This window comes from Nicotiana tabacum, chromosome 10, assembly GCF_000715075.1.
Source record: "Nicotiana tabacum cultivar K326 chromosome 10, ASM71507v2, whole genome shotgun sequence".
NCBI lineage: Eukaryota > Viridiplantae > Streptophyta > Magnoliopsida > Solanales > Solanaceae > Nicotiana > Nicotiana tabacum.
The window spans coordinates 33281114-33353202 of record NC_134089.1 but is presented as its reverse complement, the minus strand read 5'-3'; the positions used below and the strand labels follow the sequence as shown (position 1 = coordinate 33353202).

General features: G+C 35.7%; 5 protein-coding genes across 6 annotated transcripts; 2 read left to right on the top strand and 3 right to left on the bottom strand.

Annotated features, from left to right (window-relative positions):
- Positions 1-15663: 15663 nt before the first annotated feature.
- On the top strand, positions 15664-22694 carry LOC107793715 (uncharacterized). Its single transcript, XM_075222773.1, has 3 exons — positions 15664-15842; positions 16401-16675; positions 21325-22694. Exons 2-3 carry the CDS (start codon positions 16439-16441, stop codon positions 22474-22476), a joined length of 1389 nt encoding a protein of 462 aa, XP_075078874.1. The 5' UTR covers positions 15664-15842; positions 16401-16438; the 3' UTR covers positions 22477-22694.
- Positions 22695-27179: 4485 nt separating this feature from the next.
- On the bottom strand, positions 27180-27875 carry LOC107801390 (uncharacterized). The gene is made up of 2 exons (XM_016624716.2): positions 27552-27875; positions 27180-27413 (listed from the first exon to the last, which is right to left on the bottom strand). Exons 1-2 carry the CDS (start codon positions 27873-27875, stop codon positions 27180-27182), a joined length of 558 nt encoding a protein of 185 aa, XP_016480202.2.
- A 5456-nt stretch (positions 27876-33331) lies between these two features.
- Positions 33332-36936, bottom strand: LOC107782966 (proteasome subunit alpha type-4). Of its 2 annotated transcripts, none has more exons than XM_016603925.2 (2): positions 36793-36936; positions 33332-34288 (listed from the first exon to the last, which is right to left on the bottom strand). In XM_016603925.2, the coding sequence occupies exon 2, from the start codon at positions 34278-34280 to the stop codon at positions 33534-33536; it is 747 nt and encodes a 248-aa protein (XP_016459411.1). In that variant the 5' UTR covers positions 34281-34288; positions 36793-36936; the 3' UTR covers positions 33332-33533. The 2 variants fall into 2 exon arrangements, with proteins under 2 accessions (XP_016459411.1, XP_075078873.1); XM_075222772.1 differs by lacking the exon at positions 36793-36936 and adding an exon at positions 35884-36035.
- A 3379-nt stretch (positions 36937-40315) lies between these two features.
- LOC107782944 (uncharacterized) lies at positions 40316-41504 on the top strand. The gene is made up of 2 exons (XM_016603908.2): positions 40316-40760; positions 40921-41504. Exons 1-2 carry the CDS (start codon positions 40316-40318, stop codon positions 41502-41504), a joined length of 1029 nt encoding a protein of 342 aa, XP_016459394.2.
- An 8322-nt stretch (positions 41505-49826) lies between these two features.
- Positions 49827-53670, bottom strand: LOC107782953 (protein OCTOPUS-like). The gene is made up of 2 exons (XM_016603916.2): positions 51515-53670; positions 49827-50302 (listed from the first exon to the last, which is right to left on the bottom strand). Exon 1 carries the CDS (start codon positions 53507-53509, stop codon positions 51527-51529), a length of 1983 nt encoding a protein of 660 aa, XP_016459402.2. The 5' UTR covers positions 53510-53670; the 3' UTR covers positions 49827-50302; positions 51515-51526.
- Positions 53671-72089: the final 18419 nt, after the last annotated feature.

The following is a 72089-nucleotide window of genomic DNA, read 5'->3' as shown; positions in this document are numbered from 1 at the left end:
GGTGATAACCTGCGAAGCAATCTACAAAGGATTGGAGTTCATGCTTGGCGCAGTTATCGATCAGGATATGTATATTTGGCAGTGGGAAGTCGTCTTTGGGACTTGCTCTATTTAAATCCCGATAATCAACACATACCCTGACCTTTCTGTCCTTCTTCGGAACTAGCACGATGTTAGCTAACCAGGTTGGGTATTCAACCACCCTAAGAACTTTGGCTTTGATCTGCTTGGTAACTTTCTCCTTGACCTTCAAACTCATGTCTGGTTTGAATTTTCTAAGTTTCTGCTTGACTGGCAGGCACATGGGATTGGTAGGAAACTTGTGAGCTACTATAGATGTGCTCAAACCGGTCATATCGTCATACGACCATGCGAAGATATCCTCATATTCCTTTAGGAAACGGATGTACTCTTCCTTCTCTATTGGTGACAAATAAATGCTGATGCGGGTCTTTTTTACGGTCTCTGTGTCTCCCAAATTTATTGCTTCTGTTTCGTCCAAGTTGGATTTAGGCTTGTTCTCAAAATTCTCAACTTCTCTGACAATTTCCTCGGAGATCTCATCTTCTTCCTCTGAGCCACTATTCTCATGTTGTGTTGCCTCATTACATGTTACAGTCACTAGTTCATCAGGAAAAGTAATAATAATACTGTAGAAGGGAAACGTATAAAAAATAATAATGAATAATGATAAAGGATTAATGCATTTGATTAAAACTGAGAAAATTATTCAAACAAAGCTTGGCTTAATGGATCGAGTATTTATTTTAAAACAAAATTGCTAAAAAATTTAAGTATCTAGAACAGCTATAAATTCTGCCAAGCTACCCAGGGACTCGGCGGGCTCGAGATGGTGTGGCGGTCTAGTTTCTGAGAACAACTCCCTTTGCTACGGTCTGAATGGAGAGGCCTTCTTCCTCCTCCTCCTTCTCCTCAATTATGGCACTGCGGTCCATATCCTCATCTTCTAAGAACAAATCCTTTAGCCCAACTAGTGCTTCTTCTTCTGCAGTTCCCCCTATTGTGTCGGGCTAGTGAAAAGCTTGTTCCAAACGTGATACCGTTTGCTCAAGAGGGTAGTACGGACCGCGCCATGGAGGCAACCAATTATTGTACTCTTGCCATATATACTGGTATCCGAGCCCAAAGGTGGTACCATGATTTTTCAGTCGTATCGGCTTGGTGATACCCTGGAGGTTCTTTCCCAACCTTTTGCCGGGTTCATATCTGGACCATGCTAGTATGCTTTCTATTTTATCACTCCACCATATATCTTTCTCGACGGCATTGACCCGTTCAATATGATGATAGGTTTCCCCTCCAAACCTTCTTCTATGTCCAATAGCCGGGATGGTTTGACTAGTGTAGATGGGGTTACTCACATCTCCATGAATGATTACCTCCTAATGGTTCCATTCGAATTTTACGGCTTGATGTAGTGTGGAGGGCACGACTCCAGCAACATGGATCCATGGGCGACCCAACAAAAGATTATATGAGGCTGGTATGTCAAGCACTTGGAATTCAACGTCGAACCAAGTTGGCCCCATCTACAAGCAAAGATTGATTTCCCCGATCGTGTCCCTCTAGGACCTATCGAAAGCCTTTATATTCATGTTGCCTGTCCGTATTTCATGGAAACCTTTGTCCAACCTTTTTAAGGTGTCCAATGGATAAATATTTAGACTCGAACCTCCATTAACTAGGACCCTGGCAATGAACTTGTCTTCAAATTGTACTGTAATATGCAATGCTCGATTGTGATTCAGACCTTCGGGCGGCAGCTCATCTTCATGGAAGATAATCTTATGGCTCTCCAGCACTTGACCGACCATGTTGGCCATTTTTCCACCAGTGATATTATTGGGTACATAAGCCTCACTCAGTACTTTCATCAAGGCATTCTTGTGTGCCTCTAAATTCTGTAATAGTGACAGGATAGATATCTGAGCAGGGACTTTGTTCAGATGGTCAACAACAGAATACTCTTTTGCCTGTACTTTCCTCCATAGGTCATCTTGCCCGATCTCAATGACAGACTGCCTAGTAGTGGCATCCTTACTTGAACCTCCCAGGTGTTCAGGTGTATAGACTCTTCCAGTTCTAGTCATTCCTTGTGCGGCATTAGATTCCTCTATCTTAGTCTTCCCTTTTCGCTGAGCCTCGGCAATATAATCCCAGGGTATTGCTTTTGAGTTGAATGGGGGTGTGGTTGACACCGTCACAGTAAAAGGTGCAACCACTTCTACTTCAAATGGAGCGGGGGTGGCTGTGGGCAGAGCTACTTCTACCTCGAATGGAGTTGATGTAGTTACCTCAACATTAATAGGTGCATGAATCTGAACCACGATAGGAGTAAGTGTGACGGCAACCTTAAAGTCATCGCCTTCTCGAATGAGCCCGATTGACCCCTCAGGGTCCCATTCTTCACTTGTTTCTATAACATCTACATCATCACCTCTATGATTAGGGAGGGGATTGTTACCGACATTAGGTGCGGCTTCCTTTGCTTGTATGACCTTGTTGTCAATGAGAAATGAACTCGGATTTTGAAATAAAACACATATATGGATTCATGGGGTTATGGGTAGTCAAGACCTACCTTTGGACCCAGGATTTGACCGAACGGGCCCAGGTTGACATCTATAGATTGTATAAAGATCATAGCTTTACTTATTAAAATTTGTTTCTCTTGCATTATTTGATGTTATCAAATTGATTTTGGTTAGATTTGAGCCGAGCAGAGGCGAATTGTAAAGAAAAAGCTATTTTTGAGTGTTGATTTGGCCTAGTTGAGGTAAGTATCTTGCCTAACTTTGTATGGGAAAACTACCCAGTAGGGATTGGTTTGATTCTGTTATTTGTATTTGTGGAAGACGTGTACACGAGGTGATAAGTGTGTACTCGGGCTATATATAGTATTTTAACCGGTGTAGACTTCTATACTTCTTCCATGCATTTAATTGAATTTGTTGTAACATGTTATATCTTTCATTGTTGAATTTACTCTCAAATGCTCTAATTGAAGTTGTTAGTTCATGTTCTATTTTATTGCCATATTTACTCTTATATGCTTTAATTGAAATTGTTGCCTCTTTCATTGTCACGTTATCTCTTCCATAAGTGATTTATTCTTATTCAAAGTCATTGTTACATGTCATCTCTTCCATTGTTGAGCTATTCTTATTTGAAGTCGTTGCTACATGTTATCTATCTCATTATTGAGTTATTCTTATTTGAAGTCATTATTACTTGTTATGTCTTCCATTGTTGAGCTTATTCTCCTATTTTATTGTGTTGTGTAATTCTTGTGTTGATTTACTTATCATACTCTCTCGTTATTGTTATTGTTATTGTACTCAGTATTGTTGAGTTGTCGGCTATGTGTGGTTGCAGTATTTTGATTATTTTTAAAATGTTGTAGCATATGAGTACATGTGTTGTGAGTTGTTATATTGTGTTGTTATATTTTTGGCACATGTAGAATTGTTGAGAGAGTTGTGGGAGTGTTTTCACTTGAGTTGTCTATGCTATTGTTATTATTTATATTTGTACATGCGGCGTGACAAGGCGGACTATATATGTTGAGTTTGAGAACGTGGAGAGACAAGGTGGGATAACTATTGATGTGCGTATGGCAAGACAAGACAGATATTTACTTTACTGTTGCGCACGCGGAGAGACAAGGTCGGCTATGTCGGGGATGATTTGTGATGGCCTGGGGGCATTATCATTGATGATATTTGTGTGGTGGTGTGACTATATTGTGTGAGTCATGCATATTATGGGTTTTGTTGTGTTATTTTCAATGTGTTATTCGGTGTCTTTGATCTTACTTGCTGACTAGAGCTGTGATAGTACATTTGCACAAGCATACACCATAATCTGTCATATATATCAGTTCAGGAGTATAATTCTTGATGTCCATTGATCATGTGCATGTATTCTTGTATATATGCCTTTTGTGTGGGGACTGGTATGTTGGCACCTGAGTTGTCTGTGCGGATAGTAGATATTGTTACTGTTGGCACGTGAGTTGTCTGTGCGGATATGCAATATTGTTATTATTGGCAAGTGAGTTTCTCATACGGGTATGAGGTTACTGATAATAGTATTAGCATGTGAGCTAACCGTGCAGCATGTAGGTTGTCGTACAGTTGTGATTTATAAAGTGGGCACAAGATGTCATGTGATTATTATTCGTGGGTTGGGATTTGTGAAATGATGGTATTTCTGTATGATTCTTGTTGTACATTTTGTGTCGAAAAGCTTGATGAGTTGGACGGTTGTTGTTCTTGTTTTCCTTATTTCCTTCCTTTCGTATTTTAATTATACTTGGTTACATGTTGTCTTTACCACATGTACTCTGTTACTGACATATGTTGTTTTACTACCGTTGTTAGCCTGGTATTGATAAATTGATTGATTGTCCTTTAACTCCCTTTATTTTTTCATTGTTAGATTATATCAATATCCTGTACAAATTTTTATGTCTAGTAGATGTTTTGACCTGACTCTGTCACTACTCTACCGAGGTTAGGCTTATTGTTTACTGGGTACCGTTATGGTGTACTCATGCTACGCTTACTGCATATTTTGTACTGATCCAGGTACTTCGGAGCGCCTTGGTCGCTACTTAGCTGACTATGAGCTGTTGTGGAGACTTAAAGGTATACCTACCAATCCGTTCGCAAGTCTCGGAGTCACCTTCTGTTGTCTTTCTTTATCACTATTTATTTCTATTCAGGAACAATTTGTACATAAAAAATTTTTAGTGAACTCAGTAGAGCTTATGACTTGTACTTCCGATTTTGGGATTTTGTACATCTAATGATGGTTGTTGGCTATGTATAGCAAATACTGGTTCATGCTTAATGGTTGATTTGTTTAAATTTGTTAATAACTCAATATGTGTTAGGCTTACCTAGTCATAGAGACTAAGTGTCATCACGACTCCTAAGGAGGGATTTTGGACCATGATAGACTTGAACCCATAACCTTAAATTGGAGGTGGAAGGTGCTTACTACTTGAACAATTCTCATTCGTCTACTCCATTTGATTTAAAAAGTTATTATGTACACACATGGTCTCAGCCTATTTCACATTTGTAGTTATGTGAATATGTAATGTTTAGATCTATTAATTAACATGTAGAAACAAATAAAATATGCTGATAAATAAAGCAATATATCTTCTTTTAGTATCCAGCTCAGTATTCAAGTTGACGTCCAAACATATCCAAAATGCACACACTAGCAAGCTCCTCAAAAAATACCTCAAAGAAGTAAAATGTAAACTTTTTATATTTATGTTATAATTTAAAATACGTGTATTATATAATTTAGTATGTATTTTTGTACCGCATTAATATTTTGATTTTTATTAATATCGAATAATTTACCAAATATCGATATTTTAAAAACATTAAGCAAATATCATATCTAATATCAAAATTTTCTGTTTCGGTTCGACGTTATACCAAATTATGTACACACATGGTCTCAGCCTATTTCACATTTGTAGTTATGTGAATATGTAATGTTTAGATCTATTAATTAACATGTAGAAACAAATAAAATATGCTGATAAATAAAGCAATATATCTTCTTTTAGTATCCAGCTCAGTATTCAAGTTGACGTCCAAACATATCCAAAATGCACACACTAGCAAGCTCCTCAAAAAATACCTCAAAGAAGTAAAATGTAAACTTTTTATATTTATGTTATAATTTAAAATACGTGTATTATATAATTTAGTATGTATTTTTGTACTGCATTAATATTTTGATTTTTATTAATATCGAATAATTTACCAAATATCGATATTTTAAAAACATTAAGCAAATATCATATCTAATATCAAAATTTTCTGTTTCGGTTCGATGTTATACCAAATTATGTACACGCATGGTCTCAGCCTATTTCACATTTGTAGTTACCATAATTAAAATATGTCTACTTACTGCAACCAAAACTTCGACTAGTTGAGAATCGTTCACATATTGTATGAAACTAACTATTTCGATATGTTCACGTCGAACCTTTGGCTATATGTTTGTACACATGATTGGTACATCTCTGTAATGACCCGATCGGTCATTTTGAGTACTAGCTTTTCTTCGATGTTTCGAGACTTTTCATAGCTCTATTTGATGACTTATGACTTACGTGTGTGATCCGTATCGATTTAAAAAAAATATGTGAACGTGAATTTTTAAAGAAAATGTGAATTTTTAACTTAAAATAAGACTAGAGTTGACCACGGTCAACGTTTTTAGTAAACGGCCTCGGATTGGTATTTTGACGATTCCGGTAGGTTCGTATGATATTTTTGAACTTGTACGCATATTTGATTGGGTCCCGGGGTGATCGAGCACATTTTAGCGCATTATGTGAAAAGTTGGAAAATTAGTTTTAAACTTGAAAATCTTAAGTTTTGATGATTGATTCGTGATTCTTTATGTTATTTTGAGGATTTAAGGTACCGAGTAAATTTGTATGATGTTATTGCACTTGTGTGAATGTTCGGATTAGAGCCCGAGAAGCTTGAGTGAGTTTTGGATGCCTTGCATACTTATTTTTGACTTAACAGGACTATTGTTATTAAAGGTCTGTCGGTCTCGCATTTGCAAGAACATGTTCGTAAATGCGAGGTCAGGCTCGCATTTGCGATGCTGGAGGGGGTTTGTCAGCTTTCCTTTTGCGAAGCTCTGCTCGCAATTGCGATTGTGGAGTTTTTTGCTTTTGCGGGGATCATGTCGCATTTGTGACTGTAAGGAATTAGGGGCAGCCTCGCATTTGTGAATTATTGTTCGCATTTGCGGACTATCTAGCCATTGCAAATTGCGATGCCTTCATCGCTTTTGCGATATTAGTAGGCTCAGATACTTTTCATTTTTGCAAACAGTTGATTGCTTTTGTGATCATCATAATTGCGAACAAGAGTTCGCAATTGCGATATCTGCAGCTGTCTAAATGAAGGAAATTTCGGGACTTAGCTTATTTTACACAATTTTTTAACCCCAAACTCCATAGAGGCAATTTTTGAAGAGGATTTTCTTCCTAAATTCATCGGTAAGCATCTTTAACTTGTTTTTAATCAAATTCAATTACTTTTTCATGAACTTTAACATCAAATGAAATCTATGAATTTCAAAGTAGAAATTGGGGGTTTTGGGTAGAATTTAGGAATTTTATAAAATTGAGATTTAGATCTCAGATTGAGGTAGGATTTCGAAATGAATTATATATTCGGGCCCAGGGGTGAATGGGTAATATGAATTTGGTCCGAATCTCGAATTTCGACCAAGTAGGTCTGGATTGACTTTTTGTTGACTTTTTAAATTATGATCAAAATTGAACTTTTTTCATTCGTGGGTAGTTTCTAAAGCTTGTTTTGAATTGTTTGAATGATATTCGGCTGTATTTGATTGGTTTAGAGGCTTGTTCTAAAGAAAAAGTCGTGATTGATTGTTGATTGTGTTCTGGAATAAGGTAAGTATCTTGCCTAGCTTTGTTGGGGGAATTTTTCCTACTAAATAATATTGTTTGCTACATGCAGGGGTGATGCATACATGAGGTGACGAGAGTATATGCATTTGTCAGAGTTTTCATGCCCGGGAGGGGGAATTACATGTTTTTTTGTGTCTTTGTTGAACTTGGGGATCCCTTTACGTATGCTTAATTTAATTCGAAGACTAATAAACTCAAATAACTGTTAAAAATCATGCTAGGATATATGACATCTTAAAGAAAAGATTTAATGTGTTATTTGGAGATTCTTTGCATACTTAACTTGATCGTAGTATCACGAACCTATATCTATATATGTTATTGCATATGCTTGAGCTTCTTTATCCGTAATAAGAGATGATGATTGGGGCCTTAGGACTACATTTGGCACGATGGTTATTTTCGTGCGGATGATATGATGCTGGAACAATGAGTATTGCCGTACGGTGTGAAATAGGATTGGCCGGTTGGTTGTTACCGTGAGAGAAGAATTGAATTTTCTTGTTATGATTACTCATTCGTTAAACACTTACATGCCCTCTACTTGATTTTATTAATGTTTGTTGTTTTGTATGTTACTTTCATGTTTGTGCTATTTATGTAGTTCTCTTCGTATGTCCTATTTGGCCTGTTACTATGATATCTATGTTCTACTTTGTCTGTTGTGGTCACTCCTATGCTTTAATTGATTTACTTCTGCTTCATGTCCTCTTTGAATTCATGCTTTTACTTGTTGTTAGCCCGTACACATTACATGTCTCTATTTGTTACGTGATGTTTATTAGATGTCTTGACCGGTTACATGCCTTCACTTACTACCTGCCTTCCCTTGCTAAATGACACCACTTGTTACATGATTTTACTACTTGCCTTCCCTTGCTACATATATTATGGTTATTCTTTTCTATTGATTTCTATTATCGTATTGTTTTATGAGACTGAGAAGTGATGATATTCTGGGGCCCTCTATCATTTGTATTCTTGTTTCATTTATTACATGATTATTCGTATCTCTTTCTCGTATTACTCTTTCTACTTATCATTTGTACATGTATAATATTGAGTGAGTATCTTTTAACTTAAAACCCTGTCGCTACTTTACTAAGGCTAATTAAGATATTTACTGAGTATATGGGGTCGGTTGTACTCATGCTACACTGTTGCATCTTGCATGCAGATTTTGGAGATGTGCAGCTGTGGAAGACGATGCCTTGCATTGAAGACGTACTCGCATTCCAGATTCAAGCTACCCTTGTTCATGGTAGTTTCGAATTTAAGTTTTGCTTAAGTAAACTTCAAGCATATATTGTATTTATTCTTCATATCGATTTTATTAATCTTAACCATAGTGGCTCGTGACTTGTACTACCAGTCTTTAGAAAATTGTTTAGAATTTAACTATTTTCATTCTTGTCGTTGTTTATTTTTCATTTGAGTTATATCATTCTATGTTTGATTTACCTAGCACTGACGTTAGGTGCCATCACGACTAGGTAGATTTTGGGTCGTGACAATCTCTGAGATGGATTTATCACTACCCATGGAGGATTTGAGCTCCGAAATGATCTAGTAAAATCTTTGATTGTCAAGTTATGTGTAATGAATCGTAACAATAAGGGTGTATTATTACATTAATATGTAATAAAAAATATAAGTCATTTAAACTAGTAGTATTCTTGACCTAATTACCCATTATGACTTATAAATTAAAAAAGCCAGACTTCAATCTAACTATTTGAGTTTGAAATTAAGGACTATCCGTTCATTATAAATGATCCAATAATCTTAAAAATATTTGATGGTACATTGGTTTTAAGCTTTTTTTTTTAAGCAAATCCACTAGGCAGGTGCCTAGGGCTAGTTTTATTAATAATAAAAAGAACCACATAGGAAGAGTACAAATAAGGGGGACAATAGCACCAGTAGTGTTGCCTCTATGCCTTGGCTATATAATCACTTCTCTGCGCCTCACAATGCCCTTATGGCAGCCTCATGAAGAGGAATCATGGTGTAGCTGCCGGCAAAGTCTCACGAGGGCATATAATCTCATAGCCATTCGGATATCTTTCCAAAGGCATAGGACTACAGCAACACAAACTGGGCTAAACCTTACCTTACTAATCCTAATGAGGCATAACAAGTCTCACCTACTAGCATGCATGTAAAAAGAAAGAACTAGCTAGAACTAAATATTCTATGATCATCAGAGAGTTTATGACATACTCTATGATGATGTTACAGATGATGATACTTTAAAAATAATAAAATAATACAATGTAATAAATTGAGTCTTGCCTCTCTTTCTTTCAACATTGCGCACTCTTCAATTTGTTTCTCCTTTGCTTCTTCTTCAAACCTCTTCAATATGTATGAAAATTGCATCATTTCTTTTTGGAGCGATTGGACCTCGTTGAGGTGGTTGAGGCAGCCACTTTTTGCTTTGCGACTCTCATTGGGAGTCGCCTAATGTTAACTTCCTCATTTATCTTGCCGTCCCAACTTTTCTTTCTCGTATGTGATTTCTTACCTCTACCACTATGCATAGGTGATAAATCACATCTTTTTACCGCCTCTGCCCGATATTGTTGTAGAATTTGATCTTCCTCTCCTTCTTCATAAATATCCTTTCCCACGTTCACTGTATTTGGTAGGCTTTGGACGAGGTTTTGTGTCATTAAAGCATTTTCATTTTGTACCTTTGCCATGACTTCCTTGCCTTGATGTTGAGCTATACGTTGCAGATTGTTCCTGTTCTTAACTCCCTGTCCAGTGCTAAAAGCCTGAGATGGAGTTAACGAATTTAGAGGATTAGAGCTTACCAACGCATCCAGGAGCATTCTGTCCTCCAACGATATAGCTGGAGTTTCTGCACGAAAATGCTGCTGCCCAGAATCTGAAGGTGTTGCTGCATCTTGATCAACAATTTGCTGCTGCCCAGTGTTAGTTGTTACTGCCATTTGCATCTTATTACCATCTAGAGTATTTGTACCAACGTGTTGCTGCCCATCTTTTGGAGGAGTTGTTGCATTTTGATTATCTTCTCTTGTAGAGTTTCTAGGAACAAAAGCTGGAGCCCTCACATTAAGCTTGCTGCTGGAGTTTAAGATCGAGGAACTGCCAATTTTTGGTAGGGCTGGTGATCTAACTGAAGGAACGTCTTCACCTTCGCTCTCTTGATCACCAATGTCAGTCGAAGCCCCAGCAATTTCATCACTCCAGTCCTCCTCTTCATGTTCCTCACATCGGTCACCCCAAAGTTTAGATTTAATAACCATCTCCCTCACATTTGCTTGTATAATTTCGTTGTTATTTCCAGTGGACAGCACTAACTGCCCAGTATCACCTCCATACTCTCCAAATGACTCCAAAGATTGTGATGGTACTTCAAAGACGGATGTGTTCAACGTGACCAATGGTTGTTTAACCATATTAGTATTGAGCATCATTGCATTCTGGGCTTCTTTAATAATTTGTTCCACATGAGGACTTGAAAAATGCAGCGTAGGAGTATTAGAACTGTGTGCCTCGGCCTTTTGCGCATCAACAGGAATAATGTCCTTCGAAACAATTAGTCGACCACCTGTGTTCTTCGAAAGTTGTTGTTGTTTGCTACTGCCTGGAGCTTGTGGTTGCCTATTTTTTGGAGTTGTGTTCATCATCATAGCTGCCTGGGCATCCTTTACCATTTTAGCTAGCTCCGGATTGGAAATATGCAGTGTTGGTGTTGGTGTAGCTGCAGCAGGTATTTGACTTGCCTCACCAGTGTGATTATCAACAGTTGCGATCTCAAGTCGAGCACCTACGTCCTTTGCATTTTTTTGCTGCTTTTCACTACCTGTAGAGCTGGTTTTTCCAGCCACTGATCGTGTCTCGTCATCCATCTGTTGCTCCTGATTTTTAGCCTCCTTCGTAACATGCTCACCCTCATTCACCAAAGCATCAAAAGAATTCGAGACCCCAATGACATTTGATGGTACAATCTGATTTTGCACACCTGGAGATCGCTTCTTGCTAGGTGATTTATTCACCACTGTCCATTTGTTACTCTTTGTATTTGATTTGTTTGGAGCTGTAGCAGATTGCCTTGGAGTATTAAGTACCTGCCCATCAACAAGCACACCTGTAGCCTTAGGACCTGATGGTTTTTCAACAAGATCAACTGCAGCAGCCTGTTTAACACTCCTAGATATAGCAGCATCAACAGAACTATTCAATGCAACAGCAGTAGGCGTACCAACTGCTGGTTTTCCAGTTATTTCACGTGCAGCTGTAGAATCTTGATCATTACCAATAGTAAAGTGGTAATTTGAAAACAAATGCTCTCGAAAAAAATTCAAATTATTGTGGAAAGCAATTGACATTAAAACAACGAGTAAAAATTAGAAAAATAAATAAATTTATAGCTACATAGGTATGAATCAAAAAAATACAAAAAAAAAGAAGATTTCAAACTAATAATCACACTTAGCTCAATCACATTGCTCTTTATTTCTAATGTTTGCTGAATAATTCTATCATGATTTAGACATAACCAAACAAAGAAGAGTTGAATGAATAAATTTTAGAGCAAATAAAACCGATTATTTAATATTCACCAATCACAAGCAAAAGATAAGAAATTTTATAGGAACAAGTAAGTAATTTAAAAGGTACAAGAAAGATATTTGAGTTATTTTAATTTAGTCTAGGGTTGATTTATTCTCATTTTCTTTAATCAATTGATCCTTTTATGAGGTTTTTTTTTTTAATGTGGCCTAATCAGGCAACTCATCTGATGAGGAGAACAACCAAATTTAGAGGGAAGTGCACAGTTAGCCACTAAATAGAGATGTCTTTACTCTTTAGCCATTGTTTAAAATGTATTTATTCTTTAGCCAGTGCTTAATAAATTTTTACCCGTCGACGAAAATACCCCTGTGCTAGACATGAATACTGTGTAAATATTAAGGACATTGTGTCATTAACTTCATGAATGTTGTGTAAATATTAAGGACAAAGTGTCCTGTATTTGCACCTTCCGTTGTTAAACTTTAGGACATCATGTCCTTAACTTCATATGTGTAGTGTAAATATTAAGGACATGGCGTCCTTAACTTCATGTGTGCAGTGTAAATGTTAAGGAAACCATGTCCCTAATATTTACACAACACTCATGAAGAAAGGGTAAAAATATATTTTCGTATTAATTTTAATGGAGTAGTGGCTATTTTTACTCAGCATTGTAAATGTTAAGGACATAGTGTCATTAACTTTATGAGTGTTGTGTAAATATGAAGAACATGGTGTCCTTAACTTCATGAATACTGTGTAAATATTAAGGACAATGTGTCCAGTATTTGCACCTTCCGTTGTTAAACTTTAGGACATCATGTCATTAACTTCATATGTGGAATGTAAATGTTAAGGACATGGCGTCTTTAACCTCATGTGCAGTGTAAATGTTAAGGACACCATGTCCTTAATATTTACACAGCACTCATAAAGAAAAAGTAAAAACATCTTTCATATTAATTTTAATAGAGTAATGATTATTTTTGTTCAGCATTAAAAATACTGGATAAAACTAAATATCCTGTTAAAAGTGGTTATCCCACGCTATTTCAACCCAAATTCTAACTAAATTAGATTTGAATGAGCTGAAAAAATTCTTAGCCAACTCCATACAATTAGAGGGTTGGTTGAGTTGGCTTCACATGCTATGTCCATTTTGACAACTCTATTTTTAAGCTACTCATGAATCTTTTCTCGATCGAGGTGTCAAATTCAACACATACAAGTGCAATCCATTTGGACAAATTAGGTTGCTGAGATTACGCTGAATGGACCTTTTTAGGATTACCATTTAAATTTTGATCCGTTAAGAAAAATCTTAGAAAAATAGCCTTCGGTCAGAATTTGAAAAGCACTCTTGGCAATCATCTGGATTTTCCTTAATAGATAGTTATGATGATCGTTAGGATTTTAGCCATAATACTGAAAAATTCTTGATGATCCGTTGGATTTTGTGGTAAATTCTGGTGATCATCGTATGAAAAATTCTGGCGACTACTAGGAACACTTCTCAAAATTTTGACTGAAGGCTATTTTTTTGAGTTTTTTTTTTTTAAAGAGTTAAAATTTAAAGAGAAATTTTCATAAAGCACTATCTTTTAGTGGTAATTAGCTATCTATAGATATCATTTGCTATATTACGGATTGTAGATACGATTTCTGTTGTTATAAGATATATTAGATGTATTTAAGCTAATGTATTCATGAATACAGTAGCAAAAATAGGCGTGAATCAGGGAAGTCCAGCTAATCAGTTGTTGTATTCGACTGTATTCATGGCGTGAAACATGGGATTACAGCTGGACAGATTATTGTATTCGACTGTATTCATGGCGTGAAACAGGGGATTACACTGTTTTTAAACGTAAAGTGAATCAATTAACATAATAGACTCCTAATATAACTCAACAAACTCAATTATAACACACAAATTTTGTATTTTCAGTTATAGAAAAAATTCTCAACCGAATAATACCCCAAAACATAGCAATCTTCAGAGAAATTATATAATACATCTGAATACATAAATTATATTAATTAAAAAAACATATGAATACATTCATGGCATATAGCGAGACAGTGAATACAATGAAATACATAGAATACAGTGGGATACATTGAAATACAATGGGGGGGAAAAGACAGTGAATACAATGAAATACATGGAATACAGCGAGATACATTGAATTACAATGAAAAAAGACAATGAATACAATGAAATACATGAAAATACAGCATGATACGTTGAAAATACATTGAAATACAGCGTGATACGTTGACAGAGTAAACGACAAAAATCTGTTGTGTTTACTTAGTTAAGAAGAAGAAATGATTGATTGAGAAAATCCATTTACCGTCGTCATTCTTGTCGTGCGTCTCTCTTTCTATACGTTTTTTTGGTTTTTTATGGGGAAGAGAATGACATGTATCAAAGTAAAGAGAGAAAGAAAATAGTGTAACTGAATATTAGTGGCTTAAGGGTAAGAGGTAACCAAAATTAGATATTCTGCTATAAACATTAAAAGGTATCTATATAATATAATTTTTTAAAATAGTATTTATTTAAAATAAATAAGGTGTTAAACTTTGCTGTAGGAGGCAAAAATTCCAAATTTAAATAGCACCACCCAATTAAGTTGAGAATAGAAGCCCAAAATGAACTAAATATCGTAAAATTTCGTGTGGTGCCCAATTTTGTGCTACCCACTGATTTTGTGTCCACTTTTAAAAAAAAAATTAACTAATACTTAATTTTGAAATAACTTCAGATACATATACTTTTCTCTTCTCCTTTATCGTTGTTTTCTTTTTCTTTGTGCTTAGAATTTCTTCTTCTTCTTCTTCTTAGTTGGAAAATGGGTTTGTTAAATTTATTGTTGTTTTGATCATTTGATGATTGAGATTTATTCTTTATGATACTTAAAAAATTTGTTTCAACTTTGAGCTAGATTTTGGGCGTTGAATCGTGTATTGAATTGTTGAAATTCGAAGAATGAGTTTACATTTTAGAACTTAAGATTCTAAATCTGAAGTTGCATTCAATTAATTGAACTACTTAATATTTAAATTTCTGAAGTTCGAAATCTCTTTCTACCGGGAATTCAAAAAGTTTTTTTGTACGCCAAACAAAAATAAATAAGTAATAAAACGTTCGAATAATTTGAATCAACTTGAAAAAAGAATTCAATTATTCTTAAATTGTTCAATTATTATCTAATTGAATAATTTAACGATTTCCTTTTCATATTTGATATTGATTAGCTCACCAATCAATACGTAATGGAACTCGCTTCGCTTTTCTGATTGATAGATAAAATGCATTTGAAAGATAGAAGAACTTGAGATTTGATTTTTGAAGTTTCATTTAAAAGATTGAACTACTTTAGATTCGAATTTCTAAAGTTGCATTTGAAACATAGAATAAATTCAGGTTTGATTTCTAAGGTTGAATTGAAGATATTGAACTACTTCAGATCGAAACGGGTATACTTTACAAAATTTTATGCAGTATGGTCCCAAAAGTAAGTATATATGAAAATATTCCCCGGTTATCTTAGTAACTTTAGACGGGTTGGATCATGATGTAATAGTGACACAACTTATTTTGACCCCTTCAAATTTCATCAAACCACCTTATTGATATACCTACCCTCACTTCTTAGACGGAAGAGTTGTAGAATTTTGCTCAAAAACAAAAACTTAAAAAAAAGAAGAAGAAAAAAAAGAGAGACGGTATTCTTCAAGGCAATAAGCGTCAACAGAAGCAGCAACCTTAAAGGTATGTATTACCCACATTTGCTATAATATTACAAACGGCTCGCCGATGAACACCTCAGTTATCTAGGGTTAGGGTTATCCTTTTTCCGGGGGAATTTCAGCTCCGGCGCGTGTCAATTTTGATGTTGATGTACGAATAACTTCCGCGCGTGGGGTTTTAGTTTTGGATTCCTGATGATCACTCTGATCATTGAATATGTAATGAGCTGATTTGATAATGCAGTAAATGAATAAATTAAAGTTAATTAATCCGGATAATTCTACTGAGCTGAGCTAAAAACTCGCAAGTCTCTAGTATTCAACTGCGTCAGTATATGTGATAGCACCAGTTGTGATAGCCTAGATCTATCCATGATGCAATTCAAAATATGAATATGCTCCGTTTTTACTGAATTTACGATTTGAGTATATAATCATTTGTACCTGTTTCATTACTCTTTTTTTTTTTTTTGAATGACGGTGTCTTGGTCAGCTTTAGCCTCTGGTGGGATTTGAAACTGAGAATTCATGATTCTCCTCCCACTTCATTGACCTTGTGTTGCATTACTTTCAATTTCAGGGTTGAAATCGGGAAAGACAGCAAATAGTGGAGCTGAAATGGCTCCGTTGGAGGGTGTGAAGGAGGGAGGAAGTATGGAAGAAGTAGCTTTGTGTAACTCGCCAGGAAAATTGATATTTGGGAGGTACTCCGATGCAGAAATGGTAGCTCAGCTGAAAAAACTTGCGCTAGATCCTTGTGATTCGAATGTATCACATCAGGGAATTCGACCATTATGGAATCAGATGCTAAGAGTGCGAGATGTTATGGCTCTTGCTGATAATGACTGTTCGTGGGTATGCTCATTTATGAAGTTTCTTTAAATATTTACCTCTATCATAGTAGCGCTTATCTTCTTATCTTCGTGGCGTTGGTTACAGTCTTGCAGATGTGCATCTTTTTTCACCTCTAGGTACTCCTTCTCCACGGAGGAGACTAAACTAAGCATCAATGAACTGTACTGGAGTAATGGAGAGAAACAGTTTAAAACACCAAAATGCAGGAATTAGTATGACTGCAGCTGAAATATATGGAAATTACTTTAGTCGGTGACTTTCTTTTAAGTACTGTTTGTTATTTATAATAAAAAGATAATGATGTAGTCCAATTAAATTGCTAAACGAAGTTAAATTGTGAACGTCGAATATTTACCAAATTGATATCAAATACAAGTTGGATTAAAGTACAGATAGATCATTTTTGAAGTAGATTTTAGAGTAGATTCAGATTAGATGGAATCCCATCTTGATTTCAGAATCTCCAAACAACCCTCAAACTTGGATCCTTGTTAAGTAGAGTCGCATAAAATTGGATGGACCCAATATTATTTTTGGGCTAAAGAAACAAATATATACTCCTTCCATTTCAATTTATGTGAATCTATTTGACTGGACATGTAGTTCAAGAAAAAAGAGAAGACTTTAGGGGTGGGAATAATGCCGACCGAACCGAAAAAACCGACCGAACTGTAAACTTCCATTTATTCGGTTTCGGTTTTTCGGCTTATTCGGTCGGTTTGCGGTTTATGTTTTTTATAATTTCGGTTTTCGGTTCGGTACTCGGTTTTGCAACTTCTGTTTTCGGTTAAACCGAAAATCGAAGTTTTCTAATATGGGTCCTAAGCCTTTAGGCTCCTCTTAAGTTGTCTAGCCCAACTTTTTCATATATTTAAATTATAAAATTAGAAGCCCAAACCCAAATAAAGTCCCACATTTCTAAAAATTATCCCTTTTTGTTTGCCAATGCATTTTTCATCATTGTTTGTTTGTGCATCGCCAATATTGCTGTGGTATAATGACATTCATCTTTGTTTGCCACCGTCTCTTTCAGTTTTTAGAAGAAATAGTTATTACTGAAATGGAAGAAAACAGTATTCTTACTATAACTTAATATTTGTTTATGTTTCACGGGAAGTGTGAGATCTAAAGTAGAAAACCTTTTATATAATAGATACTAATTCTCTTCTCATTTGAACTTGCTTAGATTATGCTTCTAGATGATTGTCTAAGTCTCTACGAGATAATTATATTGTAAGTAGTATTTGTCAAATAAATTTATATTTCGTACATCAACTAAATGATTTGACTAATCATATTATAAGTATCGCATTTTGGAGTTATAGTTGCATTAAAATATGAAATTAGTCATATTGTTTAGTAGAAAAAGTCCAATTTAAAAGCTCAATACGACAAGACCAAACCGACCGAATTGAACCGAAAATCGACCAAACCAAATTAGCAAAAACAGAAGAAACTGAACTAATTTTGGTTCGGTTATTGGTGCATCAAATAGAAAACCGAAAACTGAACCGAACTTCATGAAAACCGAACCGACCGGCTGACGCCCACCCCTAGAAGACTTTTGAAATTGTGGTGTAAAATGGGGCACAAAAATTTGTGTGGCTAGAAATCATTGCATAAATGGAAATTGTTTCTAAATATGAAAAGGGGTAATTCTTTTTGGCACGGACTAAAAAGGAAATAGGTTCACATAAATTGAAACGGGGGGAGTATTACATTACAACCCTCTGACATGCTTTATGTTTTGAGTATATTTGTCTGCATGCATCATTGCTTCTGATATGTGTCAATCCTTCCTATGTAAGTACTTTTAAAGTCTAATTTACCCTTGTATGACTAGAAGTGTTTTGTGGCCAGAAAGGGATTTGTTGACTAGCCGTCCCAATTTGTTTGGGACTGAAGCGTAGTAGTTGTTGTACTGATTTATTGGTTAGCTGGGCATATTGATGAAAACACTTCTTGCACTATCCAGTACCATGAGTTTCATGTCCATCTGCCTGTTTTCTGTATAATAGTGCATGACTAATGATGATAAATCATAAATGACCAAAAGCAAAGAGACTTGATCTATTATTTTGACATTTCATCATTTCCTGACAATTATGTAGGTAATTGTACAGCTATGAAGCATTTATTTTTCACTGATTTATTCCAATTCGGGTTCATGCCGGGTCGTTCCACCACAGAAGCTATACACCTTGTTAGGAGGTTGGTGGAACTGTAGAGAGAGAAAGAAGGATTTGTATACGGTGTTTATTGACCTAGAGAAAGCTTATGACAAGGTTCCTAGAGAAGTTCTTTGGAGATGCTTAGAGGCAAAAGGTATGTTGGTTCCTTATGTTATGGCAATTAAGGACATGTATGATGGGGCTAAGACTCGGGTTAGGACAGTAGGAGGGGACTCTGAGCCTTTTCCGGTTGAAATGGGATTACATCAAGGCTCTGCGCTCAGTCCGTTATTATTCGCCCTGGTGATGGATGCGATATCAAACCATATTCAAGGGGAGGTGCCATGGTACATGCTATTCGCTGATGACATAGTTCTGATTGATGAGTCACGAGCCGGTGTTAACGAGAGATTGGACGTTTGGAGACAGACTTTTGAGTCTAAGGGTTTCAAGCTAAGCAGAACGAAGACGGAATACCTCGAGTGTAAGTTCAGCGCTGGGCCGGGAGAAGTGGGCGTAGATGTGAGGCTTGAGTCCCAGGTTATCCCAAGTAGAGGCAGCTTCAAGTACCTTGGTTCGGTTATCCACGGGGGAGGGGAGATCGACGAGGATGTCACACACCGTATTGGTGTAGGATGGATGAAGTGGAGGTTGGCATCTGGAGTCTTGTGTGACAAGAAAGTGCCAACGATACTCAAAGGTAAGTTCTATAAAGCGGTGGTTAGACCGGCCATGATGTATGGGGCTGAGTGTTGGCCTGTTAAGAACTCACATATCCAAAAGATGAAAGTAGCAGAAATGAGGATGTTGAGGTGGATGTGCGGGCACACTAGGATGAATAAGATTAGGAACGATGATATTCGGGAGAAGGTGCACGTGGCTCCTATTGATGACAAGATGCGGGAAGCGAGGCTCAGATGGTTCGGGCATGTACAGAGGAGAAGCCCAGATGCTCCAGTAAGGAGGTGTGAGCGGCTGGTCGTGGAAGGCACGAGAAGAGGTTGAGGGCGGCCTTAGAAGTATTGGGGAGAGGTGATCAGGCGCTTCAGATTTCCGAGGACATGACACTTGATAGGAAGTTGTGGAGGTCGAGTATTACGGTTGTAGACTAGGAGGTTGTTGAGTCTTGCGTTACTTTATACCTTTGTGAGCCTAGTTCCGGTGGAGTTTTGTCTAAGATAGCTAGGGGCAGTGTCATGTCTTACTATTTTCTACTTTCGACGCAGGATCCATTTAATAGCCATCGTTTTTGCTTTGCATTTTTCTTCTGCATTTTATGTTCCTTTTTCCCTATGATCTCCGTGGTGAATTTAATATTCTTTCCTTTAGTCTTTTTATTATCTTGAGCCGAGGGTCTTTCGGAACAGCCTCTCTACCCCTTCGGGGTAGGGGTAAGGTCTGCGTACACACTACCCTCCCGAGACCCCACTTGTGGGATTATACTGGGTTGTTGTTGTTGTTTGTTGCTTGCTAAAAGGAAGGCAAAGGAAGTTGTAGATAATAACCATAGATCTTATCAACTTCCATTGGGTGCGATCATGTGAAGAATTGAAAGTCAAAAACAAACTAAGATACAATTTTGTAAATGCTCATAGATTCTGTATTAAACCACTAAAAGGTACAAGTAATCCAATTGATGGATAAAACTGCAAGCATGCCTTTCCCCCTGCACTGATGACTGTTTGTTTCTTCCTTGTATAGATAGATGCACATCTGCATCCGTAGATTTGATAAGTTTGTCAAAACCAATGTATGAGGCTAATACTAATTCTCTTTCGCTGTGGAAGTAGTTTGGTTTAGACTTGTACTCCAAATCATTATGCCTCATTGAGAGGCATTTAGTGAATCATTTACTGTGGGTTTTGTATACATTTCCTTGTGAATGAACGAATTATAATTGGATGAACAAGCACATTTTCCAAAGGGATTGCTGATGAATTTTGAAACAATTGTATGCAAATGCACATGTACCTCCTTCAGCTCCAAACATCGATCCACCTTCCTTTCCCTCGAGGCCTATTTCGTGAATATTTGGGGTTTAACTGATACTTCTGAAGGTTAGGAGCCATTAGCAGTAATCTGAAGTTTGTCACCAGTGCTTGGACAGAATGGATAAGAGGGAAAGGCTGCATGCATGTAAATAAATAGGAAATAGAGATTACTTGAGGATACAGCCGCTTTTTACCCCGCCATGTCTTTGCAGTATAGCTAAACAGCAAGATCAATTCCATTTTGTGTTCTTGATGTATCATATCATGAGTGAGACTGAATATCAATGTTCTTGTGGTTCTCTTGAATTCTGTAGCGTCTGAAAATTAGTTTCGGAAATTTTCATCCTTCAGGACATCACCCTGATTTAGTTGAAAAAAATTATGTTCTCATAAGTTCCTGAGCAACATCAAATGGTTCTTTTCCCCTCCCATTTTGCTGTAATTCTGCCATACTGTTAATAACATATTTTCTTGATTCGTTTGACAGAAGAAAAGAAAACTTCAACAGTTTGTGAAAGATCAGTTGAGATCTGCTCCTGGACTTCCAGCAGAGAAATTTAACCAGAAAAGTAAATCAAAACTACGTAGAGGACAAGGGCATTTTTCTCATGCCTCCGGTATTTCATGCCTGCTTAATTCAGTTAACTCTGCAAAAAGTTCTCGCCAAAAGAATTTCTCAACTTCGCACAGTGCATGTAGTTTACTGGCATTTGAGGACAATTTTCAAGAGCAGTTATCTTCAGAATTCTCCCTCCAGAATGATGCAAAAGATTTTGCTCCTACCAGCAAGGATTTATCTTCCTTAGTTGATTCTGACGAGTCAGTAAATGGTTCAGACCTGATGAGTCGTGATAATCGGACCCCTTCCGTTGCCTCCTTGCTGGCCTTGAATGATGCAATTCATAATTCAAGCTTGTTGTCTATGAAAGGATCAAGAAGCAGATCTCTACAACCACCTCGTCAATCCTTCAGGTTGCTGAACTTCATTGGCGACCACCTTCAGAGATTTGTTATTCCAGTTGGGCCTCGTTTCCAAGCTGAAGTTCCAGACTGGACGGAACTAGCAGACAAGGATGACATTAATAGTAAAGCCATTGACTCTGAAGATTCAAGATGGTTAGGCACCCTAGTTTGGCCTATTGAAATCGGGCACATGGAAGTCTCTTCTAGACCAATTGGAAAAGGGAGACCTCACTCCTGCTCTTGTCGGTCTCCAGGAACCACTAACTGTGTCAATCGCCACATTCTTGAGGAAAGGCTAATTCTGCAACGTGACCTTGGCCCTGCTTTCTTCAGTTGGAAATTTGATGAAATGGGAGAGCAAGTTTCGAAGGCATGGTCATCCAAGGATAAAGCGGCCTTTGAGTCATTGGTCAAAAGGAAACCACAACCAAGTGGAAAGAACTTTCTGAAGCATGCAGTAAAGTCATTACCACAAAAGACTAGGAAAACCATCGTCAACTATTACTTCAATGTTTTCATCCCCCGACAATTGAGCGTACAGAATAGGTCATCCAATAACTTGGTCAATATTAGTGATGATTTTACTGATGACATTAATGACACAGGCATGCATAAAGGAAGTGAAGGCCAGAGACCTGAGGGTTTGAAAAGTCGATACATGTGTCGGCCAATTTAATCCCTGGAAGTAGATAATCTAACAGGCTATTTTCCTCCTTTCAGGATGTTTGATAGGAGTGAACCTTTCGATACAAGTATGATATTTTAGCCATGTTAATATCAGTTCAGTGAAGATCATTTGTTCAGCACATTTTTGGTCTATGGCGTTTGTTCTACATAGATTTCAGTAAAGAAATGTATTTCTTTTAGTATTAATCCATGGTACTTGTTCTAGCAGAAGTGTTCTGTGACTATTGGGTTCAATTTCTTCAACTTAGACGATCTACTCCAGCAGTAAACATTGAATGGGAATTTACTGTACTTTCGTCTAAGAATTGGGTTTTTAATTATTTTTTGTTTGCCCTTCTCATCACCTGTATCACTATTACTAGTATCGCGATTCTTTTCTTCGCACTTTCTAATTCTGTACTTTTTTGTTATTACTGTTCCAAGGGAAGAGTTTGACCCGGTGTGTCAATAAGGACACCCATATGCATTTCCTTTTGTTATGTTCTCGCTGCGCTCTTATGCCTTTAATTGAAGTATATATCGCCGATTCAATCTATCTTGATGGAGTTTTTCTAGTAGGTAGTGAGTAGACTATTAGAGGCAGAAAAACTACTCGTTTTTTACCTCTATCTTGGTGGAGTTTTTCTAGTAGGTAGTGAGTAGACTATTAGAGGCAGAAAAACTATTAGATTTGTGGAATAGATTTGTGGAGTAGTGAGTAGACTATTAGAGTTTTTCTACTCGTTTTTTTACCTCCTTTTCAACTTGGTTATAGTGTATAATATTGTTAAATTTGTGGAACGAGATAGTTTATAAGAAGGTAGCAGTCGCAGCTAAGAACAAAGAAGAGAAAGCTGAGGAAGAAAATGAATCTTCATTTCTGTTATTGACAACTATACAGTAACATGTCCTCTTTATACAAGTCGAACTACTATAACAAACTAGTAACTATGGTTAGCTAACTATAGTCTTCCAAACTATGGTTAAGTTATGTTACACTACTAACCACATCATTTATACTACTACACTCAACACCCACCCTCAAGCTAGAGGAGGTAAAGTTATTCTCCATCCCTAGCTTGGATAATAAGTAGCCATGTTGCAGCATGCTCAAGCCTTTAGTGAGAAGATCAGCTTGTTGATCAGCGGTGTTAACTTAGACAGTGTGAATCAACCCCGATTGAAACTTTTCAAGCACATGTCTATGTGTTTGGTCCGTTCATGAAAGACATGATTGACAGCAATCTGAATTGCTGACTTGCTATCACTGTAAATAGGAACTGGAGTTTGTTGATGAACCCCTAACTCTTTAAGCATACCAACGAGCCAAACAATCTCAGCTACAGTCGAGGCAAGACTCATGTACTCTACCTCAGCAGAACTTCTGGAAATTGTTGCATGAAATAAGTGAGTCACCAAACTTCACTAAGTATCATGTTATAGATGTTCTGTTGTTGGGACATGCTGCCCAATCAGCATCACAGAAGAATGATAGAGATCCAAAACATTCAGCCTTCATTAACACCTTAGACCAAGACAATGTTTAACATACCTCTAAAATTCTGAAGGGAGCTTCCATGTGAGATTATTTGGGACTGTGCATAAACTGACTTAAGTTTGAACTGCAAAAGAGATGTCAGATCTGGTGATTGTCAAATACATCAATCTACCAAGTAACCTTTGATATGACCTAGGATCCTCTAGTAGAGTGTCATCAGTTGTAGAACCTGTGTGGGTATCAAACTCCAATGTGGTCAACTTAGCATTCAACTCTAGGATGAAGTAACAGGTTTGCAACCCGATAGACCCAAATCAACTATTAACTCCAAGTTATACTTCCTCTGATGCATCAAAATGCCCTCTCCACTTCTGGCAAATTCAATTCCTAGAAAATATTTTAGCTCTCCCAAATCTTTGATCTTGAAGCTATCTTGCAACTGTGATTTGGTCTTTTGTATTAGCTGTAGATCATCTCCAGTAATAATGAGGTCATCTACATATACTAGGATCACTATCAACTACCTTGAAGTTCTTTTTGTGAACAAAGAGTAATCTAGGTGGCTCTGTTGGAATCCTGAGGCAAGGAGTGTTGTAGTGAGTTTGATATTCTATTGTCGAGATGCCTGCTTAAGCCCATAGAGGGATTCATAAAAATGACTTGTCGTTAGAGACTGCAAAGCCAGGTGGAATGCATATAAACACTTCTTTAGTTAAATCACCTTGTAGAAAAGCATTGTAACCATCCATTTGGTAGATTGTCAAATAGTTGGCAGCAGCTAAAGCAATTACACTTCTGACAGTTACCATCTTCACTACTGGTGAGAATATTTCTTGTTAATCCAATCCTTCCTTCTGGTTGTACCATTTTGCCACAAGTCGTGCCTTGAATATTTCAACCTCTCTATTTGCCTTGTACTTAATCTTATACGCACATTTTCATCCTATGGTTCTCTTCCCTAGGGGGGCAAGGACACTATCTCCCAATTTTTGTTATCCTCCAATGCTTTTATTGTTGCTTGCATAGCCTCAATCCATCTTTTATCTTTTGCAGCCTCATAGTAACTACTGGTTTCTTGTTCATATGAAAGCTGAGATAAGTAGCTTTGGTACTTGGGAGACAGGTGATCATACCCTATGACATTAGTTATGGGATATCTACAATTATTGGTTTGTACCGCTTTGTCAACTCTAACATAATCCTTAAGCCAGATAGGAGGTCTAGGAATCCTGCTTGATCTTCTAACATCATCAATAGATGGTTCGTTTGGCTCAGAAGCTACAGCTGATGCAGGAGTTCCTGGAAGGGACTCCGGATTCCCCTGGTCTAAGTTAGGCACTGGTGCTTTCTCGGAAGAAGAGGCATTTCGATAAGTCTGAGAATGAGTCAGCAGCAGGAGCTCATGCAAGAGGAAGAGAAGCCTCATGATCTACACCATTATGATTAGGAAATGATCTCATATCCAGATCATCTAGAAAAGACTGATCAGTCCCCACTTCTAGATTCTGAAAATGGAATGCTTCTTCAAAAAATGTTTCATCTCTATTGATGAAAAATACATTGTGCTCAAGATCAAGTAGCTTGTATCCTTTTTGAAGTGTTTCATACCCCAACAACACACACTTTACAGCTCAAGGCCCAAACTTATTAGTTTTAGGCAGTAAAGAAGCAAAATACAAGCATCCTATGATCCTTAGATGAGATAAGGAAGGCTGTTTGTGATACAACAATTCAAATGGCGATTTATTGTCAAGAATAGTGGAGGGCACTCTATTGATAAGATATACAGTTGTCTCAATACAATCTCCCCAAACTCTAGCTGGTAGATGGCCTTGGAATCTGATAACAATTGTAATTTCTAAAATATGTCTGTGTCTTCTCTCTACTACCCTATTATGTTGGGGTGTGTAAGGACATGAACTTTGATGTAGGACCCATGCAACTGAAATAGTTCTCTACAATGAGTATTGAAAAATTTACTTCCATTATCTGATCTAAACATCTTGACAGACTTGCCAAATTGAGTTTTAATCAAAGCAAGGAAGTCTTTTAGTATGAAAACTACATCAGATTTCAATCTCAATAGAAATGTCTAAGTCTATCTAGTGTAATCATCCACCAATGTAAGAAAAAGCTTTATTCCACTATATGTAGTAACCTTATAAGGTCCCCAAACATCCATGCAAATTAGCTGAAAAGGTTCAACAGTTCTAATAGTACTTAGTTGAAATGGCATTCTAGTTTGCCTTGCCAAAGGGAAAATCTCACACCTATGAGCATTATTAAAGTCTATATTATTTCTGAAATATCGTAATTTTCTAAGGACTGGAAGAGGTACATGTCCCATTCACTAGGGCCATATATCTGGATCTCCTTGTTTGATAACTGCAAAAGCTTTGCAAGAATGCGGTCTGTTTTGTGACTCCATTTAGGTCATGGTGTACATCTCATCTTCCTCCATACCAATCTTCTTCATCCTCCCAGACAAGAGGTCCTAAAATACACAAAATATAGGGAAGAAAGAAGCAAACAGTTTGGATCTTTTGTCACCTTGGAGACAGACAAAAGATTGAACTTGAAGGCAGGAACACATAGAACATTCTTAATAGTGTCACCTCCTGACAATTGACAATCCCCTATATGAGTAATTTTGGCAGAATCCCCTATTGGTAGTTGAACTTGTCCCGCATTTTCTTGTTTGTGTTCCATGGTGCAACAATTCTTTATTTCCTATCATATGGTTTGTAGCTCCTGTGTCTATAATCCACTTAGGAATGCTAATATTGTTATAAAGAAATGTACATGTCATTGCTGTCATAGTGCCACTTAATTCACCAATCGAGCTTTTGTTCAATAGTTGTAGGATCGGAGAATGTTGTTCATTTGTGAACATGTGTGTTGGAACTCCTTTATTTGTTTCTTGTGGGACATTGCTTTCTATTTGTTATGCATTAGCTCTTCTCTTAGGCTTAAAGTCAGGTAGATATCCCACTATTTTATAGCAATTATCTTTCGAATGACCTTATTTGTTACAGAATTCACGCTTCATCAACTTGTAGCAGCCTACCTTTTTATGCCCCTTCTGGTGACAATACTCATATTCTATGATGAAGTTCTTCCTTGGCTTTTTCCCTAACTGTGTGGTGAACATAGCCGTAGGCTCAACCTATCATGTATGTGTGTTGAAATGGTTGCCTGAGATTATTCTCCTACTTTCATCTTGAACTATCATAAACATAAGCTTGATTAATGAAAGAGACATTAGGCATCATCAAAATTTGATTTCTAACTTGCTCAAAAATGTCGTTCAACCTCATTAAGAACTGCAATAACCTCTGAAATTCCAATTGTTCAACATAATTCTTAACAGGAGGTGGCGGTAATATAGCATCATATTCAGCCCAAAGGTCAGTTAATTTTGTAAAATAAACAGAAACAGACGATATCCCCTATGTAGAAGTAAAAATTTCTTTGTGTAAGTAATAAAGCCTCGATGCATTTACTTTGTCAAATCGTTCCTTAAGTTATGCCGAAACAGGTTAAGCATTCTCTGAGAATAGAACACCAGTAAGGAGGTGTGAATTAACGTTGCTCATCAACCACGAAGTAACAATGACATTACAGCGATCCCACTGATGAGCTAATCCCGGTCCAAAATCACTTTTCGAGGTAGTACCATCTACCAAACAGAGTTTATTCTTTCCTAGAAGAGCTACTTTCATAGCTCGACTCCACAACGTATAATTCTCTATTCCAGTTAATAACAAACCAATCGACAACGAACCTGGTCCATCAGATGGATGTAAGTAGAGTGAGTGATTATGATCTAGAAAGAAGTTCCCACTATTCACAGGTCCAGTCGGTGCTACTGCTGTGGTGGTGGTGTTGCCGGAATCATCAGCAATCCCCATGAAAAATTGCAGAAATCTACTCGCAATTACACAATTGAAGCAAAATTAGGGTTCCAATCACAGATCATCATTCCCGATTTGAAAGAAACTAAAGAAATTAAGGAAAAATTGAAGTTGATTCCCTCGATTACTTCGACTTTACAAAGAAATCCCTAGAATTGCTTAGTAATTTGCTCTGATACCATGTTAAATTTGTGAAACGAGATAGAGTTTAGAAGAAGGTAGCAATCGCAGCTGAGAACAGAGAAGAGAAAGCTGAGGAAGAAAATGAATCTTCATTTCTGTTATTGACGACTGTATAGTAACGTGTCCTTTTTATACAAGTCTAACTACTATAACTAACTACTAACTATGGTTAGCTAACTATAGTCTTCTAAAATATGGTTAAGTTATGTTACACCACTAACCACATCAATTATGCCACTGCACTCAACAAATATGACCTCATTTGTCAACTTGGTTATAGTGTATAATATTTGCAAAGAAGAAACAAGGAACAAAAGATATTAGGGTAAGAATACCGACGAACGGATGGGGAATCAAACTCTAGTATTCATATCAATAACACTCTTGAGAGTCGATTTGTTTAAAGTATAAGAAAGAAGAAAAAATCCCTATACAAAATTTCGCATGACTAATTTAGTTTTTTTTTCTTTTTCTTTTAGAATGATTAGGCATAACTAATATGGCTTTGCTTTGTAACAAGTACTAATTCAACCTCTGTATAATTGATGTGTTTGGTTTCGGCATACCACTCTATTGCAGCATATAGTTTCCATTTTCAAACTCTGCATTACTTGCTGGCATAACTATGCACCAACGTATGTATTGTTGTGTGTTAGATAAAATGTAGAGTAAGAATACACGTATCTCTCTATAACAAACATCCCTATATAACAATCATTCACTATAAAAAGTTATATTTTTCTCGAAACCGATTTTTACGTTATGTTATAATCTATATCCTCTATAACATCACTTCACTATAGCAGCCAAAAAATATCGGAACAAATGAGATTATAGAGAGGTTTGACTGTATAAACAAAACTTGAATTAGAATATTTAAAAATAAAAATGTCTCTAAAGTAGGCAATCTCTGCATAACAATTCTTCACCGCACAACGATCTTTAATTTATAGAAAGGCCAATGATGTGTTCTCGTTCAAATTCATTATTTCCAGAAATTCCACACGTAACTGAACAAAGCTCCATCACCTGGAGTAGTGCTGTATTCTGGGCCGGGCCCGGGCCTTCGTGGGCCAAACGGGCCGAGCTTCGTGGGCCTGGGCTCTGGCGGTCCCGGGCTTCGTGGGCTCAACGGGTGAAACCGGCCCGTGACGGGCCTAAGCCCACATGGTCCTGGGCTTAACGGGCCGGGCTCGTGGGCTTCGCGGGCCTAGCGGTTTTTTTTTTAAGGCAATTTCTTGTAGTATCATGGGTATATTAAAAATATATATGTAGTATATATGTAGATCTAATTATTAAAGTGCTTGACGAAAAAGAAAAATAACAAAACAATAGTAAAACACTAAATTGTCATGCATAATATATTGTCTTGTAGTATATATATTGTATCTTATGTATATATATTATAACTTATTACTTATATATTTTCTTGTAGTATATATTGTATGTTATGTATATATATTCTCTTATATATTTTTTTGTAGTATATATTGTATCTTATGTATATATATTCTCTTATATATTTTCTTGTAGTATATATATTGTATCTTATGTATATATATTCTCTTATATATTTTCTTGTAGTATATATATTGTATCTTATGTATATATATTCTCTTATATATTTTCTTGTAGTATATATTGTATCTTATGTATATATATTCTCTTATATATTTTCTTGTAGTATATATTGTATGTTATGTATATATTGTAGCTTATAAATAATTCTAAGTAAAGACAAAGAAATATTGCGAAAAGATATTCAAGGGTAGAAGCAATAAATTTTATTACCAAAAATGGCATATCTTTCTTAGTCATCCTTCCCCCAATGGAATGAGCACAACAAGGTACTAATACCACCATTAGAAGGAAAAAAACTAAGGAAGATGTGCCAAAATACAAGTTACATATTAGTCTATGTATTATCTCTAACAAATCTCATAAATCCTTCAAGGTTCGGAGGAGGTTATGTTGGTGGTGGTGGAAAAGAAGCTTGTTCATCACCACTTCCGGGCGAAGCCGAATCCTCCGCAAGTTCCGCTATCATTTCTTCATAAGCTTCATCTATCGCCGGTTGTGATTCTGCAATTCCAAAGTTTCTTCTTTCCGAGCGGATCCAATCTCTAAACAGTATTGATTTTTCCAAGCTATCCCTCATAGACGCTCTATGATCACCTATTTGCAGTCTTGTTTGACTGAAAGCGCTCTCTGATGCAACAGTTGAAGCTTGAATTGATAAAATATCCCGAGCCATCCTTGCAAGAACCGGAAAATGTTTTTCCCTTGCCTTCCACCATTCCAAAAGATCAAAAGAGTCGTCTGGATTCTCCTTTTCAAGTCCCTGAGACAAATAAACTTGAAGCTCATTTAGATGTGAAGTTTCATCATAATTATCACCTTGAGAACCCCTGAACTCCGTCCAAGATTTAAGAGCTTTTAAGCCCGCAGCTCTTTTAGACGATTGTGAGCTAGACGAAGTAGGGGTTGGAATAGTTGGCCTAGCATGCTCTAAGGCAAGTTGATAAGCATTATAAACTGTTTGAGCATTAATTTTAATTGAGGCTTTTGCATCTGCAAGTGTAGCAACTTCCTCACTTGAAAGATCTAAAGCCTTATAAATATTTGAATACCAAAAATGAGGACCTCCCAATTTCATTGTAGGATTTAACATTGCAGCAACACCATAAATAGGAGGGATAGGAAAAAAAAATATTTTTTAAACTTTTGTTTCATTTCATTTATAGCAAGTTCATAAATGTCCCCACCCTCACCAAATTCAACAAACAAATCAGATAGTGCTGCAATATAAACTAAACAGTTTGAAATAGTAGGATAATATTGCCCAGAAAATGCATTTGTAGCAATTTAAAAATGTTCTAAAAAATCTAAAAGAATTTTAACATTCGTCCAATCTTGAGTAGTAAGCATTTCATCATCATCCTCACCATCTACCCGAGAATTAAACGTTGCATTAATTGGGTTTCTATATTCATATGCAACTACTAAACTTTCGTACATACAATTCCATCTAGTCGGGCAAGGTTTTGGAACCTTTCTTTCTCTAAGGCCATATTCATCACATTTTTTAAAATACTCTCTAAGTCTACTTCTACGGTTTGAATAAAAAAGCCAATTAAGAGCCATTCTAACCTTTTCAATTTCTATGTTTAAAATTCGCATACCATCACCGACAATTAAATGATAAATATGACAAATACATCTAACATGGAAAATATTAGTAAATGCAGGATTTAGTGTTGTTGTAAGCATGCCTATAGCACTAGTGTTACTAGAAGCATTATCCATAGAAATTGTCATTATTTTATCGCTAAAGCAAAAATATCTACAAATATCTGCAACAGTGCTAGCTATAAACTTACCTGTGTGACGCGAATTAATTATTCTATATGCAATTATGCGTTTTTGCATTATCCATTCCTCATCTATCCAATGACTTGTAACAGTTAGATAATCACAATCATTACCACTTCTACCAATATCAGTAGTAATAGAAATCTGATTAGGTATATGAGTAAATAAATACCGCAAGTATTGTTCATATTCATGTTTGAATTTATAAATATCACTCTTAACTGTTGCGCGAGGCCAACCTTTATAAGTAGGATTAAAAACTCTTCTAATATAATGAACCCAATTAGGATTAGAAGCAAAAGTATAAGGTAAGCACATAACAGTAATCATCTTTGCTAATTCTTCACGATCTCTATTTGGATCGTAATATAAAATACCTCCGGTGACAGTGTTAATTCCTGGTTGAACTAAATTTGAACCTGTACTAGGGTTAACCGCAGAATCTACACTTGTCCCCTCTAACTGCGCTTTCATTTGAAAAAATCTAGCCTTATCTCTAGGGTGTGTTTTTATGTGCCTAGTCAAACTACTCGTGCCGCTACAGTCTCCAGTATATTTATGCGCCATTAATTTCCCACAAGTTTTACACTTAGCCTTATTTTGTTCTCTTACTTGAGTAAAAAAATTCCAAACTAATGATGTTTCTAGGTGTTTAGCAGGTTCTCTATTAAAAGTAGGAGTTTCTACAGGTGGGTCGACCGGTGCATCAGTTGGGTTATTAAGAGGACTAGTAGGTGTATTATCTAAATCCGGTGATTGGGTTTCATCATCATCCTCATTTTCCTCATTATTTTCTAAGATAGTTTCATTAGGATAAAGAGCATTCATAATTTCATCATCTAATCTTTCACCTGGTGCAACATTATGGTAAAATTCACTATCGGTAAATTGAAAACAAGGGTGATCACTATCAAGAATTAAAGGAGGATGACGTCTAGGTTGGCGACTACTTTCACCTTGCTTATCTTTTCTAGGTCGGGGAGCCGGGGGAAGGGTAGTTGGTTGGCCACTACTTTCACCAGTTTTATCTTTTCCTTTACCAAACATTTTTTTCAAATAAAATGCCATATTAATTATAATTATGCAATCTAAACCACACAAAAATATATTCTTAAAACGTAAGAGTTGAAACGAGTTTACCGGATTGCCGAACAACTTCTTGAAAATTGAAAATCGTTGAACACTTGAAAACTTCAATTCAACAACTTCACAATTTTTCACGAAATTTCAACAATAGATTAAGTAATTATAGTAGAGAGATTGAGAGAGATTGAGAAATATTGATGAATTGGTGAATAAAAATGAAAGAATGAGGGGGTATTTATAGTTGAGAAATGGGGAAAAGTGTAATTATATAAAGTTTGGGGTTAAAATAAAGTTTGGGGGCCAAATGACCATTTTCTAAACTACCAAACGGTCAAAAAAAAGCCCCAAACGGCTACTTTTCAAATATGGCCGTTGGGCTGTTTTTTAAAAAAAATAAAATAAAATTATAGCCGTTAGGCTCGCTAGGCCCGCTGGGCCCGGACCAGGCCCGCCAGCCGGTCCCGGGCTAAACGGTCCCGGGCTCGTGGGCTTACCAAAGAAGACCAGCCCGCCTCGGGCTTTAAGAGACCAGCAGGACCGGCCCACCAGGACCGGCCCACCAGGCCCGTGAGGCCCGTTAAGACCGCGGGCCCGGTCCAGTCCGGTCCGGTTCGGGACCGGCCCACAGTGCAGCATTAACCTGGAGCACTCAAGACAGTCGGGAATATAATTCTTCCATAACTTCTCACCTTAGCTCTAGAATTTCTTGTAAACGCAAAGACAACACTGAGCTCAAAGAAACTTTCTAAAAGCTATCGCCCACCGTATTACAGAAAACAGGATATGAATAACTGAGGATTTAAACCTTAATATCACCTTCAAACATAGAATATGAATTAGATCAAGCCACAATGCAAGTCTGAAAAGGGTTCACCATCTTAGCAAGTGAAATAGACTCAGAAAAATCTCATGGGGTATTTTTAAACACAAATTTCGTAGATGACCGTGCAACATAATTATAGAACTGAAAAAAAATTGCAGATAGCCAAACCACCCCAAATTTGATGAATGACTCTAGGCATCTGCTGCAGGTTGAGTTAACCCATACTGTACAAGCAATTTGTTCAGGGATTCCGGCGATTGCACCTGGTATTTGACTTTACCATTGAAAAGGAACACCTCTGCTAGCTCAAGCTTCTCCGAAGTAAGACTTGTACTATCCATAGTCTTACTGAGCACCTTCAGAACAAGTTGAACTGCTTCCTCTCTTGTGATCTCATCCTTGTAGTCCTGCTTCAACATCGACTGCGCTGCTTGATTGTTAGCCCCAATTGCTGCTGCCTTCCAACCGCCATAGTTACCACTTGGATCACTCATGTACAGTTGGAACCCATAGTTCTTATCCCAGCCTGCAAAAAGAAATGAGACACCAAATGGACGAAGCCCACCAAACTGTGTGTAGCCTTGCTTGGTATCGCACAGAGATTGAACTAGCTGTTCAACAGGCATTGGTTCTTGATAAGCAAAAGTATAACGTTGAGCTTGTACCCTAGCGGTGTTGATGAGGATGTTGGCATCTGACATTATTCCAGCCACAGCACATGCGACATGGTCATCAATCTTATACATCTTTTCAGTGGATGTTGAAGTCTGAAGTAGCTTTGAGGTAACCTTCTTTTCACCTACCAAAACTACACCATCTTTAGCTAAGATACCTATTGCACTCCCTGCATTGCCAATGGCTTCCATTGCATACTCAACCTGATATAAACGACCTTCTGGGGAGAAGATAGTTGTGCGGCTATCATATCTTCTAGACATTGTATATTCTGCAGCAAGTACGAACACATGTTCAAGCAGTACTTTTTAGATCTAATGACAAATTTATAGTGTATATAAATAGAATGAGCTGGAGAAACTTCAAGAAGAATAAAGACATAAATACTGCTCAATCCAAGGTACTCAAAAGGAACTTTCCACTCAATGAATTAGAAACATAAATGTCCTCAAGTGGCAGACCGATTAAATAACTTTGAAAGAGGATAACTTTGAAACATAATATCTGGAGGCAATTTGACTGCGCATGAAGGAAAAATGACAATTAAATAATTCAATTTCTCGGATGTATTTGCAACTCCAATTTACAAAGATGGATATAGATGCACATGATGACTTAAATATGTCTTCCCTTTCCTCAATTTTTTTTAGTTTTGTGCTAGTTTGCTGCAAAGCTACCAATTATCTGTCAGCTTATGCAACCACCATATTGAGATATCATGCATCTCGCTCAAGTTAATGGAGTCATCTAGTTATTTCATTGTTCCCATTGAAGGGGTGGACATCAGTCAGTCGGTTCGGTTTTGCAAAAGTTCACTTTGGTTTTTCGTTTTTCGATTTGTCAATTTTGGTAACTGGAACCGAACAGTAGTAATTTTGGTTTGGTTTGACCATTTTCATGTTCGGTTCGGTTTAATCGGTTTGGTTTTAAATTTTTTTCATCCCGCCATGTACACACAATTTTTCCACCACCACCACCACAATGTTGGACACCACCGTCCATGCACCCGTAACCACCATTGGTCAGACCACCTTCAACAAAATATTCACACCAGCCACTGTCCAACTCCACTACTGCCATTTTCCCAAACTCTCACATCAAACCGCTGCAAAGGCTCCTTCCTCCATCAATTTGATCACCATCAGTTTCTTTCCAAAGCCATAGTACTTCTCATAAACCACCATACCTATTCTCTGAAACCAGCCACAACCACCATTCAACAAAACTAGTGGCTCTCCTATTCTTTTTCCACTCGCACGTTTTCCTCTTTGAACCAATTCCATATGCATCACTGAAATACTCACACAGATAGTCTCAAATACTCACTGCATATATTTCCATTACTCAGAAGCATCATCTACAATCACCAAAAACTAGGAGCGGATGTACCGTTGCAGGTACGGGTTCAATTGAAGCCATAACTTTCGACACAGAGCATAAATTTATGTGTAAAAATTTACTAGAATAGCAATAAATAATAGACATGAACTCATAACTTCAAAATTATAATGTTTTTAATGCTAAAAACCTAAAAATTGAACCCATAGAATTTAAATCTTGGATCCACCTCTACCAAAGACCACCAGTGACATAAGCTTCCTTCTTTCAAAAACCCACGGGACATCAATCTTCAACAGAGAGCCACAAAAACCACCAAGCCTCCGCCCTCTTCTTGATTAAACTTCGGTTTTTTGGTTCAACGGAAAAACAGTACCCTTGAAACCGACGCCGAACCGAAGTTATAAAAAAAATTAAACGTTAACCGAAAATAAACCGAAAAACCAAAATTTCAGTTCGGCCGGTTCTTTTAGTTTTTTCTGGTTATATGCCCATCCCTAGTTCCCAAGGAGTAGACAGATCGGTTACCTTGCTTTTTGCATAAGTAGGCACATTGGTGTTGCAAACACACACGTACATACATCTTTCGAATGAAAACACAATTGCAGACAAACTTTTTAGATGGATATTCTTTTCCTGACAGGATAATCTACTAACGACAGCCCATGTGGACCAACCCCCCCCCCCCTTTCTCGGTCTATCTCTAAGCACATTGGATAGAACCTAGTGCCAAGCCAAAAGGTTAGCAATATTCCCTGCTTCCCAAAAGAGAAAATTCCCACCCCATTCCTCTAGCATATCTTTTCCTCCTTTTCCCTATTCTTCTCCATTTAGGCCTATAATTTTAATGAGTGTGAAATATCCCTTTTAAATTCTACTTTGCACTTAGTTGTAGTTTTTATGTTAGTTATTATAAGCCAAAATGCAAATTCATAAGCAATCCAGAAAGCATCAAGGTTGTAAGCCAACATGATTGAAGTGCGTTGTCCAGCAATATCACCTTTAACGTGTTTGTCTATAGCAATTCCTTCTGTTTCCAGTTAAATATATTCTACTCTTACCTTTTTTTTTTAAGTAGTTTATCCTCCCCCCCCACCCCCCACCCCACCCCCACCCCCACACACACACACACACGCACACAAAAAAGCCTGATTTCAGCACTAAGCAGATGAATGATTAATCAGTAGAATTAGAACCATCCTAGACTACAAAATAGATATGCCTAAATGAGAACTCACATTTTTTCGTGCATTTTCAAATTTCACATCGTTGCTCTCTTATTTTTCTAAAAAGAAAAATCTGATATACAGAAAATAGAATAAACTAAAAAGATATAGGAAAAAGCTATATTGTAAAAAAAGATTATCACAACAGAAAAAAAGAGAGAATAATTCATATTGAGATTGTAAGCATTGTCGGGAAAAGATTAAAACTTACAGCTGGATTTCGCCGGAGAAAGAGATGGAAAGAGTATCAAGTGTCGACTTGCCGAAGAAGAAAGAAATTGGGAGTTTGAGACTTTGAGTCCAATTTTTGCTATCCATCTAAAGAGACTTGGGCTTGTGAGTATGTAATCCATAGCACCAAATCAGCCTATATAAATTAGGAATGTTTGCACAAATAGTCGGCTAAATTTATAATTTATTTTTTTTAGTCGATATACAAAATTATATACTAATATAATATAATATAATATAATATAATATATATATAATATATATTTATTTATTATTTATATTTAGTTTAATTGATTATGTAGTCGGCTATTTAGGTTAATTCTTCGATAAATTAAGGAATCTCGAAACTATATCCGATCTTTGTGTTTGAGAGAGTTGTGATCATCACTTTGTGCATTAAAAGTTGGTTTAGAAAGTTTTATTACTTAACGTACTAGTAGTCTATTTACATGTGTCCATAATTATTTGTTGTTCTAATGCAATGTTCGATAACATTATATACATGTGTATGTGTTATAAAATGTACAAAAAATGTCCGGAAAAATTACAAGGGAGTGGAGTAGACTTAACAAGGCAACGGTGTAGAGTTTGAACTTTTGATCGGAGAGCTCATTGGGTAAACCAATTGCGAATTAATTGGCTATCTAACACACTTGAAAGTAGAAGTGCTTGCTTTATAAAATAGTCACACTTGGCTTGAGTTGCACTCCCTTAAATAGGTACCAAACAAGGGGCAAGTGCATAGTTAGCCATTTTCATGGATGCTATTTATATATTAGCCACTATTTATTTTGTCCTGAAATTTTTAACTTAAAAATCTTAATTTCAAGACATTTTTGTCTCGAAAATTTGAACTGAAAAACTAAAATTCAGGATACACTGGCTAATTCCTAAATAGCAACCCCTTAAAGTGACTACCTAGTGGCATTTCTACGATAACTGATACAAAGGATTTTTAGCTTGCTATACTATAATAGAAACATATTTATCACCTTTATTTAGGTTCCTTATTAATTAATTTGTATATCTATATTTACAAGTTATATACAAAATCATTAAAAAGAAAAAAATTCAAGATCCTTAATTTAGCTTGTGAGTTACACGACACCCCCTCCCCTCCCCCAATTTTCGCTTCTTTTCCTTTCCAAAGTTTTTCAAATTCAGTTTCTCTCTTTCTTGCTACTTACCCAAAATCACTATTTCTTTTTGAACAATGCAGAAGAAATTCGGAATATTGCTCTAGAATCAAGCTGTGAGTAAGTTTTGAATCTTGTTTTCTTTCTTTCTAAAATCTTTATCGTATGTGACTTGTATATGATACATCAATACCCAAAACAATATGCGATACAGTACTAATACAATTATATTAGATTTTTAATGTAGAGTTATGACTGAAACTTGAATAAGATGAAGATCATAATTGTATCACAGTTTTTCAGAAATGTATCGCGATTGTATTATAATTGTATATGTATCATAATTGTTGCATGAATTATATTACAAATGTATGATAATTGTATATTGTTACGAGCAGTTGTGAGTTCATGACGAATTTCACAGTTTGTATCACAAATATATGATAATTGTATAGTAATTTGTTAGTATTGTATCATGTATTATTTTTAGTATTAATGTACTAGATACAAGTATGATATATTATGTTTTAGGTATTGATGTATCTGACACAATTATCATATAATTCCTGAATATTTTTTCATTTTCAGTGTTGTCCAGTATCCCAACAAAAGAATGATACAATTAATAATTTTTTAATAATATAAAGTTGTTGGCAATGGTAGGAACAGAGAAGATGGAGATTCTGGGTGTAGATTGAGGGATTTTGATGTAAAGAAAATGAGAGAGAAGAGGAGAGGGAAAAAAAGGAAAGGATGTAATCGGATCCCTTAATTGAAGACACATATAATGGGGTGGGAGCTTTTTAAGGAGCAATGTATATAATTTGTAAGCAAAAATCTAGATACTTATTAAAAACTACAAAACATAGGAAATATAAATAAATAAATTTCTAATAAAGTATAGCTAGGTAAAAATCCACTAATACAAAAAGGAACGACTGCTCAAGAGAGGTCCAACAGAAAACGGCCTGACCTTATAGTGTGAGTGACCCAATTAGCTAAAGGGAAATTTTCGTTCATATACCATGTAGGAAACTATATTACCAAATATGTTCAAAGTTTGCATATTACCCTTCATGTTAATAGTATTTCTACATAATATATACAATGCATTAAATAAGGAATCATTATAGCTGTAGGATTCCTTATTTAGGTGAGCTAAAAAGGGGGAATTAAATATTTTTCAAATCTTCCAACGCAAATCACGCACAGTAATCACTATCGTCTACTTCGTTACAAACTTCCAGTACTCTGTTTTTTGCGCTAAGCTCTGTTTCAACATTTTCTCTGATTTTGCCGATTTCACAAATAAAAATCGACAAAATCTTCTACAATTCTTCTGCAACAAAAGCAATTATGGTGAAAATACCAATTATGCTACAACTGAATGAGAATTGGGATAGCTACGGGAGATTTAGAGAATTTGAGGTCGATGGCATTATAGCCGATGACGATGCGACTTATAGTTTATTGATTTCTACAATAGCACAGCAATTAATGATTGATACATCCGAAAAAATTATAGAAATCAAATACATTGTCAACGAGCATTGTCCTCCAATGGAAATTAGTAACGATATGGATGTTCGTGTATAGATGGAGACGAAAAAGGAAAACAAAAACTTAGGATTATATCCACTATGTATAATTGTTCGCAATTTCAATATGGAATTGAGTATCACCAATGAGTATCTACAAAATTTCTACATTTATTCTGCATTAAAACTACAAAATATGTGAAAAATTAATATGAAATACTGAATTTCAACCTTTCTATAAATTATCTACAAATTTTCTACAAACTGGTGATAACAATATTTATATTTATTTTCATGCAGATTCATCTGGAATACTAACGTTACTTGATATGCCAACATCTCCCGTTATAGAGGAATATGAAAGTATAATAATAACAGATAGTACACCAAGTTCTATTGAAGTAGGACAAGTATACCAAGACAAGGAAACAATTGCAACTGCAATGAAGCACTATTCTGTCATGCACAAGTTCCAATTCAGGGTTAAAAGATCTAGTGCTAGAAGGTATGAACATATGAATAGTCAAATATTATTATTTTTTTAATTTTGTAGTTTATTTATAATTTTTTACTTCTTCAGTTTTCCTTGTGATAATGTTTAGCAAAATTATAGTTATATTGTATTTATTATTGTATAATGTGATTGTTTAAGCTAAAATAATTTTTTTTAATCTAAATTTTAACCCATTGTTTAAAATATATTTTTTTTTGTAGCTACTGGTTGATATGTGTTGGTGAAAACTGTACATGACACTTCAAGGCAACTAGCATAAATGATTCTGCAATGTTCAAGGTCAGAAATTTCGACAAACAACACACATGCTCTTTAATGGACAATACATTCATACAACGCAAACCTACTGCCATAATAGTTGGTAGCATGGTTATTCCAAAATATTCTGATCCTAAGAAAATTTACACCCCAAAAGACATTCAATTTGACATATTGTCTGAACTCGACGTGAATCTAACCTACATGCAAGCCTGGAGAGCAATGAAAAAGGCTTTACAGCTTTTGAGAGATCAACCTGCTGACTTCTACAGTAAATTGCCTAGTTATTTAATTTATTTGTATATTCTAGAGAAAACTTATCTGGGGTTTGTAGTTAAATTGAAGAAGACAGACGATGACTGTTTCTTGTATGTATTTGTTGTGATTTGTACGTCAATCAGTGGTTGGAAATATTGTAGGCCAATTGTAGTAGTTGATGGGATATTTTTAAAGTCAGCGTATAGGGGAATAATGCTAATAGCCAGTACAATAGATGCAGCAGGTACTGAAGTTTTATTAGTAGAAATATTGTAGCTTGTATTCTTTTTTAGTACTTGCATATTAATTGTAGATATATTGTAGAATAATTGTAGTTTGTATATATATGTCTTCTTCTGCATTTTTGTTGTAGCCAATTAATTGCTTATTGCCATATAATGTAGGTACCATATTACCATTGACATATGCTGTTGTTGATTCAGAGAATGACGCATCATGGAAGTGGTTTTTTGAGCAATTCAAGCTCGCGTATGGTGAAAGAGCAAACATGTGTGTTGTTTCGGATCGGAATAAGAGTATCTTGAAGGCAACATCTATTGTTTATCCCGGCATGCCACATCATTCATACATGTGGCATATCTGGACAAATATATGGGCAAAGTTCAAGAAGGGACATCTTAAGCTAAGTGAATTATACTTTGCCACGGTGCGGTCATACACACTTGATGAATTTAATGAAAGGATGTCAAAGATTGAGGAGATTGTCCCCCGTGTTAAAGCATACTTATACGATATTGGATATTATAGATGGTCTCGAGTACATGCAACGGTGAACAGAACTTGGACTATGACATCAAACATCGCAGAGTCGTTGAATGTTATAACAAAATATGCAAGAGAGTTGCCGATAGTAGAATTATTAAAGTATATGAGGACCCTTCTTGAACGTTGGACGAAAGTAAAATTATTGAAAGCAAAGGGTACATTCATATACACTGGATATAAATTCAACAAAAGAGTTGGATGACAACATAACATTGTCGCACAAGCTTAGAGTAAGATCTGATTATTTATTGAATCAAATTCATAAACAGCACAATGTAGTTTTTTTATTGATATTTTGTAGATATTTTGTATATAGCTTGATTTTAACCATATATGAATTGTTTTTTGTTTGTAATGTACTCGTAGGTAAGGGCTTCAACAGACTACATCCATACAGTAATAGATGGTATGAGGTGCTATATTATTTGTCTTGAAATAAGAAATGTAGTTGAGCAATTCCAGCTTGATGAACTACCTTGTTCGCATGCTTTGGCTGCTTTAAGACAAATGGATTAGTCCTTTGAAGAATATTGTTCTCCTTATTACACAAAGGTGAACCTCTTGCGTACGTATGAAATATCAGTAAATCTGCTGCCTGATGAAAGCAAATGGAATGTGCCACAACATATAACTAAAGAAGTAGTAAATCCATCCAAATGAGGGAAAAGGCAGCCAGGAAGACCTCAGAAAGAAAGATACAAAACATATGATGAAATAAATTCAAAGAAGTACAAGGTTTCATCGGCAACTGCGGAGGAGAAGGGCATAACAAAAGATCTTGCAAGAATGCACCCAAAATGAAATAAAATTCTATGTAGTTAACAGAATATTTGATGAAAATTTGTTGGTTAGTTTTGGATAACAGATGTTGATGTGTAATAGTTGTTTTTTTAAATATCATAATGTAGTTAGTTATGATGTTTCTATAATGAGATAATACTTTCTTATATTGATTTGTTTATGAATGTTTTCTCTCTATATATATATATATATAATCTATAACTTTTTTACTATATATGCAATACTTTACATAGTTGCTAATGTATTTTAACAGTTTATCTACAATAAAACTACTAAAAAATACATTATCGGGAATTTACAGAGTATATACATTATAAACCTGTAGGAAAGTAGTTAAAAACCAAGTCATAATGTAGATGAAGTATTGTTTACATTCAACAAAATAAATATAAAAGAAACAAAACACACTGTTATAATAATCTACAGAATATCTACAAATACAACTACAAAAAAACTACAAAATATCTGTAGCTGACGTAATATATAGATTAAAATTCTGGTAGAAAGAAGCTTTATGGTGGAAATAATGTAGATCAAAATAACTGTATAAAATTTCAGTTGGAAATGATTTAAATGCTAAAAATAATGAAGATCAAGTACTGTAAAGATTCAACAAGTGAATATAAACCCAACAGAATGTTTTCATTTGAACTACAATACTGGATAAAAAAAAAATAAAGGCTACTATAATTGTAGCACAAGTATGCTACAATTAAAACATACTAAAATGTTCAAAAAATTGTCTATCATCTTTCTTATAAACTAGCATCAACTACACAATTGTACTACATGTTCCATTCAAAAGATTACAACTACTTCTTCTTCCTCTGGACTCGTGTTTTCTCATTCAAAGCTGGTGCACATTTCCTCCTTGCCAATTTGCCTGTCACCTCACTATCACTAATTGCCCCAAGCTCCTGCTTCTTTCTAGCATAGTCCCAAAGTAGCGCTCCATAGCGTTTACGGTGTTGGTCAATATCAGAAAGGTCTTCTGGGGGAATTGATAATTCTCCAATACTAACATACTCTGCAACGGCAGCAACAAATACATCACAATCTCTGCAAAAAGATAACAAAATGTCAATATTTACCAAACCATCAGGAAAAAAAATGGTTAAATGTATAAAAAAAAAAGAAGAATTTTGTTACAGTGATCCTTCTTTTTGCTGTGGTATCTCTCCGACTATCCACTGAATGTTAAGAGGTTCGGTAACAACTTTCTCAATGTATGCTTTTGTATTCTTGAAGTTGATATCTTTCCGCTCCCCATAAAACCCGGTGCATGACAAATACAAAGGGATAATAATAGAAAACTTGTCGACACAAGATTCAACAATAGGATGATTACGTGAAGAGACCATGGAATCATTCGCATAAAGACACCTTTCTGCAATGTCAAAAACAACCAACACCCAGTGGAATTTTTCTACAATGTTGACGTGTATGATGACATAATCAACTTCATCTCATGCAACATTTGCGAGTAGTCTATACCCCAATATATATTCTGCTACAACATCCTGGGGTTCGACTACAGAAAACTTCTTTTCTTGAGGAGAATTTTTGAACTTTTCATAAATCTGATCAATCCTAATCTTGAAAACACAATCTGTTGTAGTAAATCTGGTGTTGTTTTGGGGGCCATACTTGCCTCTTTTTCTCAAGTAATACATTATAACATTAATGTGCTGCAATAAAAAACAGATTGCATTTATACTACATGTTATCTCAAAAAATTCTACACAAAACTACAAACTATCTACAATACATCTACAATCAGAATACAAAGCATCTATTCATTCAGAAAATACAAAGTATCTACAATTTATCTACAAAAAAAAACTACAAATTAAATCCATTGAATATTACTGAGTCGTTAATGACTTGTCCTGGGTGTGCAAGGGAAAAGAACCACTCTTTCTTGTCAACCTTTTCAACTCCAAGATCCAACTATGACTTAATTTGATTGTCCTTTATAGAATACGGAGCCTTCCTCCTATATAAACTAATAGAAATTAAAATAAAATTATTGAATGAAGTGGATGTGTAAAAGATGAATACAGGAATATAAGTGTCAAATTGTGCAACCTAACCTCTTTGAACGTGTATCGGTACCGTTGTATAACCACTTGTGGAATTGATCCAATAACTCACGGTCTACATTTTGACCAATAACACTAGTAAACGGGTGCTTGAGGTGGAATATTAGAGGTCCAACCGAGGTACTACCACCAGAAGAATATAAAGGGAGAAATGGTGATCGGGCATGCTTTCCCGACTGCCTTGTTCTACCTTGATGCATGGGTGTTGTTTCATCTTGTATAGGCTCGCCGAACTTAACCAACTGGGTGAAGTTATCAGGCAGCTCGAAATCATCAAGCGTAACCTCCTTCTTCTCACCTCCGGATTCTTCTGAATCACCTACATTCACAAACTTTGCCTCTTCACCTACATTGTCATCTTCCGGGTACTGCTGTTCTGTTTGAGCTGCTACTGTCACTCCATGAATTGGAGATTGTGCATGCAGATCTTCCCTCTCTGAAACACCATGTATATATAACTTAATAGAATGGTAAAAATATTGAAACAAAAAGAAAATATCTCTGAAAATAATTTCAAACCTGCATTCTCTTCATCAACAGCCCCTTCAAAATGTGTATATAAATCAACACGTGCTGGATGATTTTCTTCACCATGCGCACATTCAACATGTTCTGTTTTTTTCATTAAAAATATTAAATAATACTGGATAGTATTGGCTTGACAATTTATGAAGATATGAAGGTGTGTCATAATATGTACATAAATCTGTATTCCTGTGTAAATAAGCTGGAATTAATTGTATATATTTTGTATATATAATGTAGACAAATTGTAGTTATGTTGCAGATATTTTGTAGTTATTTTGTAGATGTTGTGTATGTAATTGTAGATATATTGGAGATACCTGTTTTGCTGGGGCTGACCTGTACTGTTTCACCACTATTGAACTGAAATTGCTGATTGTTCTTGTCTTTTGGTTGGTCAGTATTTTTGGTTGAACTCCCAGCAAACTGTAAGTTTTATATTAGTTAGGATATATATTTTAGAGGTGACATAAATAGTTTTGTTAATATAATTAAGATTCAAATGTTACCTTTGCATCAACTTGATCATTTGGATTGTTTATCACCTGCAAAACAGTCTTGACTGATTCCTTTATTAGGTCTCGAAGGCTACCTAGTTCTTCAAATACATCTTCCCTAAGTTTTTCAAGCTTTTCATCGACCTACATAATAAAAAAAATACATAGTTACCTTTAGAAATATATATTAAAATACATATACACTATTATATAAAAATTAGAATGCTTTATTAGGACTACATGTTACCTTCTCAACACCTCTTTTTAACTTTTATTTTACGAAGAATAGACTCATTTTCCTCTTTTCTAATTGATTCTCTGGGTTCCAATGGAGGGGCATCAACTTTTGGATTCTCAGAAACATGTTCCACCTCTTCAATTGTGTACTCAACTTTATCAGGAAAAGACATCGTTGAAAGCTCTTCAGGTGATTCATTTATGTTGGTGAACTGAATGATGAAAGAAATAAATTAGCTTGTTTGAGGCAGAATATGTATACAAAATATAGATATTTTGTAGATATATTGTATTATAATGAATAAAGACCATTTACCTTCATCCATTCAGGCTTGATCATTTTGTCTTCAATTGCAGCTAACCAAATCTGACCCTTAGCAGCTGACCAGTTTAGTATGCGAGAGATTGAATTAGAAATCTTTGTAGCTATATCAATGTTGACGGAGGAGCAACACTCATACAACCATACTTGCATGGCTAGTGGGAATCCTCGAATAAGATAAGAATGAACGGAAGGATTTAGCATGTGCCTAACAGATTCAATCAGGTGTCTGTAAGACTGAACACCCCATGGAAATGACTCGTACTGACCGGATTCAACTAAATAAAACCTAAAATGATCTACCAACCCAATATGGTGACAAATGAAGTATTCTATGAGATATAGAATACATAACTTGATTGCATCCTTATTATTGACCCAACTTTTGGTTATTACTATCTGTTTTAGGTATGTTTTTTCCACTTTTACTTTATTTGAAAAGTAACTGCTCATTAACTTACTGACATAACTAGGAGTGTAACCAAAGTTTGTCACCTCAGTATGACATCTAAGACCAATTATTACTGCAAACTCTCTCAATCCAAAATTTAACCTCTCACCTTTTAACTCAGCTGAAAAATAGGAAGCATCAGATGATTTCAATTCATACTTCATAAGAAGATGAATAGCTTGATTTTGCATGCATAAATTGGGAAATGACAGTAAATAACCAAAGCATGTCTTCTTGAATAACTTCAAACCATTTGGAGATAAAAACGCTTTAATTTGGCTAGGAATGCTAGGGTCACATAATGTCTGGAATCTAAGCACCCTATAATCAACATTATGGGATGCAAAAAAATGTTCATTCTGCAAAATTCAACAAATGTAATCTAACATTAATACGGTAATTAAAAACCACTGATACATTTGTATGTTTCTACAAAATAACTTCAAAATTATACAATATAACAACAATGTTAAAATAGATCAACAAATCTACAATTAAACTATAAAATTAAGACAAATAATCTCACATTATTTCAGTACTTAAAAACATAGATACATATGCAATTTATATACAACATTTCTACAAATCAAAAAAACCATAGAGTTGTAGATGTTTACCAACTAAAACAGGCGAAATAAGTAATGAAGAAATAAAAAATTCTTACCTTCACCGGTGAGTGTTTTCGAACATTTTGAGGAGTTTTAACACCAAGGTTTTTTTTTTGAAATTTTCTTCTTTTTGAGAGTTTTTGAACTGGGAGCCACCTTAGCTTTCTTTCCAGGTTTACTGATAGACACATCTTCTACAAAATCATCATCTATAACTATCCCTTTTCGTTTCTTATCCACTTGTTTGATTGGCCTCGAAGATTCTCCAACATCGAAATCATGTTTTTGTTTAGTTCTAGCTTCAGCCCTGATTTGACGAGGAGAAACACTATGCTTCATATCTATAATTGTATGTGCAGATTTCCCTTGCTTTGGGGGTGAATGTGGTGATAATACACCCAACTCTAAAGAATGTACATCAGATTCTACATCTTTTTTAGGGCTGTGTTTTGAAGCTTTGTTCTCCTTCATTGAGAAATTTTGAAGCTCAAGGGGAATTAAAAGTGTGTATGAACGAAATTGAAGATTTGACTTTAATTTTAACTGGGTTTGTATAAGAAGCTTCAGCAGTGGGTTTGAAGCTTTGTTTTTCTGGTTTTAGCAGAGGTAAAAATGGCTAGAATCGTGTGTGCGTGTCGTGATACGTGGGTGGGGTCGTGGGTTTAGGAGAGAGAAACATGGGGGAGGGGGATATGGAGGAATATACGGTACCTTTAATTTATGAGTGATATAAGGTACAATTAATGTACAGTTAAAACACCTTATGGTATAGAATTGATAATTAAGTATACTAAATATAATTAAATCAAACCTTAAACATTAAAGGTAATATAATTTCCTACGTGACATAGAATTGTAAAAATTCCTTAGCTAAATAACCATCACAGAACAGCCCAAACCATAGTGGGTTTTGAGATTTGGAAGACTGAATAAGATATTCCTCATAAATCTACGCGGTTTGCCTTGTGGATACACCAGTTAATGTCTTTTCGAGTACATCACCAGTTAATTGTAATACTTGCTTTTTCAAGTTTTATTTATTAGATGATCAATGACAGAGTGACGAGAACTAAAGCCTCTTCAATTAGTAATCAATTACAATTAACTCAAGCTAATAAATCAAATATTCATACTAATGTTCATTTTTTTTAATGTCTAGGCTAGTTTGTGCGCCTCGACTATTTTACTGGATACTTGCTCCCTCACATCAGTACAAATATCGAATAACTCTATTTATCAAAGTTTAGGCACATGAAAAGAAATCATCAAGTATTTTTTTTCTCGTAATAAGCGAGCCAAATGTAATCTTGAGGTACTGTGAACTAGTATTTTGGACGCAAAGTATAAAATTATGAATAAAATTTTCTAAAATTACAAAAAATAATAGATACGAAATTATAATATTAAAAATACAATGATTCAATATTATTTAAAAATTAAATTTATAGAGGTTAAATATTGAATCCGGCTCCGCGGTAAACGCCATAATAAAACATGTAATTGTGAGACCTCGTAATATTATTTTAATTTGTCATGCACCTAATCCGCGTTGTATATAACTGTTGAAAAAGAAGGCAAACCCTACTAAAATCTCCAAGAAAATCTTTGCCAACCATTTCCACTAAAGAAGAGGACTTAATTGGGAGGAGGAAAGTAGACATATTGGCATTGGGTTTTGAGCCTCTTTTGTTTCTTTTTTCATCTTTTTGTTGGTCATGAATTGAAGGTAGAAAACATGTACTGATGTTTTCTTTAATCTTTTTGACTTTAATAGGCAGCATATTTTGATCATTGAGCTTTTACTTGATGAGTTGATTGAGGAAAGAAACACCAAAAAGTGGACACAACATGAAACTCTTAAATCTCATACTTAAATTTTTAGGGATTTGCCGACTTTATTACTACTTTAATTTCCCATTAAGATGAGGAAAACACCTCAGTACTTAGACATATAATCATTGCTTTGTATTCTTTTCTCTTTTTTCACTACATTTCTTTTTCAAAAAAGAAAGGAAAGAAATGTTTAGGCTGATGTAATTAGGCAAAATAATGCTTGGATTTCCACTTAGAGCTGGTTTGTTCCCTCTTCTTATTGCGCAAACATAAGACTCTTCCCTTTTCTCCATTTTTTTATGAATTAATTAAGATTTTTATGGCTAATAATGCAAAAACTATAGTGAAACTCTCCAGAGTCCAGACCAATCTTAGCTTTTCGAGAGAAATTCAAAAATAGCCAGATTTATAAGTGGTCATTCAAAAATAGCCACAGTTTTAAAAGTAATCGAAATTTAGCCACTTTTCACGCAAAGATAAATCTGAGCGAAAATACTGTTCAAAATTCGGAAAAATACTCCAGCATAATATACTGGAATTCCAGTATAATATACCGGTCCAGCGGTACTCCATTCTCCAGTATATTATACCGGAGCCATCGAGTATGTCTGTTCAGCATAATATGCTGGAAGTTCATATACAGGTGCACCGAACTCCAGTATATTATGCTGGACCGATCTCTGTTGCAGCAAAATAGTGGCTATTTTTCAATGACTTGACAAACGCTGGCTATTTTTGAATGACTAGTTCGAAAATTGGCTAGCCCATGCTATTTTAACTAGCTTTTCTCCAAGGAGATAAAATCTCATCATGTAAAAGAATCTTACCATTTATATTATAGTTATTCCTGCAAATTACGACCTACTCCTGCAATACGAGCAAATATATCATGTCGATTGCTCAATTATACTTTGGCCATGTTACGTTGTGTTAGCATTACAACGAGCTCCCTCTGAACTCCTGGAAAAATGGAATTGAAAAAATATATACGTTGCGTATTCAAATGTAATGAATCCAAATGAAACAAATGGATATTAAGGATTCATATAGCCGACTTAGTTGAATTAGGATTGAGGCATTGTTATTGGTATGAATTAGCTGGGAAATAAGGGAATCAAGAGAAAAACTTCTCCTTACAGCCCATCTACCAATTTATCTTTTACAATTTCTAACCAAATCCAATGAAAGATACACACCCCCAATTGAGAAAACAAGAAAAATTCAAGTCTTCTGCACTAAGAGGCGTGTACACTACATATACCAATTAAGTGAACATTTACATATACCAACACAAACCCAAATCTTCTGCAGTTTTTTTACACAATCCCCTATTTGAAACTTTAGCAGTAGTGTAACTGCAGTATTTCCAAACAAGGTCCAAGGTAGAGTTTCCAGAATACACTTGTTCAAAGTAATCAGATCGTTCTCTGCCATTTGATACTCTACACAAATTTGCTGATACCTCTGAATGGAGCTTCTTAAACCGAGTTACCATATAGCCTGTTACCAACAAGTGCATTGCGAAACTTCAAAAGACAAGTCTTTGCGCGCTGATATTGTCAACAACCTTGTTACCAAGACAGATAAGCGGCTTGTAGTACAATCCTAAGCCTCAAACTCATTCCTGGATAAAAAGGTAAAGAAACTTAATGTCAGTTCCAGCAGGGTATACACAATGAACATCATAAGCACACAACCTTGGATATGTAACTTTATCAAGTAAAAAAAATTTAACAGTTTGATCCACACCACATTATTGTTTTTCTTTTTTGGGTGGGTGATCCACTATGTTTTGTTTCCTTGACAAGGACTAGTCCGGAAAGAGCAATTGACACTGACCAACAGAACAATGAACTCAACAAACAACAATCATGAAAATCACTAACAAGTGTACTGCTCAAATTGGTCAGAAACACCAGCAAGAGCTTGGGTTTCATGTATCCTGAATCTCAAAAGATGAGCTGATTTTAAGTAACTTTTTGAAATTCATATCATTGTTATGACAGCGATATTGATTTCTACAAGGAAATGGCTTCAGTTTTCCAAATAAAAGTTTCATAGGAACATATCATTACTGGCAACATTGCTATAGCAGAATCATAGCTGTTATGAGTATGAAAAATGGGTTAAACGACGTATAAAGTCAATCATCGAGAAGCTGTTATGAGTATGAAAAATGGGTTAAACGATGTATAAAGTCAATCATCTAGAAGTCCTAGCAATTAAGAAATTAAGAGAGATCTGCATTTCTCCTATAATAGAAGTATGGAAATGTGGAAATGTTTAGAAGGAAAGCAAAGTAAAGGACCGAAGTAACGTGAGATTGGTAACAAAAAGATACACCCTGGCTGTCATACTACCAAACATGACACAATTACCAACTTCCATATTTGTAGGTATACCAAGTAAATCCATTTACAGTAATATGCTTGCTGATGTATATCCAACAGTAAGAACATTTTTGAATAGTTTGAACATTCAAAATAACATTAATAACAACAGAAGGTGCTCAGAATTTACCCGTAAACATGCCAGGTAAGAATTCCTTTCATATTTATATAATCAGCAAAAGAAACAAAGTGAAACAGAAGCATGTACAAATACAATAATCCTACTCAATTAAGACATGAAACAAAATCATTGAGGGTGAAATGAGAGACATAATATTGGCACTAAAAGGAAAGGTTATGACAAAGAAAAGACTTTTCCTGTTATTAGAAAAAATCCAAGGAGTACATAGATGACATATGCATTGTCGCGAGATTACATTGGCACAGGGAATATTGAAACAAATGCAAGGAAAATTAACATTTTGATCAAAAGAAGCACTAAGGACCTTGGGTGGATCTCAGTACAGTCGAAGTAAGCTCCTCGCAATTGAGTGTGAGCCATTTGGCCTACTTTTTCCTGGTAAACCTCTCCGGCTGCCTCTCATGGGTGCCAAGTAGAACCTCAAGAGTCCATTATCAAGATGACTAGGTGAATACCTCGCACTCCGATTCCTCTCCAACACAAAATCATCTCTTTTCTTCTTTACATGGCCATTCATCTCAACACCAGATTTCCTCACACTCCCACCAAACGATCCACCAATACCGTTGGTCGAGCTCCTCCAGCTCACACTGCTATTACTCCTGAACACCTTCCTATTAATACCACCTCTTACATCACCATTGGTCCTCAAATCTTGCCAAGATTCCGAAAATGACCTCTCCACCCCATTTGATCTACTATACCTATCATCGTCCTCATCTTTGTTCCCATTACTACTACTTCTCCTATGTATAAAACCCCATAAATTCCAGGCCCACCTCCTTGACTTTTTGGACGACCCCTTTCGATCCCCACCATTTCCAATCACCGAACCATTATCCCTAAAACCTGTCAATTCAAAAGTCTCAGAGCAGTCATCTCTCAAAGAATTGGAATTCGAGAACGAATTTGAATCCCTCTCACCAACCAACACTTTGGCTCCATGAAATTGATCGCTCACATTCACAGCAGGCAATACTACTTTATTAGCATTAGACATTGCAGCAGCCTTCATCTCATCAATTTCGGCCACGACAGCAGCTGCAGTCTTCCTAATTGAATTAGACCTATCAAGACTCTTCCTTCTCCTCGAAGACGAATCAGAGTAATACTCCTTAGTCTGAGTAGTACCTCCAGGGACCCCACCTTCATCCTCATTGATAGAATTCATTGAAATACGTGGTGGTTCTTCAACCAGTATCTGGTTATCCGTACGGGGAATTTGCACAACAGGGGCATCTTCTATCACTGAAACCATAGGTGGCATTCTAGGAAAAGTACTCCTACCAATCAAATAACCATCCCAAGAAGCGCGAGGCTCGTCGAAAGAATACCTCGGATCATCAAAGCTAATCCTACCAGCATCGAGTGAAAACCGAGGATCAGTATCACAAGACCTTCTCCCAAAACCATAATCTGCTATCTCCGATTGGGTATCCCTATTATTATAACGCCTTGAAATAGGCTTTCCTACAGGCAATGTACCCGAATTTTCGCCATTGTTTCTCTTTTTCAGCTTCTGTTTTCGCCTCCAGTTGTGCCACTTCTTGCTAAACACTGATGCAGCTGACCAAAAACTCCCTGCAACTGAAGCCTTTTTCGCCTGCGAATCAAGATCTATATGATCTTTCATCGGCTTCAATATATCCCCATTATTCACCTCCTCCACTTCTTCTACTACAATCTCTGGTTCCACCTCGTTCTCCACTGGTTTCACCTCTTCAGTTATTTCATCCACCACATCCTCTAATTCTTCATCGTTTTCGGGTTCTTCTTCTTCTTCCTCATTTACAATATCATCTGGGTTTTGCGAACAAGTGGGTTGTTTAGCAGTACTTTTTGTCTCGTCGTCAATGGAGAACAAAGACCAAAGAGTATTACGACCACGAACGTCACAGGATTTCCTTTGGGGTTCAAAAGCAGAAGCATTAAAGCCCAACGCCTCGTTTTTCGAAGCACTAAAAGACTTAGTCCGACGAAGCTCGGGGAAAAACGAGGCGTTGGGTTTATTATTAGTGGGTTTAGGAGGAAGATTATTAGCAGAAGGCTTCGAAAAAAGCGATTTAATAGCTGATGCTGCTGCAGAAGAAGAGGAAGTAGAAGGACGGCGAGAAGAAGAAGAAGGATTATTATTATTACTGTTATTGTCTAAAGTAGTAAGGCGTTCACAGAGACATTCAGGGCAAAAGCCGGTGAATTGTTCATCAGGGTGACGGTCGCAGCTGAAGGAGGAGCGCGGTGGTTGCAGCAACGGCGGCGGCGGTGGTGGTTGTGTTGGGTCTACACTGGTGGGATTCATTCCCGGCGAATGCAATGGTGCTGTGTGCAATGCGCACTCTGCTCATGTTAGTTACAGCAGCATTATGTACCAGGGCGTATTATAGCGAGAAGAGAGTACCAAAATTTGCAGAATTTATGTTCACAACGGGCAAGTAAGAGAGAGAGAGAGAGAGAAAGAAGAAGAGTAGAATGTGTTGGAAGGAGAGACAAATTAAAAGAAACAAGAAAATCTCTCTTTCTCTCCCTAGATTCTCTTTTCTTGTTTCTCTCTCTAAATTCTCTTCTTTACCAATATACCCTTGATATGTTTCTGGCCTTTTTTTGAATTAATTAATACAATATTAAGTACGTATAACATTTAATCTTTATATCACCAATTAATATCTATAGTAATTGTGAATAAATGACCTTAAAAACAATAGGTATAACCTATTAAATAATGCAATACAATGACCTTAAACAATTTACTTCATCCAAATGGAGAATGAAGCAACATTTCTCCTATATTCAAAAACAATTTGATCAAATTCGAATTAAGTTGTCTAGTTCTTGAAATAAAATTGAACGCAAAATAAATTAAATCATTTCCAAATTACATTAACAAAAGAGAAACTAAAAATCCACATTGATATATTTTTCTCATTTTAGAGGTTTCTGATATTATTTTACAATTTTATTAGCTCTTGAAACAGCGTTGAATATTTTGTGAAAACACATACTACAAAATTAATTTATCTCAATTTAAGCATTGCCAAACACTCAGCTGAATCAAAAGTTTCACTTTTTTCCATTAGTATTTTTTTAAAATAAGAAATGTATTATTTAAATTCATTTACTTTTAGGAGAACTTTGGATTTTCAAAGATTCCTGTCTTGATAGAAAGCAAAAGTAAATCACGCCATCACACTTTCATCTCCTTTCGCTTTCTTTGCTTTTTCTTCTTTTAATTTTTTGTGTTTTTTTCAAAGAAAAAAAATAACTCTGCTATTTTTGTTGGTTAAGGGAGTTTCTTTTTGTTTTAGGGGGGCTTTCTTTTTCAGTGTCTTTTTTTGTTTTTTAGCACTAAAATTTGAGTCCCATCGTCGTACCATTTGCTACTTGTGGGTTGTTATGTTTCACCTGACCCATACACCATATTCTGTGTCTCTCTACTTAGTTTTTGTTAATTAGCATGTTAGAAATTTCTAATAAGGAGCATTTTCTAGTTTGATGAGCTAGAAAATTTATATAATTAGAGGGGAAAAAAGAAAATTTGGTTAAGTAAAGAAATAACATTTAACGGGATGCACCACACAGAAATGTCATGAGATGTTCATCCTTAATCAGAAATTTTAAATTTGATCCTTGAGAAATTCCTGATAAGGAACGCTCCCCATTTTATGGCTCCGACCTGAGACAAATTTGTTTGAATTGAATTAATAAATTTCGAATATTAGATTGTCCCATAAAAAAAATACCAAAATTCAGAGCTTTATTAGTAGGTGCAAGACTACTGAATTCTTAGAATGAGAATATTTTTTAGATGAAACACTTTATTCTTTTCGTGGGTCTATTCAAGGATAATCCAGATTAGTCAAATAAAATTGATTTCATAATAATAAATAAATAAAAAAAAAAAACTGATAGGGGAACTAATGTATTCATTACACATTTGTGAAAATAAATTCGTCTTTAATATATGTTTTTAAGAAATTTTTAACTATATATATAGCTAAAACAAATTACATTAGTTGGCTAAGTATATCTGGAAATTTAGAGAATTCCATTGGATTTGGTATGATCTAATTTTATTAATCAGTTATTAATAGATTATAAGCATCTTGCTATGTTCTCATGATCTGAAAAAATGGTTTGCACTTTATTCTTATTTGACTTTAACAGATAGTTAAAACTGCCTTACTTTAACCCCAAGTGACTAAGTTTTGTGCCCATTAAGTATAGGTTAAGATAAGAGGACAAAATTCGGTCAACTTACCCCTACATTGACCAAATTCAGGTCAAGAACAGTGCAAAACTTCTAATCCTAATGAAAATAAAAGAAAGCAAACATATTAAACTGAATTCTCAAATTCGATCGAAGCTAAGCTTTATTCACAATTCAAAATCCTCGAATATTACCCTATGTTAACAAAAAGTTCACTTTCAAAGTTACAGGTTTAGATTGGGCACGAACTAATTCTTTCTTCTACCATAGTTTTAGATACTAAAAAATCATTAGAGATAGAAATATAAAAAAAATTATATTATTATACCAAAACTTATTTTGTCTTTTGGTTCATAGGAACTAGGATCCCATTTATTCAAACACCTAGCGACAAATTCCTATATATGTTCCTTCATTATGGTATTTTCAAAATAAGTTCATGAATAATAAGCCTAAAGGTATTCCTAAAATATTTAGCTTTAAGAATGAATGGTTCAAATCAATTTGAAGATACTTTATTTTTACAAGTTATACGTTTCGTTCAAATCTTGTTAAGTTGCGTTTCAACTTCATTTTTGTATTGCTTGAATGCGTCTATTGCTTCATCTTTACTATTAAGTAAGTAAACATAGCAATATCGAGTACTATCGTCAATAAAAGTTATGAAATACTTCTTTCCACCGCGAGATGGTATTGACTTCATGTCACAAATATCTGTGTGAATTAAGTCTAAAGGATTTGAATTCCTTTCAACCGACTTATAAGAATGTTTAACATACTTAGATTCCACACATATTTGACATTTTGATTTTTCGCATTCAAACTTAGGCAATACTTCCAAGTTTATCATTTTTCGCAAGGTTTTATAATTGACATGACCTAAACGTACATGCCATAAATCATTTGACTCAAGTAAGTAAGAAGAAGCTGAAGTTTTATTATTAGTTTCAACAACTATTACATTCAGCTTGAAAAGGCCCTCAGTAAGGTAACCTTTTCCTACAAACATTTCATTCTTACTAATCACTACCTTGTCAGATACAAAAACGCACTTGAAACCGTGCTTTACAAGAAGTCCAGTAGAGACTAAGTTCTTCCTAATCTCGGGAACATGAAGGACGTTGTTCAAAGTCATGACCTTGCCAGAAGTCATCTTGAGAAATATCTTACCGTATCCTTCAATTTTTGCTGTAGCAGCATTTCCCATAGAGAGCGTCTCTTCGGGTCCAGCAGAAGCATATGTAGAAAATGCTTCCCTCACAGCACAAACATGGCGAGTGGCTCCAGAATCAATCCACCACTCCTTTGGGTTTCCTACCAGGTTGCATTCAGAAAGCATGGCGCACAAGTCATCAACATCATCATGCTTTTCTACCATGTTTGCTTGACCCCTTTGCTTGTCTTTCTTCCGAGCACGACACTCCGTAGATTTGTGTCCGATTTTCCCACAGTTGTAGCAGTTTCCATTGAACCGCTTCTTGCTTGGGTTGTATTTCGGACCAGAAGCCTTCTTTCTCTTTTTGTTATCTTCAACAATATTTGCTCCCATTATTGTTGAATTTCCACGGCCTCTTCTCTCAGCAGCTTTGTTGTCCTCTTCGATTCTCAATCGAACAATGAGATCTTCAAGGGACATCTCCTTTCGTTTGTGTTTCAAATAATTTTTGAAGTCCTTCCACAATGGAGGCAACTTCTCAATTATTGCTGCTACTTGGAATGCTTCATTGATGACAAGACCTTCAATGAAAATTCCGTTAGTAAAATTACTAAAAAATTTACTTTCAATATCAGTATTTATTTGAAACATACCTTCAGCAAGTAGATCATGAATAATCACTTGCAATTCCTGGACTTGGGTAATAACAGACTTGCTATCTACCATTTTGTAGTCCAAAAATTTTGCGGCGACGAATTTCTTCATCCCGGCATCTTCAGTTTTGTACTTCTTTTCAAGTGCATTCCACAATTCTTTTGACGTCTCCACGCCACTGTATACATTATACAGATTATCCTCCAGCCCGCTAAGAATATAATTCCTGCACAAGAAGTCAGAATGCTTCCATGCCTCAATCACGAGAAAGCTATCATTCTCTGGAGTTTCATCTGGAAGATCAGGAACATCTTCCTTGATGAACTTCTGTAGACATAACGTAGTCAAGTAAAAGAACATCTTTTGCTGCCAGCGCTTGAAATCCATCCCGGAAAATTTTCCGGGTTTCTCTGCCGGTGCCAACGCCGGAGTTCGACTTGTCGATGCGTTGACAGTCATCATCGGAACAGTTTGATTTCCGTCATTCGCCATTTTTACTGTAAAAATGACACAATCAAACGTTTAATAAACGTTTAAAACTAGAGTGAAAAATCACGTAGATTTTAATCTCCAACAAAATGCCACGAAGGTTTTAAAACTGGAGTAAAAATCACGTAGATTTTAATCTTCAACAAACCGCAACTAAGGCTTAACTCTCCAAACGGGAGTACACAAAAAACCACAAAGGTTGGAAACAAGGTTATAGTTTCCAGAATAATAAAAGTAACACAAATACAGAAATTAAATTATTAAATTATTAAATTCTTAAATTCCTTAAGATTGTTGTTCCTCTGTACTTGTAAATAATGATTCTGGAAATTAGAACGTTAGCTTATAAACGTAAATATAAATAAAAAAAAACAGAAATTAATTCGAGCCCACTGAATTCACAGTGTTTCCTTAAGGAATTTAATCCCCTCCTAGTACCCAAGGTTATAGATTATTTCCTCCCAGGATAGAACGAATTACACACCGGTGTAGCGGTACTTCAAACCCCAGTGTTTCAACGAACACAAAGTTCGGCAACAAATCACACTTATGGATGCTTTGTTTGTAGTTAAAAACAATGCAGAATAAGGAGGACAACTCAGAAGTCGAATGGAAATTCTGAGAGGAAGGAATGCAAAGTATAGCCAATGTTGAATTCTTACTGAAGAGAATATCAAATTGCAATTCGTTTTTCCAGTGTATACGCAGTGTATACAGAGTGTATATCCAGTATATGCAGAGTGTATATCCAGTGTATACAGAGTGTATATTAAGTGTATACAGAGTGTTTCAAGTGTTTTTTTCCGATGTGTTCTTCTTTCTCTCCAACTTATGCTCTATTTATAGCAGTTATTTGAGAGAAATCTGCCCCTTCCATGGTGCAACAAGCACTAGATCATGGAGAAAGCACTTACATGGTGGTATATACACTTGCTTGGTGGGAGGAACACTTGCACCATTGTGGGAGGTGCACTAGGCTGCATTGTTGCTTAGTGTTGCAACACAATACACGGATTGGAAAATATCCGTTACAAACACGGATTATATCACGTTAATATTCACTATTAACAAATAAATTTGGTCCAAAAAATTAATCAATCGATCGATCATTTGACCAAATCCGAATCCAAATCCCATTTCCCATTCACTCTAATTTTAAGACTATTTCATCTTAAACAAAAACTCAACATATGTATCTCGCAGTAATTATGGCATTGTTGTTGTGTTGGTCATGGTTAGAACTAGGAGGATCTAATAGATGTTGCAACCTAAATTTGCTTGATATATGGTGAGCGTCTAACATATATACTACTAGTTACAAAGTAGTTTGTCATTAATTACCATAATGAGAAACTAAAAGAATAAGTCCATGTCAATATGTTTGTACGTTTATGGCCTCGGGGACGGAACTCCCTCCGCCGAAAAATTATATTGTGTATATAAAGTAAATTTTATTTCTTACCTTTATATATTATGTTGTGAATCCCCTTGACACAACCTTAAAACATAGCTTAATGGTCAAACGGGTTCAAAACATTTAAGAGATCATCAATTTAATTTTCACTGGCTACAATCTCTTTCAATTTTTTAACGTTTTTCTTGTTGGAACTCCCTTCGCTGTATCGGCCTCCGAAATCATAATCTTAAGTCATACTTAGAATGATAAAAGAACAGGTAATTACCCAAAAGTAGTATATGAGGTGTAAAATACCATACCCAAACTTTGGTTGCTTTTTATTGATGAAATCATAGCCACTAACGGTAAAAACAAAGCACTTTTGGTATGAAATTATTGTAATGGCCATGGATCAACTTACACTGGAAGAAAAGTTAAGTTAAAACTGTTAAAGGCATGCAAGAAAAAGGCTTTGTAGCTGGCTTTGGAATTTAGCTCGGAAAAAATTATCTATACATAATCTTTTCACTGAACTAATTAATGCAAGAAAATATATTATTTATCTAATCCTTTATAACTTATCTGCAATCAAAATGTTATCACTGTAATTTAATTTGACGTAAGCACCATATGCTAAAATTGGCCGCTAGAAGGACCTTTCACCTTTCACGTACTATATTCTTTCAATCTTGCCTATAAAGTGAAATATAAACAAATAAAACTAAAGTTATAAAATTCAGAATAAAGTATTGAAAAGAGGAAGGTGGGGCAAAGGAATGAAAGAAAATGTGGGGACTTGTCTGAAAAAGTCCAAAATATGTCTCCTGGGGAGTCGCCAAAGAAAGGGAAATGACATATCTCACCCAAATCCATCAGATTTAAACGAAATTCACCCACATTCTCATTTCGTTGCAGCTTTTAGTAACCTAATTTTCATGAAATATAATACTTAGTAAGAGTTTAGACATTGTGCACTAATATAATAATCTACGTACGACAATATACAACTTCAAAATACGATAAAGGATAAAGAGTTTAGACATTGTGCACTAATAATTTCGGATATGGCTGAAACTGGGGAGGTGAAGATGGTAGGGGAAGAAGATACAGTTCTCTTTAAGCTAATAACACGTGGCCTAGTAATACGTTGCCAACAAATTAAAAGTGGGGACAAATATTTTGCCGTTAGTCGAAGAATAGTTTAATTTTAAGCTCAAGAATAACATTTGGGGTATTTACGAACGAAAAGGAGGATGAATGATAAATTATTAGTATCATTTATCAGACGATATGGGTAATTTTGAACATTTCCGTTTTGAAAATTAAGTAATAACCTGCTATAACTGATTAGATCGAATTGATTGTGTAAAACTTTTTACTACGATTAATTATATGCCTTAAATCCTAGTAATATATCTAAAGACTTCTCTTTGAGATTCATTTATTTGTTTTAAAGACAAGATGATTTTTTTGCAGTTTAATATTAACTAAAGTTTCGGAGAAAATAATATTTATACTTAATCATCTTCAAACTACGGTCTAACTAGTGACATTAGGTTGGAATGCGCGGTGCTAGTTGTGTGCTCCTTATAAACCCTAGCGTTCAACAAAAGCTTACCTATACCTATTACTTACGTTAAATATGAATATTAGGTTCAAAAGATATTAGGTTATGAGCATTTTCTATAGGAGACGTTGTCTATATTTATTGGATGAGAAAATAATGCTAATCTATTTAGTGCACTTTCTTTATCTGTTCTATGTGTCGTGCCCCTTTTTCTCCGAAATCGGGTTTCGACATTGACAACTCTTTTAAGGAAGGGTTTTCTTAGAGAGAGTCGACACCTAACGGATTAAGGTGCATTAGGGCACCTATTTGCAGATAACTCTGGATTAACTAGTTGCATCACCAAAGATCAGGTAAGGACTCAAATTACCTTGAGAAAAATGTGTTAGGCACTGCTCGAGGTTCATAACGGTGGGTCTGAATTAGTCTAACTGGAAGAACAAATAAATAAAATGATTGATCTTAAACCAAAGATGGGGGAGGGGGAGGGTCCTAAATTTTTTAGCCTAAAGGATCACCCCGCACAACATAAATAATACTTTGTAGCTCTCTCAAGGTGGGGTGTTACTCATATTATTCAGCGGGCACAGACTATCATCTCCTGCTACTCGATTACTATCTTTAATTTGTTTACCTAAAGCGCACTAGTCAACATAAATAATACTTCGTAGCTCTCTCAAGGTGGGGTGTTACTCATATTATTCAGCGGGCACAGACTATCATCTCCTGCTACTCGATTACTATCTTTAATTTGTTTACCTAAAGCGCACTAGTCAATTCTAAGTCATATCCTATGCGTGCACTACCCGTCCCATGCCTATGGTCCAGGAGGCATTTGGACCTCTATCTCAGGGTGGTTCTAGACCTTAACTTAGGCTGCTCAAAAATAAAAAAAATATTAGACGACATACAAAATATTTTGAACTTTCATTTATAAGCAAATAAAGGCTCAAGTTGGCCTCCGCACTTAGACAACAAATGCACGCAAAACCTGATTAACAAGGACAGTTGCAGATTTTAACAAGTTAAAGTTACATAAACCAATAGGCAGGATCTCTATGTGAATCTGAATTTAATGAGCGGGCAGTTTACAATCTCTGAAACCTATATGGTTGCCTACTAATTGCAGGTATAAGAGGTTAAACCTATAGGCATGATTTCTAGGTATGATAATTAGCACAGCGTTGGAGAATATTAAAGAAACGAGTGGGACAATTAATTAACTTATTCAGGCACAATAGGCATGAGTTCTATACTTGAAACTAGTTTTAGATCCTATAGGCATGATTTCTATAATTAAAACTAATTTTAGATTCTATAGGCATGATTTCTATAGTTAAAACTAATTTTAGATTCTATAGGCATGATTTCTAACAAGCAAGCATAGAACATATTTGAACCAAATGAAGAACCTATCGGCAAGATGGCTAACATATAATAATTGAACATTCTGTGCATAACAATATACCTATAGGTAAGATTTTCACAATAACTGGAAAGTTATACGTTTTGAGCAAAGATAAAATACCTATAGGCATGATTTCTAACACATGATAGCTGAACATATTTGAACATAGTAGTATATTTTAATTAAGTAATGAATCTATCGGCAGGATCTCTACCTATTTCAATGCAAGTATAGGATAAAAGCCCCTTCCCCAATTTCACTATTACCCCAAAAATATTATTACAAGAATTATTACAGACCCAGAATGAATAGAATAAATTACAAAGTAGAATAGATAAAGGGAGCTTACAGCAGGCCCAAAGGTACACCTGGCCAGGCCAGGCCTTCATTCTCACAGTTCACAATAGCCCTAAAATCACATGTTCATGGCCATAAGGTAGCCAGGACTTGAGGGATTCTCCCAGTGGTCTTAAAACAGAGTTGAACATATAGAACCAAGACCCTAGTGTGTCAGATTTCTCAAGGGCTTCAAGAACCTAGGGCGGTACTCACACTAGGGAGGTTAACAGAGATAATTCAGATGAGAAACTAAGGACCAAGCTCTAGTGTGTCAGAGTTCACAAGGGTCTCAAATGAACCCTAAGCAGTGCTCACACTAGGGAGGTCAAAGAACAGAACCTAAGTAGCCTTGGCTTTCAGCTGGCTAAGAATAGGATTCATAAAACTTAGGTGACAGGTGAAAGTAAGGACCAAAATTGAGAAACAGGAATTGAAGGGTTTAAACAGACACAACCACATTGAGCAAACCGGGCAAACAGTTGATTAAATCACATAATTAAAAAGAACAAGCTTAATGTAAACTGAGAAACAGGTTCAACACTTAGCACAGAAGCAGTCACATGCTAAAAGAAAAGTTGAGAAAGAACTTTTGTTTGCAGGATTGACTAAGGTTGTTTTACACAGGTGCAAGACAGGTTAAAACATGGTTGAATTATGCTAAGTACACAACCTAATATTACTAAGAGAACATGACATCATTGTGATGAGCCAAATAATCATAGAGAGAATAGGGTATAATGTTAGCAGAGGGGTAGGATCACAATCACAAATTAAGACACATGTACAAACTATTACTTAGAATAGAAGGTAGCATGTCAAGTAGCAAGCATAGGCATTCAAACATTGTTATAGAGGTCTAATTAACAAAAGATAATCTAGTTTGTACCAAAGGTTTAGCCTAACATCTCAAAGTACTGATTCAAACATGATGAAATAACCGTTCCAAATCACAAGCAAACACTAGAGGGGGGGGGGGAGGGGTATAGAGTCGAGTGATCATGCTAAATAACACAATAGCAGGGAGGTAAATTATGACTAACAATGGAGGTCTTAACACAGGTTAACACAAATGTGAGGCATCCACAGCAGGGATTCAGGACAAGTGAGTAAACATATTCATGAGCATTCAAGAGTTTAACATACTAACTGAATAAACCTCAAGAGAGTCCACATTAACTAGGCTAGGAATAGATAACTTTCGAACAGGTAACATTAGGAGCAGTTAAGTGTTAAAGAGGCTAAAACATGCAGAGTTGATAGAATGATGCCTAACATGACTCAGAAGCATATTGAACCATAGATTCAGAAGTAAGAACACATGCAAATCATAATATTTGCAACTATTAATTCTTGAATTCAAGTGACTCACCAGTTAAGCGAAAATGCACAAAATAATAAAGTTCACAATATTCTAAGTAGCAAGATCCCAGAACTAAATGGTCTTGGCTTCCAACCTTAAATCTTAGTAATATATCTAAAGACTTCTCTTTAAGTTTCATAAATTTGTTTTAGAGACAAGGTGATTTTTTTGGAGCTTAATATTAACTAAAGTTTAGGAGAAAATAATATTTATATTTAATCATCTTCAAACTACAGTCTAACTAGTGACATTAGGTTGGGATGCACGGTGCTAGTTTTGTGCTCCTTGTGAGCCCTGGCGTTCAACAAAAGCTTACATGTACCTAATATTTACGTCAAACAAACAAAATATAATTTTAATATGAACATTAGCTTCAAAAGATTTTAGGTTATGAGCATTTTCTATAGGATTCATTGTCTATATTTATTTGATGAGAAAATAATGCTAATCTATTTAGTCTACTTTCTTTATCTGTTCTATGAAATGATAATAAGGAAGGCATACTTTCTTCTTATTCCAGAAAAAATTATTAAAAAAAATACATATCACTCATATATTATTTCGTATAACATCAAGTGCGAATATAACGTGATTTAGGATTCGAACCCTATCTAAATTACAAAGGTCGAATCAATGAACATAGAAGAGAAATTGTGCAAAGTGCTCTACTTTTTGATATTAGTAGAAAATGAAAGCCTACAACTAGTGTGCGTATCTTTCTACTATATACATTTATTGGTGGGTGTCACACCTCCTTTTTACCGTGCCCGCGGGGCGCGTGAGGAGTTTTCTCCAATTAAAGGACAGTCGAAACGAGATTTATTTAATTATTTCAGAGTCGCCACCTGGGAATTTTAAGGCGTCCCAAGTCACCAATTTTAATCCCTGAATCGAGGAGAATATGACTCTGTTTATTATTCTGCGAACCAGAAATCCTGAGTAAGGAATTCTGTTAATCCGGAAGAAGGTGTTAGGCATTTTCGAATTCCGTGGTTCTAGCACGGTCGCTTAACTGTTTTTATTATTGGCTTAATTATCTTGATTTTATTAAATATATTTTTGTTACGTGATTTTACTACTGCTTTTACTTATTGTGATTAAGGACCCTTCTTTGAATCGAATTACGCGTACGTATATTCGTGTTATAAATTTAAAAATACGGAATTGTGTCACGCGTACGTGTACACGATAACTTTTGATAATATATTTATTAAACAATCATTTTTTTCGAAATTGTGTCGAATTAAGAATATTTGTTTTTCTTAAATAGTGAACCGCACCTCTCGGGTTTTTATGAAATTAATTTAACGTCCTCGAAGAAATCCATTATATTAAATATTCGCTCGAAATTGCGCGTACGTATAATTCGAATTGCTTTTATTGGTATAATCAGATTACGCGAACGTATCCCTAATTACACCAAATATTCTTAATGGTATTATGAATTTTTCACAAATTGTTTGTTATATCTACACATTTTATATGAAATTACTGAGAAATTCATATTCAAGGGATGTCTTTGAATTCTTTTAAAAGAAATTCACAATTTGTTAAATGTTGCCCGTCGATTATAATTTCCGGATATAAATTATATTCAGCCCAACTATTCAAGTTCAAAGAAAAGAATAAAAATATGATTCTAGCAAATACAACATATATATGCCAAAGGATGAATTGTATATGAAACTAACAAACATGATTTATGAAGGGAAGAAGTATTTTTGAACAATTTTTCATTATTTAATTAGTGCAAATCCTATTTCTAATTGTCATTGATATAAAGCGTTGCAATTTGTATATCTCATCTTATTCTCATATACTTGCTTTTAATCTAATAGGCCTAATTATTTATTTAGGATGGTAAATAGGCATCAAATTGATAAGAAAGGGAATTATAAATCGATTAATAATATTGCCTTACATGCAACATAGTTGTATGTCTAAAACATTCATAGCATTTTAACATCATAATGAGATACATCAACTCATCATCCCTTAATGGTTATATATATACCTGTTATCACGCCATATATGAACGTATAACTCACATCATTCAATCCATAACTAAATCAGGTATTAGAATAAGCTAGCAATATGGTTTTTTGACATTTTTATACTACTCTTTATTCAACTAACATCTAACCTTAATCCACAACCAAACAATCGAAATACACTAACCATGTATTTTCTTGATATTTCAGAATACTCTATACCTGACTAACAATGTCATAGGACTTAACTAATAGCCAACTTCATGCCATGTTCCCTGTCTTAACAATTCAATCATAACTATACTTTAATGAAAATTTAGAAATTAACCTTGTTACAACACTTATATAATCTTCAATAAAGGACATTTAACTTACAGTCATCCTGTCAACATATACTACTTATTTGATCAAGAAACAAAACTGAATTTTTTAACTAAAGAGCTCAAATGAATGAAAGATAGTATTACAATTCAAACTTTATTTATTTGTCATGTTGAATCTCTTTCCAACATAGAATTTAAGAGATAAGTACCTGGAAATGAAGGTAGGAGAAGTAAGTTTCAGCAGTAACAGCAGTAACAAAATCAGCAGAATAGTAGTCTTTCCACAGACTTGAGCAATAATGAGACCCGAGAAACCCAGATGCACAGTAATAGTATTTTTAAAGAAAACTTCAGATTTTAACTGAACTATGGATTCAAATAAATCCGAACAGATTCAACAAAGAGATAATATTTCAGATTTCAGTTTCTTTTCTGTTTCAAATTCCTGTTTTTGATTTTTTTTTTTGATTTTTTCTGTTTCTTCTTTTTCTTCAAATCTGATTTTTTCCTTTCTCATATTTTTGTTTCTCTCAAATGTATATGTATTTCTGTGTGTATTTTCTATGCTTTGGAAATCAGCCTCTCTTTTCTTTCTTTTTCTTTCCTCTCTTTTCTTTCTTTTTCTCTGATCTTTTTTCTCTCTTAAAATCTGCCCCCAAATCAGTCCCAATCCCCCTCTATTTATACAGGGCTGTCCTGTACCCTTCTAGTGCTGCCTGGACCCTTTTCTCCTTTTAAAATCAGAAAGTTTTCCATTAAAACTACTTTTGAATACTTTAAATCCTATTGAGTGCTATTATCCTGTTTTTCAGCAGCCCATTACCCTTTGTTTCCCACTATCCTATTAAATTAAAAACCATTAACAAACCACTTTCAGCCCACTATTATGTCACATTACCCTTACTGTTTTATCCCAGAAAATGTCCCAGATTTCCTACTGTAATTACTGTTATTACTGCCTTAAATTCAGAATCTAACAATACAGATTTTAAAATCTGTTTAAGCAGCTATAACCAATCCTAAAGTTTTGGACTGAATCCTAACTAAGAATGTAACCTTCTAACACAATTACATCTAATCAACATTTGTAAAATCACACTGAATTCAGAACTAACATCATAACAACATATCAATGAAATCATTATAACAATTCAGACTGGACTTAAACATTGAATCAAGATCAAACATACACAGGAGCATTGTCAATATACTGACAATGCCCTATTCAGAAAACAATATATACACATCATACATTTGAATTTACTGATTTGCAAACAAACACGATTTAATTGACAAGTATTAATCAGTAGACTATTTACAACATTTGTCCATAATCAGTCTAAAACAATAGAAGCAGACTGTTTCCATTAGCATTATCATAAATGAGAATTCACAATATAACTAATCGACGAACTTAATCGAGTCGATTACTCACATTGTAAATAATCACGAACAACAGAAACAATTTCATATTTTGAGCATATAGACGGGTATGAGACAAAAAATGACAGAATTAATCAAAACAAAAATGTGAAAAATTAACAAGTTATTAAAACAAACGAAAATACATACAGAATACACAAACAGAAATAGAACAGTACCTCTGAATTTTAATCAAACTCGAATTCAACTTGGCTTCGGATTTTGTTTGAAATCAAACAGACCTTAGTCGAAGTATTTTCCACTGAAAATACTTCGACTAAGGTCGATTAAACCTCAATCTTTCGTCTGAAGTGAACAGAATCCAAAAGTCTGGTATTTCTAGGGTTCTTGAAGGTTCGATTTGGGACTTAACCATTTCTGGTCAGATTCGAGGGGGACCAAATACGACACAAGGATGAGGGTAGCCTAGGGGTCATTTGGTGTCAGTTTAGAATGGATCTGAGTTTGTTCTTGTTTGGTCCGAATCTTCAAAAGAAGATTCGAGAAGCTCGGAACTGATTCAAGCCAAACAAACTTCAGATCCATAACGAGGCATGCTAGGGGGTACTATGGTGTTATTTTGGAAGCCATTGGAAAGGTTTGAGTTTTCAGACCCACCTTCGATTTAGTATTCGAAGAGTTGGGGTCTGATTCGAAGGAAACTAAGGTCAGATTTGTGTAGAGGATGTTCAGGGGGTTCTAGGGTGTTATTTTGGTGACCGGCGGCGTTGATGCCGCCGGGTTTCAGGCGGTGGGATTCTAGGGCGGCTAGGGTTAGGGGTGGGTCTGAGGAAGATGATGATGAACAGTGGAGAGGGGGGGTTTAGTTAGGGGGCCGGGGTAAGGATTATGGGCTTATATAGGGACGGGGTGGGTTGATGCTGACCGTTAGATCTAGTAGGATGAGAGGTCAGGATTTATTCACTTAACCAAACGATGTCGTTTGGTTTAAGCTGGGGGGACGGGTTGAACCGGGTATCGGATCGGGTACGGGCTATGGGTTACGGTTCGTGCGATCTCAGCCGTTGGTTGGCTTTGATCCAACGGTCTTGATAAAGTGTGACCAAACGTCGTCGTTTGGTCTTGGCTTTGAATTGGACCGGACATGCTGTTTGGATTGGGCTGTGGGGGGGGGGGGGGTAATTTGATTTGGGCCTGGATTTTAATCCAGGTCCAATTTTTATTTTACAACTTGTATATTTTTTATTTTCTAATTTTATTATTAATTAATAAAATCCTAATCAAAAATTATAAAAACAAAATTATCATTACAATAATATTAATTATCTTTTAATAACCATTAACGCGTAGATAAAACATTAATCACACAGTGGAATATAAAAAATAGAACGAAATGCATATTTTGGTGATTTTATTTAAATTATCTTTCAAATACATAATTAAATCCTATATGCATGCAACATGTATTTTATTTTAATTTTCATTTCCTTATGACAAAGTAACATTTACGGACATAACACAAATATTTAACACCACGCAAAAATTCAAAAATTACACAGTAAAAGAAATTTATTTTATTTTTGATTTATTTTGGAGTAGTTTTCGTAAGGCAAAAATTACGTGCTCACAGCTGCCCCTCTTTGTGCGGAAACTCGAAGAGTTTTCGTGCAAAGATAAAGTGAGCGGATACGAGCGATTTTTGCCTGTTCAAATACTCCGTGGGAAGCATTTTTTTGAAAGATTTGACCGAACCTCTGCTTCAAAGGTTTCCTACATATCCTTGGCTATAAAGGAATCAAGTCAATGTAGTTCTGGAAGTTTTGGGGTAGCTGGGACTACCGTGGGACTGTGATGTTACTGCTGCTTCGTGCTGTTTTTACTGCTTGCTGACCTCCTTATTACACCTTACTTCCAAGGTAATACAAAAAGCTAAACTAGACTATGATACATGAATTATAAAAATCTTATCTAGATCCTGCCCTTGCGTTTCTTGTTGTCTTGATATCTTGGTGACTCTTGGGCATTTGGCTTATTCTGTATTCCTTTTCATTGTGTCCCGTATTTCTTTCATCTGTTTGGGACTCTTGTTGTTTCTTGCTGGGGATTTTGTTGGATTCCTCTGCTTTATTGATTCTAAGTGTGCTCCTTTTTCATATGAGCGGGCTTTTGATTTCAACACTTCAATTGCATTCCCTCGTTCTCCAGGTGGGTGCCTTGACTGCTTCATTTCTTTCTTCATCCTCATTCTCCAGGTGGACGCCTGACTTCTTTTTAACTTCTTCATCCTCATTCTCCAGGTGGACGCCTGACTTCTTTAATTCTTATCCTCGTTCTCCAGGTGGACGCCTGACTTCTTCAATTCTCCATCCTCATTCTCCAGGTGGACGCCTGATTTCTTCAATTCTTCATCCTCATTCTCCAGGTGGACGCCTGACTTCTTCTTTTCTCATCCTCATTCTCCAGGTGGACGCCTGACTTCTTTAATTCTCATCCTCATTCTCCAGGTGGATGCCTGACTTCTTTAATTCTCATCCTCATTCTCCAGGTGGACGCCTGACTTCTTCTTTTCTCATCCTCATTCTCCAGGTGGACTCCTGACTTCTTTAATTCTCATCCTCATTCTCCAGGTGGACGCCTGACTTCTTTAATTCTCATCCTCATTCTCCAGGTGGACGCCTGACTTCTTTAATTTTCATCCTCATTCTCCAGGTGGACGCCTGACTTCTTTAATTCTCATCCTCATTCTCCAGGTGGACGCCTGACTTCTTCTTTTCTCATCCTCATTCTCCAGGTGGACGCCTGACTTCTTTAATTCTCATCCTCATTCTCCAGGTGGACGCCTGACTTCTTCTTTTCTCATCCTCATTCTCCAGGTGGACGCCTGACTTCTTTAATTCTCATCCTCATTCTCCAGGTGGACGCCTGACTTCTTCTTTTCTCATCCTCATTCTCCAGGTGGACGCCTGACTTCTTTAATTCTCATCCTCATTCTCCAGGTGGACGCCTGACTTCTTTAATTCTCATCCTCATTCTCCAGGTGGACGCCTGACTTCTTTAATTCTCATCCTCATTCTCCAGGTGGACGCCTGACTTCTTTAATTCTCATCCTCATTCTCCAGGTGGACGCCTGACTTCTTCTTTTCTCATCCTCATTCTCCAAGTGGACGCCTGACTTCTTTAATTCTCATCCTCATTCTCCAGGTGGACGCCTGACTTCTTCTTTTCTCATCCTCATTCTCTAGGTGGACGCCTGACTTCTTTAATTCTCATCCTCATTCTCTAGGTGGACGCCTGACTTCTTCTTTTCTCATCCTCATTCTCCAGGTGGACGCCTGACTTCTTTAATTCTCATCCTCATTCTCCAGGTGGACGCCTGACTTCTTCTTTTCTTTACCAGGTATTTCCTGACACAAATATTATCTTTGCCCCTGTTTTAAATCAAAGAAAACTTTGTTAGTTTAAAGCAGGGTGATTAACTGGGGTATTCTTGCCGATGGTGAGGCTTCTCTTCGTCTCTTTTTATTGCCTTGGAATGGTTGAAAAAGACCGTTTTGTCCTTGTAATTGATCCTTGACTATAAGATTTCCCTCTGTATGTTTTCCTTCAAATCCTTTTAACTGTAATCATATGTCCCTTCTGACTTTGCTGATCCACTTTTGATTTCACTTTTCTTCACCAATATCTTTTTATCTCCTGCCTTTCATGGCCGTATTTTGCATCATGTAACCTTGAATCTTGGTAGTATACCTTGACATTCCTTCTTATTTGTTTGGAATAAAACTTATCTTCAAAGCTTTAGAAAAGTAAGATTATTAGTGACGAAACGCGCTGATTTCGACAATTTATAGAATGAAAAGAAAAATCCAAATTTGGATGACTGTCGGAGAAGGAATAAAACTTATCTGATTGGAGTTACTGACGCCAATGATCAGGGTATGCATTTCGGATTGATCAACCCAGTCTTTTAATCAATCTCCTCTTAATTGTCTCATTTTTGTTTTCCCCAAAATTTCCGTAATCCATCTTCATTTTTCATTTCACAGACCTGTTGGACTTGCAATATCTCAAAGAGTTTTCACTGACAAACCTTCCTCATTTGTTCATTTCTCACTTCCTTTTCGCCTTATGGTGCCTACGAAAGTTTTCACCAATAAGACTCTCTCATTTTTACTTTTCTCTCAACTTCCGTCGCCTTATGGTGCCCGTGTGGGTTTTCACCTATAAGACTCTCTTATTTTTACTTTCTTTTCTTGTTTGTACCAGAGTGTTATGAACCATCTTCATTTGCTTGTCTCAGCATTTTTCTAAGATTGATCGAAAGGTCTTTTTGGTATGGGGTTAGAAATGGAAAAGGTATTAAAAGTTAAATAACTTTGGTATGGGTTTAAAATTACAACTCTTGGAATCTTTTCTTATTTCCAATACAATTCCTGTCCCAGTTTCTTGATTGGGGTCTCTTAATGTTTCTTTTCGTGCACATTGTGTATGTTGTGCACCCTATGACCGAGCCGTGAGGCGCCTACGTATCCTTCTTTGAGGAATCAGGTCAAACGTAGTTCACTAAATAATAGTGATTTTTTTTTGATTTTCATTGATTCCTAGAGAGGGT

Coding starts and splice junctions, on each gene's coding strand:
- LOC107782944 (XM_016603908.2), top strand. CDS start 40,316: ATGGACAATACATTCATACAACGCAAACCTACTGCCATAATAGTTGGT. Junction 40,761..40,920: donor CAGTACAATAGATGCAGCAG/GTACTGAAGTTT, acceptor CATATAATGTAG/GTACCATATTACCATTGACA.
- LOC107801390 (XM_016624716.2), bottom strand. CDS start 27,875: ATGGGGATTGCTGATGATTCCGGCAACACCACCACCACAGCAGTAGCA. Junction 27,414..27,551: donor CTTCGTGGTTGATGAGCAAC/GTTAATTCACAC, acceptor ACTTCTACATAG/GGGATATCGTCTGTTTCTGT.
- LOC107782966 (XM_075222772.1), bottom strand. CDS start 35,938: ATGTATGTACGTGTGTGTTTGCAACACCAATGTGCCTACTTATGCAAA. Junction 34,289..35,883: donor CTACTTATGCAAAAAGCAAG/GTAACCGATCTG, acceptor TACTTGCTGCAG/AATATACAATGTCTAGAAGA.
- LOC107793715 (XM_075222773.1), top strand. CDS start 16,439: ATGGCTCCGTTGGAGGGTGTGAAGGAGGGAGGAAGTATGGAAGAAGTA. Junction 16,676..21,324: donor CTGATAATGACTGTTCGTGG/GTATGCTCATTT, acceptor TTCGTTTGACAG/AAGAAAAGAAAACTTCAACA.
- LOC107782953 (XM_016603916.2), bottom strand. CDS start 53,509: ATGAATCCCACCAGTGTAGACCCAACACAACCACCACCGCCGCCGCCG.